Source organism: Strongylocentrotus purpuratus, unplaced genomic scaffold (genome assembly GCF_000002235.5).
Source record: "Strongylocentrotus purpuratus isolate Spur 01 unplaced genomic scaffold, Spur_5.0 spur5_scaffold_16, whole genome shotgun sequence".
Lineage (NCBI taxonomy): Eukaryota > Metazoa > Echinodermata > Echinoidea > Camarodonta > Strongylocentrotidae > Strongylocentrotus > Strongylocentrotus purpuratus.
Window position 1 is genome coordinate 25,281,362 of NW_022145601.1, and position 72,089 is coordinate 25,353,450.

Consider the following 72,089-nt stretch of genomic DNA (forward strand, 5'->3'; position numbering starts at 1 on the left):
CTAGCTGTTTGCGCCCGTTAAACGGGCGCTCTTTGCTGTGGCAGCCATTTTGCGTTCGTCCGCGGCATCAAACTTTTCAGCCTTTAGCTTCCGTAAAGATTGACATAGGTCTATATAACAATTCTATTTACAATTGTATTTATAATTGATTTCATCATGAAATAAGCTAATAAATATCAAATTAAGACTTGACTGATTTAAATTTAAAATATTATATTTTAATTAAAAATAAGCTAATAAATATCAAATAAAGACTTGACTGATTTAAATTTAAAATAGACCTATTATATTTTAATTAAAAATATTGATTGATATTCATAAATTTCTGTGTTTGCGTGGCGAGCTTCTTTTCGGTCATTTTCTTCGCGTACGCAAGAAATACAGCTCCGTTATTCATGAATGAGGTATCAAGTTGACCGGGATCATTGTCCGAATACCTGTAAGAAACGTCAATGAAATATATCAACCGGTTCAATTTAAAAAAATAAAAATTCACTTCAGCTCAGAAAATACATGCATCTGCTGCAATTACGGCCAGTTTTAAGCCCCAGAGTTCTGGAGAAGAAAAGGGCTAGAGATAGCTATGATTACTGATTAATTTTTTCCATTAAACATCACATCCTATTTCTACTACATCACATATATATATAAGGTCTAGGCCTAGAATCTAGACGATTTTTATAACGCTGTTTGACCATGAATGACGCACCGTAATACCCGTTTTAATGCATTGATTTGATGAAGGAACTGTATCATAGTAAAAGTATTCTATCCAGCTATAGACAATGCCAATGGCTATGTTTTTAAACGACCGTCTGATTTTCTTGTGAAAACTTTACTTTGAAAAATGATTATCGAAATTTAGCATACAACTATACATGGACAGAATAATCACAATCTAAGCTCAGGTTTCATACCTCTATAGTCACGAAACTATATTGAAATATAGGGGAAATAAGAGCAATTTCAAAATGTTGTCGAGTCTACTCTATAATAGCTCAGCTCACCTCACCTCACACACAGTCACAGTTCCGACAGTGCTCGGAAGCAGTGGCGCACTGCACTGCCCGTGCCTCATGGCAGCTAGCTTGCAACTGAACTGTCAGTTACGATGAATTTCTTGTGAAAACTTTACTTTGAAGAATGATTTTCAATATTCAGTAAACATGAACAGGATAATACCAAAGTAACCCTGCTTGCATACCTCTATTCACGTAAACTATATATAAATCACGGCAATCATCATAGAATCAAAGACGAAGCGACTGAGCTGTGCGTGGATGACGGTGAGCGTAGAATCATCGCATACATTTTAGGCCTACACGTACGTTCGTACACGCAGCAGGTCCGGCTGGCCTACAAAGCATATCATATAAAAAGACGCATAACACGGGTAAGCCCAACCCGTGAGAGCGTGCATTTCTTACATCCCCTCACCCGGGTGAATCATCTGTTAATGTGTATTTCTCTTACATGCTACAAAGCGTATCCTATAGCAAGAGGCCTAAACTCGGGGTAAGCCACAACCGTTACTACGTGATGTGCTACATCCATTGACAGAGTAGATTCTCGTCCGCTGTGTGTCTCTTTGTTGATTGCACAGAGGGCGGATGCACGCCTTGCCGACTCGCTCTCGCGGGTTCGTCGCCTCCTTGCAATCCGCGACGCCCGCCGTGCCCTCGTCCGCCCGTCCTCCCCGGGACCCCGAAACCGCCTTTATCGACGTCGACGGCGACCGCGACCGAAGATCGAACGGGGACGTGGCCAAATGGGTAGATTAAAACGTCGTCCGTCCGCGGGACCGCCCGGCGGCGACCGGGGGCGGGCGGGAGGGGAGATTTGGGCGCTGTAAAATGGACCCCAGATACCCCCCTCGACGCCTTAGAGTATTATTATATGGATATTCGAAAATTGATTGGCTTCTGCAGTACATATTGAGCACTGCTGAAAATGACAATTCAGATATTAGTGAATTATCTCATTCGGTGTAGTCAGGTTTTTTTTATGTTCCAGGTGATGTTGTCCTTCCATTGCAAGTATCTTTTGGGTTGTATATTGTCATATGTGTGGGTGGCCCTGTGAACTAGTGTGTCATGCTGCATGTGATGAGCCTCAAACAAAACTACATTAATAATTAATAATTAATTTCTGTCCTTACAGATGTGAATTGCCATATGGTCTACACCCAGCCCGTCTACCATCCACACGGTCTAACAATCATTTTGTCTTCTTATCGTTTGGTCTAATGACCATTCAGGCTAACAGCCACTTGGTCTAATCTCCAATAAGTCAATTACCCATTTGGTCTATTGTTCAGTTAGTCTCATAACCAGATAGTCTCATAACCAGATAGTCTCATAACCAGATAGTCTCATAACCAGTTTGTCTAATAACCATTTTGTCTATTATCCATAAGGTCTAATAATCATTTAATTATAAATAACAATAATCATAAATGATTATTGATTATGAATAACAATAATCATAAATGATTATTAATTATAAATAACAATAATCATAAATGATTATTAATTATAAATAACAATAATCATAAATGATTATTAATTATAAATAACAATAATCATAAATGATTATTAATTATAAATAACAATAATCATAAATGATTATTAATTATAAATAACAATAATCATGGAATGATTATTAAACCATGTGGATAGTAGACATAATGGGCACTCAAAAGTAATCGTCACAAATAAAATTGTATACATGTATGTTCCCCTTAGTTTTAATTTGTTGCAGGACCATGTTCCTGGGCTGCTTTGGGTAGTTGCCCCAATCAAATTACTTATAGTACACCACCATGTTTACACACCCCCTTTTTACAAGATACCAATTTAAAAAACATCATCCCCATCAAAAGGGGAAAATAGAGGGACTTCAATAAGAGCAATTTCAAGACGGCATCTTTTACATCAAGATAAAAACAGTAGCTATAGACACGTGAATACTCAATGGAAAACATACACAAACTTCAAGCACAAGTATGTGATCTTCTGAATAGTTTTTTTTATATAATAATGCCCAAGGTCACTCACAATTGGGTCATCTTCTCAGTTTTTCCTCTATTTACTATATTTTCTTTCCTATCAACGTCCTGTTATACAATATGTAATTTTCATAATAATTCTGTAAGTAACTGCTTTTCGGGTTTTCATATGAGAATATATATACACTGTCTTAACATGCCTCGTAAAATATTGGCAATACTTTTTTTAAATGGCCCTGGTATATATACAGGGTATAAACAATCTGTGACGACACTATTCTCTGTACACATAATATATTTGCTGTTACCATCAAATAAAGTTCACCAGGGGTATGGAACGAACACAAAGCCTATGCTGATATCGATTCTCATTGAATAACAACCATCCAATTGGATAAAAACATAGCTGATCATTTCTATTTAGCTCATCAACATTACTTAATAATAATGTCATTCAGAATACAAATAAACTGCAAGGAATAACTTCATAACAAGGAGGGTTTGAAGTCCGTGGTGGTGGAGGGGGGGGGGGATACCATCAAACTTGAAACATACATGTACATGATATATCAATGTCATCTGTATTTCTTTACATAGCTCTTGATGATAAGATTGTAGATGTTGAAATAATGATTATCTTGGGTCATGATACACATTTTTCTACAGCAAAGATAACATTTAAAAAAAGTAAATAGTTGCACCTGCCTAAGCTAAGAAGTGCTCTGGGCATTGTTTCAACAAAACAATTCATCAAAATCTTAAGTCTTAATTTCAATCATACAACTAAGGTTGACAAAGATAGAAGACTCAGATCATTTTTTTTTTGGTTCTCTCATAGTTGTTGGTTTATTCACAAGCCAGCCAGTCATTATGCTGGTGCTTTTCACTTGCTTTACTTCAATTGAATACAGTATATTGATGGTGAGGGGAGGTCTCCCCAGTCTTCATATTTGAATCACTTTGAAATATTTTCTTGATTTTTTTTTTTTTTTGATGGGGGGGGGGGGGGGGGTGAAGCAGATTTCAGGGAATAATTTTCCTCAAATTTTTTGATTAGCAATTTCAGCCGATGGATAAATATTTCAAATGAAATTCTGTACATTTCTATGGAAGAAAACTGCTACACAAAAGATATTTTGTATAGCAGTCATGCAAAAATGCATAGCAAATTGCGATGCGATACCAGGAAAATTATTCCCTGGATTTTTAATTTCCCTGTTTCTATCACTCTCCTGATTTTCCCAAAAATACATACATATGTTTCAGTATACTAGAGGTGCAAAGGTCTGTCCAAGGTGAAACCAGTCTTCAGTTTCAAATAAGTTCCTAGATGGCACTTAATTGTCTAAATTTTATTTGAATTCAAATGATTCACACTGAAAGCCTGGGAACATTATAGGTGTTGGGTGAACATTTATGAAGGACATAGTTTGCATGTATGTATCTTTCACAAACAACACAATCATGACAACAACAATCAGTCTAATGTATACCTCATGGCCTGTTCGGACAAAGAAAATTGATAAAACTTGTACCGGTACATGTATATGAAGGAAATATTGTATAAATGTACCGGTAAATAATATTCATACAATGTACATGTAGCGATAGAAGCTTACAGACTAGAAAAATGTATTTAAAAACTAAGCTTCTACAACAAGTTTTTGATGGTAAGTTGACAGGACAGCTGGCCAATCACCAGTGCAGGCTCATGATAAGCCCCGCCCAGTTATACAATTATGATGCGGTATGACATTCAGACTACACGGGGATGCTGAGTCTTTATTGAGTTTTTGTTTGCAAATGATGCTAAAACTGGCATTTTGCTATACAACGTTTTTATGATACATTTATGTATACATACAACATTTAGATGAGGCAAAAATTAATTACTTATCCAATAGCTATATGATTCTTGTGTAGTTACAACTTATAAGTATACAATAAATTTCTGCAGTCTGAACAGAACACAGGGTAAAAACCATTGGTACTTCAAATCAATAGTACCATTCACTTACTAACATTTTCTGATTTGATTTGATAAGATTCATCACAAATAATACAAATGAAGCATAACAAATGTATTTAACACTGAAAGGAATAGACTGTGACTATCTGCTCATTTTTCATGACTTTTTGCTCTTCCTTCGTGAAAAGAATCTCTACAACAAATCAAAATCTCATGACGCACAAAGTGTGAACAATAACATCGAAATTGATATTTCTCAAAGGCAAGCAGCAAGTTGGTGGCGACCATGACAAAGAAACACACTGAGCCTGAGAAAAAAAATGACTAGAGATGAGAAGTTAACAAAAAGAAGCTTTGTCTGTTTCTGTTCTGTTTTGCTTTCTTTAATTGTCTTTGACACTCTATTACAAAAGAAGTGTTGGTTCACAATAGTGCTGTAGTCAAACGTTTAACCGTCCGGTATCCGACCGCCCATGGCGGATTCCGTTTTCAATTGGACGGTTTCGTTTTCCCGTTTTTTTTTTTTTTTTTTAATATTTTTTTTTTTTTTTTTAATATTTTTTTTTTTTTTTTTTTTTTTTTTTTTCGATTTCGATTTATGCCCCTCCACCTGGCACTATGCCTGGCAATGTCTCCCAGCTCAGTAATCGGTGTGATGACTTACCACTTGGAAACTAGAACAACACTCCAATTTGTCTGTCATCTTGGTTTGAAAGTAATCTTTGTAATAGATCTCAATATATATTCATCCAAGTTTAACACATGGTGTACCACAAGGTTCTATCCTAGGTCCTCTACTGTTTTTAATTTACTTTAATGATCTTACACATTATTCTAAAACGACATTGTTACTATTATTTGTGACTAGTTCACAAGCCCAAATCGGCGCCTTCAGTTAAATCACCTTCCTGCTTTTTCACACGGCCAAAAAAAAAAAAAAAAAAAAAAAAAAAAAAAAAACGATTTTTTTTTTTTTTTTTTTTTTTTTAAATAAATCGTTTAACCGAAAACCGTCCGGTTTTGACAGGCGGTTAAACGGAATTGGAGATATCCGTGATGTTACAGCACTAGTTCACAAACCAACCAATAAAAACAGTCTTCACAGAGAAAAACAAATTCAACATGGTGTAATTTGCGACTTTTTCTCCTTTTCAAAATATACTGTAGGTGGGAACCAAATACAACAACAAAAAATGAAATAAAGCAAATTTACTGTATGTGATATGCTCTATTGAGACTTGCTCTAGGCGTTATTGAACTAAATTCTCAAATTCAAGTTTATATTTCTTTTTACTCAATTTCATTTCCGGGTGATGCCTCCCCATTGATTTAGATTATGCAAACAAAATACTTGAAAACTTCTGACATGACATGAAGCTTTTCAAATTGAATGAATGACGTCATTTGTTAAGTATGAAAGATATTGATATGTTCATTAGTATTTAGCTTGTACATGTACATATTCAAATGCTATATTAATTCCAGTCAACGTTTATTAAAAAGATTTCAATATTGTAATATATGCTATGTAAATACGTACTTCAATCTCAAGTTTGAATTTATGTTGCCAAGATTGTCTTTCTACTTTGTTGCTGAGCTTCAGAAAATTTCCTAACAAAATTAAAATGTCTGAAAAGTAATGATTATATTTCATCTGTTTTAAAAGCAGATTACCATCTATACATGATGTAGTATGGTATGGAACAGTATTTTGTTGAAAAAGTCCACAATTATTTTAAGGAAACCAAAGAATTTGTGTACATGTATATAACTTAACCTATATTATTTTGTTCTGTGTTTTTTTCTGCTACTGTTTTGAGTTTTAATATAATTATATTCATGATTGACTGTTATTGCATTTATTTTGTGATCACCAAACAGGGCATCCAGGATGATCACCCCTATTGGTGGAAATGTGCTGCCCTGTATAAATGTCAGAAATCAATAAGTTAATAACTCAATTTATCTTTTCCCCATCAAATATCATATCACGTTCAGTCAAGGACAATAGCTTATTGTTGGCCTTCAACATCGTTATAAAAGTGATGATAATTCAACTCGTGCACAAGAAACTAATTGGTAGAAACAAAGAAACAAAGAAACAAAGGATTACCAACTTCTGACTGCGATGCTGCCTGTCTGTTGCTATGTCAACTAAACAATGGGCATCATGGTTGCCGGGGGAATGCTCCATTGCAGCATATGGGTCAGGGACAAGTTAATGGCAAGGTTTATTGTCTAGCGACATGGGGAGGAGAGGGGAGGGGGGGGGGGGCAAGTCAATTCTTCAGGTTTCCACGAATACAAAGACTGGTAATGATGTGGGAAACTGCGATGTCTATTGTAGTCTCAAGTGGAAACCATTCTACTTCTGTATTAAATATTGAGCGGTCAATCAATATGTGAGAAACAAATTAAGAGGCAAGTATTGGAACAATGATCACTGGCATTTAGTTAAATTTCCAACCCTTTATAAGAAACTAGTACATGTACCAAGATATGGAAGTCAATATATTGTAACATGATATCACTATTAACCCCCCCCCCCCCTCCTTTGTCTGTCTGTCTCTCCCTCTCTGTCTCTGTCTCTCTCTCTCTCATCCAAGTTTTTCATCTTTAAAGTCAACAGCAATAGTAGGAGTACAATATAGCTGAGTGGATTCATATTCAATACCCATCAATCATATTTGCAGGTATTTTTTAGATAATTCTACACATTTGTACCTTACTTTATTAGTACCGGTATGTAAAATAAACTTAGTCAATTAATCAATACTATTATTACAAGGATCTATGTCAAGGTATTACATTACAAACTATTTTTTTGCATTTGTGGAAAGGAAAAACAAGGAGAAGAAACTCCTTGCAGTACCAAAAGGTGTCTTTCTCCAAAATACAAATACCAGTGTAGTGCAGATGTGTAGCTTTCTTCAGAGTCTGATGGATGGCTTGTGTGTTATGTACACAGTCCTTTATTCATCCGTATTTGTATTGAAAATATAGGGGTGGAGTGTGTGTCTATCATGCAACACAGTTATTGTTAAGAACCTGGTCCCTCTTCAGACCATGTTGAATCAAGCCATGTCATGGTGTCATGTTGGCATTGAAACTGGTCCTTGTTGATTTGTCTACCGGTAGTTCTTTGTTTCAGGACCTTGTGGGTCTAGCACCTACACTGAAAGCCTAGGACATTAGTTGAGACTTCTAGTACTTGTTTGACTGACTTCGTGTTTGGATGGCAATGGCATGTGAACAGCACGACTGTACACATGGTGAGGAAAGAAGGTGATAACTTGTGGCTTTTTTGTGCCAATAAGGTTTGTCTTTAATTACACAGGGTAGTATAATACCAGAAGCACAAGTTCTCACTGTTTGACATCACTGGTCATTTCTTTTCTTCCAATGACTGCAAAAAAATGGCATTTTTAGGACCAGTTCATTCCACAATATAATCAATCATAATTTCATATTGATGTGACAAAATTAGTACAATTCCTGGGTACAATTACACTGGAGGTATATTTAAATGTAGTGTTTTGTGTGCAATAAACATAGGAAATGTCAAAATAAAGTGAAAATCAAACAACAAAAAAACAAGATGTTTCCAGAGATTGGCAATGTTAAAATTGGTATCCCATCGTAAGCTAAATGTTGTTCAGACCTTAGGTTTAGATTCGTATAAAATGGTAAAAAACAATAAATTCCTCTTTCTTCTTGTTTGTTAAGCAGGCATTTTGGGACCAAATTTGACTGCAACTTCTTGATTTAGCTGAGTATTTGATTCTAAAATATATTTTTTCTTTCTTTCTGTTTTTTGTTTTGTTGTTGCAACAGTCGCGCGCCACTCCGACTGACCGCAAGCGCCACAAGTGGCGCGCGCGCCGCAAGTTGAGAAGGCCTGGTCTATAGAGAGTTTCTGATTAAGTTTGGTAACAAGACTGGAATCAAGTACAGACGGTCAAACCTCTCTATAGCACCAGCCCGAAGGAAACACAAAAGTGAGAAACCATTTTCAAGGGAAACAAAAAATGTGGTCATTGTAGACAGGGGTCACTAAAGCCTGTAGTTTGGCTTTTCATTGACCAGTGACCACTTTTTAACTAACATCTAAAACGGTGGATTCACAATCCACAGTGACAACTAGGGACACCAATTTTTAGTCAATTTCATATTATGCCTCATGGGGAAAAGTAGACAAGAAAAAATCATCTGTGGCATTGTTGTGAGATTTAAGTGATTCAATCAGAATTTGGGTGGGGAAGTTTTGAATAGCTTACCAGGTATCTGGTGTAAAAAATTAGCAATGATTCCAAAAATATCAGAGTGATGCTACTCACAATATTTTTGTGAATTTAGCAAAAAAACTATAATTATGGTCACTTTGGTCTGGGGCAAATTTCCAATCATTATTATTAGCAAAGGGGGGTTGATGTGTTTAATCTATGAAAATGTGCCCTGATGGCCCTTTTCGGTCACTTTTGGGCCAAAAACGAATGAAATATGTTGACAAAAAAAACTACACAATATTCCATATATAGGATACCAAAGAAAATGACTCTGCCTACAGATCTACAGGTATCAAGTGTGTACATAAAATACACAGTACACACATGCTATAGAGGTTCATAATCATTTAAATTATGTACCGGGTAGTTGGTTTTCCATTCATATGGGTTTTCCCCCACAATTTTTGTGATGTCTAAAATGTGCTCCTTCTTTGTGGATGCCAAGCTCTTGTTTTCACTCTGACAACATGCTTTATTTTCCCTTTTCTGTTTCAACTGCACATTAAGTCATCATAAATATTGTACCAAGGAGCTTACTTTAATTCATTTTAAAATATGTATTAATTTGATTGTAGCACATTGTTGCTCATATGTACCAGACTTGATAGTTTCTTTGAATGTGTATTGTGTACATTATTTCTACCATTGTTATCTGTTTGTATTTTTATTTGTATTTGAAATCTAACCTCAAATTTGGGTTGCAATTTAAAAAAATAATAAAAATAATAAGGATTTCACTTTACCTTGAGTCATACATACATTGTAAATTCTAAATTCAAATTACAAAAGCTGTAATGGGTTTCCATTAGTGTCAATCAAAAGATGAAAACCAAAACTACATATTCATTAAAGTTTGAAATAGATACACTCAAGAGGCTTCCTGCGCAAGATTTCAGATCATTGTCATTATCACTGCTCATTGAACCTCAGGCGATGGGTTTTCCCATGAATAGACTGATCCATTCTCTACCATAGAGGGAGCTCTAACATTTCAATATTTCAATAGTATTGAATGACATTGCACACATGTTACTGGTTAACTTTATATTTGCAAGCTGATAGAGATGTGAGATATTGCTGATGTAGTTGCTGTTTCAAATAGTTTCATATATGAATAGCATTGTGCACAGGTTAACTTTCCATAAATTTGCATTTTGGTTCAAATATATTTCGATACTTACACTGTAGCCTATAGTCTAAGATGAATGAGTACCGGTAAGTCCTTTTTCTATTTATAAAGCAAAGTGTTGACTTAAGTGTGGAAAAGTTATGAGTTATGACTACCAAAGTAACCGCACTGTATCGAAACCTGTCCCTTAATATCAATAACAGGGAAGGACAAAAAACTAATTAAGCCTGACATGTACATGTACTTAAAAAGTGAGTTTCTAAATGGATGATACCAATATCGTCCAAAAGTAAGTGTGATGAATTCTCGTCAGTTACAGTTTATGTAATGTGCATTCAATTTAACTCAGGAACTCTATCAGGGCAATCCAGTAACCAGTTCATGTGTATAAAATAAGAGTTTACAGGATGATGACAGTTTTCAAAATAAATTGGACTATTAATAACAGAGTTATGAATATTTAAAATATAATATCACATATGTTAAATGCATCTCAAATTGGCAATTTGGTCAGTTGATTTTGATGAGGGCATGGACAACTTCCCGTTTTTCATATACTAAAGTATCATTAATTACTATTTTTTCCCAAGTGCTTCCTCCATTGGATCACTCAGATTCAAATATGTTATGGACAGCATAATACCATATTATAGGCCCTTTATAAACTCTATTGAAAGGAAAAGCCCCTCTGAGTCATACATTTTGAAAGATTGACATTTTGGTCATTATGTGTGTCGAAACAGAGGGAAAGTTGTCACTTGTCAGGCACTACATGCACATCACAGTGACATTACTGATTCAGCCGATGCCCATATAGTGATTACAATTTTTTAGAATTCATAACTTTCATAATGTTCATAACTTTCGCTAGTCTGCTTCTCTGATTTTTCTGCTCTCTTTTAGGGTACCGGTAGTTGTCTGATATGGTTTGATTTTCCTTTAAAAACAACCACGTTGTTGCTCAAACAAAATAATACTCTGAAGAAATAGGCCATGCTCTGAGTTATCCACAATGCTACACGGTCCAAGCATTGGCCTGATACTTTTTGCTGCATGCAAGATTTCTGAAGCATATAAACAGTTGAAATTCTGGGTAGGAGCACCTTGAGATGCACTGCACGTACATGTACATGTACAGTATGTAGGAACTCCCACTATTCAAATAGTTATCTTCACATTCAATGAGGAAACTCTGCATGATTTACACTGTGGATAAAGTGCCAAGGAACTAACTGAACTTACATTTAGTATAGTTTTCACTCATCCACCTACTGTACATATAGCTGCTACCTGCACAGACTCTTTCTGAACACTGTCTCATTCTAACTTTAAAAAAAAAAAGGTTTCTTCTTCTTCTTCCTCTTAATCTGCCTTCTTCACTTTTGAAGATTCTTGCAGATGAAAGGGGTGTGTGTGTTACAAAGGACGTGAAGTGCTGGGTGTCCTATGTACATAAGGTGCAAGTAAAAAATCTTCTAGTCTGGTTCTGGGTTTAGCCACTGGCTTGAAATTTGTCAGTATTCAACGAAATGCTTCTACCAATGGAGCCATTTAGGTTTTCTCTTATACTGCATCTGTTTTTCCTCAAACAGTATTCATAACCTATTTACTTACTTGCTCATCTGCTCACTTACATCAAAAGATATTTATGCACTTTGAATCGAACCGTAGGGACCAAGTTTTTGGCGGTTGATTTTTGTTGGGTCGATCATTTATAGCTAAACTAGCGGATTCACAAATGCTGCACATGTAGCAAAAAGGAACACGACAGAGAGCAATTTATTTTGTACAGTTTACTTTTTCGTACTAATTCAGGTATGACGTCAATACCGTTTACTGACTTAGACATCATGTTGTGTCAGGTTTTGATATATTCCAGGACTGGCAGAAGTAAAACCATAAACAACATACATTCTATAATAAACAATGTCTTTTATATCGATATAGATTCTAGATCTAGACCTACTCTAGTTTCTATTCCTGTCTTCTAGCCTAGGTCTAGATCTAAATCTCAAATTTTAAATTATAAAAAAATCTTGAACTCACCTGTCTGGTTTTGCGGAACTTTTCAAATGCAACTTGGAGACTGGATTTCTTCTTCACTTTTTTTTTTTGTTCACCATCATTACCATCAGTCGGTTTGGCATCTCCAAAGCCGTTTGTGTTTGCTTGCAATTCAGCCTTTTCAGCCAAACCTTTTGAGCTAGATTCATCCTCGAAGACGTCCAATACAAAGGCATCACATTTCTTCTTTTTCTTGAGTCTGATTTCGGATGTTTGTTTCGTTGCCATATTTTCACAATTCCATGTGTCTACTTGCTTTTCTGACAATGGAGTCCTTTTGACATTAGCACAATTCATTTCATGCAAAGCAACACATGGAAAACCACATGTGGGACCGCCCAACCGGCACCTGAAATTGAATGAAATAAATGTACATGATAACATTAATAGTCATACAGCGACTCTGCAGTCCAATTTAAGATGTACGTTATTTATGCAAAATATATATCAAAATGAATCCGGGCTAACTCGGCTCAAAGATAACTCGGCCCAGCTGCAAAAACAGTCAGTTTTTGTCATTTTATCCTAACCTTAACACTAACTCTAACCACTCCAGCAAAGCACAGAGAGTCAATGCTAATGCGTATTGACCTCTAGCACTGCACTACGTGTTAATAGGTAGCATTTGCATTCATGAATAGACCATACACTCTTAATACACAAATGCACACAATCATGCCGATGTGGCTGATCAGCAAGTTTGACAGTAGACTTACAATTTGAATTTTTTAATTATTCTTTCTAACATCGGTAAGTTAAAAAAATTGTATTTCACTGCCATTTAGGCGACATCAATTGTCACTAAATTACTGATTTCGAGTGAAATCAGTTGAGCTTTGTACAGTGGTGTTTGAAATGTTGAGAATCAATAGCACAGCTTTAATACACAGCCAGGATAATAATGCAGCTATGTGTGACTCTACCCCAACCCTAACCATAACCCTTATTGCCTTAAACCTAACCCTAACCTAAACCTGCAAAACCTGACAGTTTTTGCAGCTGGGCCGTATATCAAAATATTATTCATCGCTTTTTTCTTTTGTTCACCATCAACACTATTACTGAATATCACTCGGTTTGGCATCTCTAAAGCCGTTTGTGTTTGCTTGCAATTCAGCCTAGATCTATTTAGTTTCAGGCTTTTATTTATATTTTCAGCCTTTCACTCAGGCTTTTCAATTTCACTTTCACTCAGTCTCAGTTTGACTGAGTTTCAGCCAAACTTTTAGCCAGATTCATCCTCGAAGACATCCAATACAAAAGCATCAAACTTCTTCTGTTTCTTGAGTCTAATTTTCACAATTCCATGTGTCTAGATCTACTTGCTTTTCTGACATTGAGTCCTTTTGACATTAGCACAATTCATTTCATGCAAAGCGACACACGGAAAACCACACATGGGACCGACCAACCGGCACCTGAAATCGAATTAAGGAAATATACATAAAACAGCGATTCTGTCCGATTAAAAATAAACGTTATTATGCAAAACATATCGAAATCTTATTCTTAATCAGTTACATTTAAATTCAGATATCTTTATTAACTAGATGTCGTAAATTACACCAAAATATATTGATTAACTCACAGAAAGATTGTTTTGAATGAATCCTTGGTGAATAACAGAATGGGTCATGGTATGATGTTTGTGATTGGTCGGATATTTGAGCCTGCGTATCTTTTGACCAATGGCCGTAGACAACCTAACCAGCCAACTATCCTGCGTATACCATATTCCTATTAGTATTACTTCCATAGACCTAAATATACTTCTCAAACTGAGTATCATATTGAAATTGTGCATATTGATAAATGTATTTTTAACATGCACTTTAATGACTTGCTGTCCCTTCGGTGTTTCCTGGACAAGTTTCTATTACTACTAGTATTTCCTCAGCACTACATCCTGACTTATGGATCCCGGGATGGATCCTGCTGAGTATCGTCGTAGAAGTAGAAGTAGAAGTATAGTACCCAACAACTCGTATTGCATCACGTGCATAAATATATCATACTAGGTCGAATCATTATATTTGATCCAACTTCGATCTATGTTACTGACTTACATGATTATAATACAAGAAATAGCCGATTCAACTTTAACTTACCAGAAAGAGTAGGTAGTATTGGAAATTCGTTTTATTACAATGCCATAAAACATTGGAATTCCCTTCCCAATGGTGTAAAGGAAATAGAAAACTATGCTCATTTTAAGAGGAAATTAGAATACCTAATACTTGACAGTCAGATAAGAGAAGTAAATGACATGTTATATGATTGAAATTTGTATTCTTCTGCCGGTTCATACTTTTTCATTTTGTATATACTTATGTTTTCGTACGTTATAGAAATTCTACAAATTCATCATTATTTTCCTCTTCTTCCTCCGCCTCTTTTTCTTCTTCTCCTTCTTCCTTTTCTTCTTGTACTTATTATCATTTCTATCTTCAGTTTAATGTTGTTATTATTATTATCTTTAATAAGTAATTCTTTTATTTTTCTTTTCCGGCTGTTTGTAAATAATTATTACTATTTAAAGTTATTAATGTTATACATGTCTGTAAGGGACCCCACTGGAAATAAGCTCTCGAGCTTTCGTGGGTTATCCTGTTCAAGCTGACTTATTTCTGATCTGTTATTATTGTATATTGTTGTATGTTGGAAGCTTGTCGAATAAAAATCAATCAATCAATCAAAACTCAAAATATGTTTTCATCATCGTAGATGATCTATGTTTTAATTCGGCCTATAATCTCTCCTTTTTTCATGTTGTCATACATACATAGATGTATTTCACTTACAATTTCACATCAACCTATTTATTCATTTGTAGTTTTGTTTCCACAGGGTAGCATTGTCAGTTACAAAAAAAAAATTCTACAATGGCTCTGTTGGCCTAGACAATAATATAGTATGATACAATTAAGACTGAACTATATTATAGAAAATGTAAGTGCTAATTGTACGTTCTATAAACATTTACTAAATAATGATTTGAGGCAAACTAAGACTAATACATCAATATTCATAACTGAATGCTACACGCCTAAAAACAAAAAACAACAACACGGCGGCAACATGGGGGGGGGGGGGTAGTTGACCGCCTAATGAAATTCAAACGTGGTTTATTTCTAAAATTCGATGCCAGTGATTTACAAATGTTGCTCAAACGACACGATTTCCGGGCTTTTCTTCTCATTTTTGCCTCATGCCAGAGGCAGCACTTCCGATGGGAGTGTGGGGGGGGGGGGGGCACTGTTTCATCCACTTTTTCAGGTACCCACAAAAAGCTCCTTTTTACATACACTGTCGCTCATAATTTATAGTTGGAATATTTTTGTTTTACCCCATTTTATGGAATTATTTAAAAAATAATTAAAAAATAATAGATCTAGATAATAGTATACATTCTCAGATTTTATTGAATAAAGTAATTTGACAATGTGTGTTTTGTGTGATTGCTAAAGCATGTGTATGCTACTATGCTTATCAACTAGGGGACCTACGCCCTTAAGTCATAAGTGGGCACTAATATAGCACATCGACACGTTTTTGATCCTGGGGCCTCACAGTTACGAGGTCATTGCTTCGTCACTGAACCATGACTGTACGCAGCGGGGGCTAGGGTAGGGGGCAGTTTCCATAAATTTAAAAAAAAAACAGAAAATGCAATAAATTTTCAATTATTTATTGCATTTTACCCCGGTTCCCAACATAAAAAAAATCCTCTGTGTGCCCATGCCTTGAGCCATAATGCATGGCCGTCCATTTTCACCTCTGAAGGCTCTGATAATTGCCCTTTTTATTTTGACACGAGCACCTTTTCTTTTCTAAAAACCATCCTTTTTCCTTTTGATAGGTACCTACTTTCCCTTTTTCGATAACATGCACCCCTAATTGTTCCCCTAGAGCTCGTTTGCTACGCTCGCTCGCATTTATAGATGTCTTAATTATGTTACTTTTAAGTCTTTCTTTATTAGATTGTGCTTAATACTCATCAGGTTTTTTTTTTTTTTAGGGGGGGGGGGTCTTCTTGATAAGATGTAATTTTTTGCACTGGGATCTCACTAATCATACAATTTTGCTCGCTCGCTTCGCTTGCTCGAAAATTAATATTCAGACCATCACACCTAACTGCAAAGTATGTTGCTAAATTAAGCAGTATCTTGTAACACGTAAACAAAGAACAATATTGATATCATCTCTGGTATTGTAATCACAATCGTTACGATGTAGGGGTATATATATCAATGTCTAAAAATGGTGTAGGTTTTGTTGATCTTTCCCTTTGTAGGTGCCCCTTTTTTCCAGAAAGTGACCGTTTTTGTTGGTGCCCCCTTCCTATTTTGGAAGACGCTCCGCCGCCCCTGCATTATGCTACTTGGTGGTGATATGGATTGTGTTCTGACCCCCGAAAGTTTTTACTTATTACGGCACTGGATAACCCCAGGACACACCAGTGTCCCTCAATGAATGGACCCTCCTATGCCACTGCTGATAATAGCAATTGTTTTTACATGGTATTCTCTACCTCTTCGTCCACGGTTCCTCTTGTATCTCTCTTTCTGTCTTTGTATCTATATCTGACTCCAATCACCTGCCTCTCTCTCTCTCTCTCTCTCTCTCTCTGCCTGCCCTCCCTCACAATAATATTTAGCAACAAGTTACTTTCTTTGTCTTGCAGTAGTTTCCTATTAATTACGGCAGCAAATTAATTTGTTGATCAAAATTATATTCTACGCATACCAACTAATTTTAATATATTTTTTTTATGATATCATGACCTTTATTCATTTGTTCTGCGTACAAAAGGATTGTTTGGAGAAATTGAAAGTTGGAATATAAATATATATTAATGATGTACGAATATTTTGCCTTTATTTAAAAAAAAAACATTTTATCATTTCTAGGTAAACGATTTGAAAAGCCTAAATGGTCATTAGACCAACTTATAAGAAGACGAAATGAGTATTAGACCACGTGGACTGGGTGTAGACCAAACATCAATTCACCTGTAACATGTAATCTAATTGAATTGAATTGAATCGAATTTATTTCCACAAAACATGAAATAAAAGTGAAGTAGAGGGATAACAAAATTATAAATACTATTATCCAGGTTAATAGATGATACTGCTCTATAAAGTTAATATCCATTATTTTGTAGAATATGATGGTGCCAAGTTTGAGAAATAATACCAAAATAATTATGATGATAACTTTGATAAAACACGATCCAAGTACGCCTATTTTTTACGCCGACTGCTACATGAATGATGATGGCGCTGTGACGCGTTCTGGATATTACAAGAAAGAGTTTTTGTATCCCTTTTTCATGTTCTTCGAGTTCGGAAGAGGAAAATTTGAACTATTTTCAAAGAATGTTTATGGTAATGTCCTCATCAATTACCATTACATTCAACCATTGACCTTGATTTGATTTGAATTGATATATCTATTTCCGTTTCAATACAAACACATTTAACAAAGTAGAAATAAATTCAATAATCATTTCATTTTCATTTCATTTATTTCATTCTCCATAAAAACATCAAAACATACAAACATGGTATACAGATAAAAGATCGATTACAATAAAAATACAAAGAGAAGGGGCAAACAACATTTTATGTGAATGTGGGGTTAACAAAAAGGGCAATTAGCCTTATCAACGTCAACCCCTTAACAAGTATACATTGTATTGTTGAGAAAAGAAAAAAGGAAAAGGAAAGCCGAGAGAATCTAAACACCAATACAAAAGAAGAAAACAAAAAAAAAGGAAGAAGGGAAGGGGAGGGGGGAATACATTAAAAAGTGCATTTACTGAAACGTTACATCATTTATTTTGAGATTGAATACAATAATAAAAGATGGGATTTATACATTCGTTTAAAAATAATGACATAAAACAATGTGATAAAATTGTATAAATGACAAAATAGAAATATTGACGAAACATTGTTGACCTAAATACTATAAAACGGAGGGGTATGCCAAAGAAGCAAACCCGTAAAACTTAGTTTCATAGTATTCATAGAGAGTTTGGGTAAAATAAATTATAATAGTATTACAGATCCTTACGAGCACACTTTAGTTTGCTGCCATAAAAATCTGGAAATAAATTATTTAAATTTTAATCAGAGAGCGTTCTTCTTTGATGAAACATAGACTACAGAACACAAATTGTTAAAGGCATCGTAGTGGCATACAGCATCCGTAAGTGTCTGAAAGTAATCTGATACATGCTCCGGGGACGTTTGCTCCGCGTTTATGCTTCACTTTTGAAGGTAGAATGAGCGATTTGTAACGCTCATCGTAAACGCTCATCGTAATCGCAGTTCCACGGTGTACTGTTCATGCTCACTTCTCTTGCTCCTACAGGCAATTCTCCGTGTGTGGCCTTAATTGGTATTCCAGCTGGATTCGCAAACCTTCAATGTGCATGCAACGTAGACCCACTAGAGGTCAGTGCGTTGACCCCATTTAAACGCGTTTACAAATTGTAAACGCATCTTTTTGTGAGTTTACGATCGGCGATCGTGATCGCCGTTTTTCGGTGATTCTACAAAAGTGAGCATTGACGCAACGGTGTTTTAAACTAAACGCGTAACAGATGCCTGATTCTGGCCAGAAAAAGTGAAGCATAAACACGCCCAAAGATAGGGCAAGGAATATATATGGTCGTGGTTTGGTTTTAGGGTAGATTTACGGTTAGGTATATAGTGCCATGGTTGAAATCAGGAATTTAGTTAGTGTGAGAGGTTGTCCGCGGGAACAATTATTGTTGCCGGAGCACATTATAAAGTGTTGTGAGACTTTCGTAAAATCCACCTGTAGGCAATTTCGATCTGAGCCTTGTTTATCATCACTCATTAAACTGTGAGAACATAACGATGATACATTACAAAATACGAACATGAATTTGGTACATTATAATAAAATATTCAGACTGCCCTTAAATTAGTTTCTCGAAAGTCTTTGCGATCATGTTATCATCGTTTGATTAATCGCGTGGTTTCATCAAGCGATGGTTGTGGTTTATCTTCTATTGTCTCGGGTGGATAGTTCGGAACATCTTGATCAGGAGATGGTAGGGTTTCTTTCTCTTCTGGGATTCGACTGAGCAGTAAACAAAATGGCGAAGACACAAGAATGGCTATCGATAAGCTCCACATAGTCCTGTACAACAAAATGCAATATAAAAAAAGTAATTAGACTTGAGTTCGGTTTATGGTACGTCGCAATTAAAAAGACGAAGAAAGTTATTAAAAATAGAATATAATTTTACCCTCTAAATGTCATATCAATAAATTGTTTCTAAAGACACGCTAACAATGCGCAATGTCATTTATTCTCATAGTTTAAGATCTCTCTCATTCTCTATCTATATCTGTTTGTCTGTCTGATTGTTTGTTGCTCTGTCTCTGTCTCTGTCTCTATATCCATCCATCTATCTATCTATCTATCTATCTATCTATCTTTCTATCTATCTATCTTTCTCCCTCTCTTCAAGTAACAGACATTCGATTGAATATTTAGCCACCCCTTTTTTTCTTCATTATAAAAGTTCTTAAACAAAATCATGTAAAGATTTGGCTCCCGTTGCAAAGATTGACAAATTCTGCATTTTAAAAACGCTTTAAATGTGAATGAATGTAAAATACACGGCATTACAGCAGCTAGAAGTTCTATATAGCTCACATAAAACTTACCATTTAAATCCAATAAATCTAACAATAGAACCTGAAGCCAGCGTACCTGTAAGGAGAATGGTAATAACTAAGATTTATATTTTTATTTGTATTATTTTATTATTTTAGGGTAGCCGTTATCTAACCTCAACAATTAGAATGCTCTAATTAAGAAATCTGTTTTATGACGAATCTCCTTAAATAATCTCCTTTTTCTAAGTGACCCTTTTGGGTAGCATTGCAATTTTGTTTGAGAGAACGATCTATTGCTAATTTCTGTTTTGGTCATTCAACATTAAATGATAAAACTTGTCGTTTTATTAAAAAACAGGAGAAGAGGCTCAGAACGAGTAGCAGTTTTAGAGAGAAATGGTGAGGAGGGGGGGGGGGGTAAAATATATATTAATTTTAAATGGATTCAATGAGAACTGTGTCTGTTTAATACAAATCATGAACAAGATAAAACGTTACTTACCTATTGTGTACGCGAGACTAAAATTAAAGACTAAAAGGGCGGCAGCCAAGCTGTACGCTCCGTCATACCAAACGTCTACAATTTGATACATTATTCCCATTACGGTGCTATCAACAGTACCTGCCATTAAAGAGAAAGATAGGGTAAAAATATAGATTAGAATGAATGAGAAGGGGAGAGAGAGAGAGAGAGAGAGAGAAAGTGAGAGAGAGAGAGAGGGGGAGGTTAGAAAAGGAGGGGCAGAGTGATTTAATCATGGTCTCTATTGCGACTTACGGAAGTGAGTCCTGGGCCATGACTTGAATGACAGAAAGAGAGTTGATGCCTTTGAAATGTGGTGCTAAAGGAGGCTGTTACAGGTGTCATGGAAATATAAAAAGACAAATGTGTGGGTCCTGGAAAAGATTGGAACAGACTTGACCATCAGAAGGGGAATCATGGAAAGAAAACTAAACTATTTTGGGCACATTGTGAGGAGATCTCAAGGTGTTGAGAAGCAAATACTGCAAGGAGCAGTCGAGGGAAAACGGAGTAGAGGTCGTCCACCAATATCTTGGACTGATGATATCAAGAAAGTGTCTGGACAAGGAATGAAAGGTGCAACACAAATGGCAGGTGAAAGAGTTGCATGGCGTGCTCTCGTGAAGACCACAGCAGCGCTTTACAGCGCCACCTAAAGTTGATAATGATGATGTATCCGGCGTGGCCTATTATCAGTATTCAACTCACCAAATGCAAATCCAAGGAAGCACATAGAGGGAATCAAGTGCCAGATCCCGTGAGCTAGTGGAATCTATGTGATAAAACGTGAATAGTATTAATCAGTATAAATAATATAAAATTGTAACTACTACTTATTCATTTCCTACTGTTATACTTTTACTTCATTTTTTAATGATAGTATTGCTAATTCACATAATGAAGCCTGCATTTCAGACAAAACCATGAAGCGTCAGAATGATACAATAGACATAAAATATTGCTCTGCTAAGATAGTCAATATACAAATATACAAAGCTGCCAGAAATTATTTATCTGAGGAGGGACTGGCATAGTACTATTTTGTCCACGGGGGCGAAGCCTCGAGGAAAACAAGTAGGCCTAACTATTGCCAGTCCCTCCGAAGATATATAATTTCCACGAGACTTTCAAGCTAAATGCTTGGTATATTATGAAATATATAGATTAAAAGCAAACGTTGACATTCTTATTTTCTACTTTAAACCGTGTGAAACTTTTTTCTTGCACACCACTTTGACCTGATATATCGACACATGTTCCTTTCAATGACATGCTGACATTGTATTTGGATAAATATGTCGTACATGAGTATATAGTTGGTGTATTGGGTGAGCCGTTGTCAAGCTGTATACCGTAGTTGTCAAAAGTAACTATTAACTTAGAAAAAAAAATATGCGCACGCAAATAATATATTCATGAACTTGTCTAATTTAATTACTAATTATTTCTAAGTATCATTTGAGGTGTTCACGCTTGTACAGGCATTGCTTTTTAGTGGACCCCTCTGTTTCCAACATGTATTTCTACATTTGTTTTAAATGCTTATAATTGATTTGTAATGTTTTGTTGGAAACAAGAATAAATTGAAATTGAATTGAAATTAGTGCACGTATCTAACTTACCGTGGAAATACCAATGGCCATCGCTAACACCCCAACAAACATACACCTCCATCTGTGATTGCAGAGAGTGAACAGTTTTCTCCAAATTTTAATACTTTTATGCGACATTCAAAAATATGAATATAGACATACATAATAAGCACAAATTTTATGAATAAACATGTGAATAAAACGGATGATGAATTTCTAATATTGTAACAATTAAACCCTCCCATTTTCTTATTTTGAAATTATCACTTTACATAAAAATATCAAGCATGATACATTTTGTATCAACAGAACCACAAAAGTCCATATTTCCTGAACATCTCTCGTTCGAATATATCATTCCTTTTGAAAAGGTGTAAGAAAGAAGAAAAAAAAACCTTGATGAACGTTACAGTGGAAGAAAAAAAATGACGAAATAGCTACCTTTTTAATATTTTATTCCAGTATCCGATAAGAGGTCCTGATATGACGTGCGCGATACTGGCTGGAATGAAAATCAGACCTGGAGAAAAAAATGAGCACTTTATTGACGTAATTATCTTTTGTATTTGTTTTTATTTTATTTTGTTGTTAATAGGGAGAGCTGCAACTAACTATGCCCGTATTCCTGCGATCATCACCATCATCATCGTCATCACTATACCACTCCACCAGAACGCTCCCATCATGTAGCTCTACAATTCTACAATAGACTTTACGTTTATAACCGTTCATCTTAATCTTTTTTGTGTGTAATTCGTACCATTTCTACATGGTTCTGAAAAAATAATGGTTGCAAACGGTGTGATGATATAATTTCGAGAACAGTTCGAGACAGTGTAGAGGGAGGCGAAATCCCTTTTGAAGAAGGGGGAGGGGGTGTGAATGACGGTTTTGCTTGACGGTGACACACTCCAATGAGAGTGCCTGGGCTTTTTACAGGGGTGGGGGAGGGGATTACACCAAGCCTATTATGGATTCGCCAGCGACTACACTTTGAACATGTGAAAAAAAGTATAGTTGAGGCCTCTGAAAAGAAACATATGAATAAATAAAGAAGTAAAGGAAATAATGCATAACGATAGAAAAATACGTCACGTGAAATGAACATGATATTTGAGGTCAAGAATTTGCAAGTCGGCATAAAAACACAATGGGGGAAGGGATTCTTTGTGTTGTGAAGATTTTGAGTTAAATAGGGGCAACCAATCGTGCCCCCGGTATCTGTCACTACCTATTTGCCATTCTGGTGTGTGGAAAGTTGATCGAAGCCAGATTGGAAGGGTTGCACTAGCGTAGGCCATGCCCATCGAGGTCATCAAAGCGAGAACTGCATATGAAAACAAGATATGTAATGGTGATGGTGATGATACAAATTCAGTTACATTCCCTTCAACTAAGAAAGAATACCGGAATAAGATTTGTTAAAGGTTCAAAGGCTCTTCTTTTTCATGTGAAATAATGTTTCTAGGCATCAACAATATGAATGAATTATTAATAGAGACAAAATATGAGTTTGGCTTTCTCTTTGATAAATTTCACGGTTAAAGACGTTGTAATTTCAATGCAATAAATTTTTTTTTTAAGTGGATGCACTGTTGTTAATTAAGCTCCACCATAACTGAATACCTGTGCAACTTCCCCCCTCCCCCGGCAAGAGAATATTGGAACCACCAATGATCTACCATTTTATCTACGTTGCCTCTCTCCACCCATGTGATGAGTGGGTTCCCAGCATGATTAGAATGTCACTATAAACGCTTCGATTAGCAGAAGGGCTTTATAAATTTAATGTCATTATTATACGCCTGCTACATACCCGAGACCAGTATGGTGTAAGGATCCTTTATTAAGGCAAGAGAGGATGACCCCTCCTCTGTTAAAGGAGGTCGTACGTCCACAGGCATGAAAACTGGAATGAAAACTGTGAGAAGAAAAAGGACATGAACACTCTAAAATATTTGGCGTATGATGGGCATATTATACACATTACAAGTCAATTAAAAAAGTTCCTTTGATGAGGATCATAGAGACAATTTTTTTAAAAACAAATAATGTACTGGAAAAAAAGTAAACCACGCCTAATATCGAACAATCCTAGACGTTTTATATATATTTTATGGATCTCATTTACTTATTTCCGCATATGGGGTAGATTTCACTGTCAACATGATTTTGAAAGAGAAGATACATTGTGGTATACTACGGAACAGGATCGCAAACACTTTCGAATAATCAACACATGCTAATGCATTTGCAATATCCCTTGATAATGTTGGGACGTTTAATAGCCTGTTACAGCATCCGTACATGATTTCGATATGGAATATAACAGAGTATAACATTGCCCCTAAGTTGATTTCTTGGAAGTCTTTCGATCATTATATTTGTTGGGGTAAATATTTTGAACGAACTATCTTCTGACCTAGAAAAAGAACATACCCACAGACGCAATTAATACAGCAGAGATGACCAGGAATGGAGCAGACTGACCTACTAGTCCATACAGGACAGAACCTAAAGTTGGACCGACTACAGAGAGGGAGAAAGAGAGAGAGAGAGAGAGAGAGAGAGAGGGGGGAGTGAGGGAGATGGAAGGGGAAGGAAGGAGAGGAAGAAAGAGAAAGGAAGAGGAAGAGAGAGAGAGAGAGAGAGAGAGATAAAAAAGGGGGGTGTAAAAAGGCAAGAAAATAAATTACTTTTGTAATACCTTTACTTCGTAATCGTTAAAGTCGAGAATCACCGCTTAAAGGCAAGGTCGCTAGGTTACACTAATTTTAAATATTGTGCATCATATCATAACTCGTCTGGGAAAAAACGGCAGCCGTTCCCACAATCATGATAGGCTTGTATTCATGGTCTTCTTCCCATTTCCTTTCAAAAATTTGTTAAGTTATTATCTGATTGTAAACACGCAATTAGAGTTTCTGAATTATAAGAAAATGTTCTCAACATCCCCATCAGTCTCTGAGTATCCTTCGAATTGCTCTTAAAATTATAACATGGTGTGCATCATAGTAAGTCTAGATGCTGATATACAGAATCTATTTGAGCATCACCCCTTTTTTTCTGGCGCTCTTGACACCCAGGATAATTCAGATTCAGATTCAGCTTAGTTTAATTGGTCCGTGTATTTAAAAAGAAAGGGTACAATGCAATTGATGAATAGCGAAGTGGCAAGATACACGCAGGCCTATTCAATTTGACTGGAGCTGTTCATTGTATTTACGAATGGAAAGCGGGACAAAGGAATTAAGGAATCGTGAAGTTCGAGCCTTCATTGATCTGTACCGCTTCCCCGATCGCATTAGGGTATAGCAATTATGAAGGGCGTGATTACCATTTTCAGAAATTTGCCGGTATCTTGTCAACAAACTTATTTAAATTAGGGGGAAAATTATCCTAAAAAACACATTATCGGCTCAAAATTTATATTTTACACACATACATAACTCAATGAAATTTATATCAAGCTGAAGGTACTTTAATTATTCATATTTAGAGGTTTAACTTAAAAAATATCTTTAAAATCGATTTGAAAGCAAAAAGAGGAACAGGAAAAGGAAGGAGAGTTGTGGAATCTACACGTCCTCAATACATGAATACAAATATATGCATACTGTTAATACATGTACGGGCAAAAATGTCGATTTTTGTGGAAGTCAAATAAATTACTTTGGGTTGCTATAACTTTTCACTGAAAAGATAGGCCTCCCTTTAAACAATATATTATCCCTATACATGGCCAAATTCCTGGAAAGTTACTATAAAAGACGCCTCTCCGATTATGATACATGGAAAATAACGGTTTTGGATAAAATTCATTTTGTTGAAAAACAAAGACATGCAAAAAAATCATGTGTTATACTTCAAAGCGTGATGGGAATTAGTATACACAAATAAATGATTTGATTTTCTTTCTTTTTCTTTTACCAAACTCAAAGTTCCCTTGAAATATTATTTACAAAATACTATTTTTCGTCAAAAGGGCCCCTCCGACTAAGGGGTGATCGCTTTGAAAAAAACACACCTGGAATATGGTGTATCTTAATTTAATCTTCGAATAAATAAGGTGTGCTAAGATTGTCTGGTAGTGGCAGACAAACCACTTTTTCTGACTTTGGCCCTCCGCTTAATACCTATTATACATAGGATGGCCAAAGTCAGAAAATGAAATAATGCAAGACTTACTAAGTGTTCCTAAAGCATAGCCGCTGACCACCAAACCAAGAACAAATCCTTTCTTCATCTCGTCATCTTGGTATCTTACGGCCAAATAAGAAACTCCTTTAGATGAATGAAATGATAATAATTATAACAAAGACCTTTCAATTACATATTTATGTGGTTTGTAGTTAGATCATTTCAAAATATATAACAATAATTACGATAATCATGTCCTTGTGCCACTGCACAACGGACATTAAGCATATTAGTCACTGAGGATTTATATACAATAACCTCTCACTTTTTTCTGGATTCCTAGCCCTCTCATTAAAGGATTTCCATTTGTATCTCCACTCGTGGAGTAAACGGCTTCTGTCCTAAATTCAAATCTCACAAACGTGATGTTACAATGATGCCTTTTATAAGTATAAGTTTATAAGTTGTTGTCAATGTCAGGAAATTTCTCCTGTATGGTTGGTACAAGTAGTATAATAATGAGACAAATACATTCATAATAAAAACAAAATAACAGACTTAAATCGTCATTCTTACATCAATTCCATCAGAAAGGTAATTAAAAATAGGAGCTTATCATTGATATTATTATTATTACCGCCATTGTCATTATTTATATTAGTGACCTGCTTACTTACCTACTTAGCTACCGCATATTATTACTTATCCAATATCATTTATCTAAATATTACATGCAGTGCCACTGATTATAGTGCGGCTAAATGATATTGTGTTTGGACAATCCAGTACATTTGTGGCATCATTGATTGTTGATACTTTAGATACATGAATAAAATCTACGTGTTGGCAATATAAATGCACAAGTAGGAAGTTTAAGCATAGATACAGGGGAGAGAAGAGAAAGAGAGAGAAAGATAAGAGAAAGAGAAAGAGAGAGAAAGAGAAAGAGAGAGACAGAGAGAGAGAGGGGATAGAGAACGGGAGAAAGAGGAGAAAGATATATAATTTGTACACTGTATTGTATATACATTTACATGTTAAGATATCTTGGAATATATTATTACCTACACCGATGATTCCGAGATATCTTAACATGAAAGTTATAATCAATAACAATGACTTGAATAATAGCTACATTATACCAGGTACACATTTACTACACCAGGGTGGAGAGTGGCAAACGTACCTGCGATTTCTACTGCAGTCGTACCGATGCCCTGGAGTGCTCGCGATAGAAAAAGTACCAAGATCGAGTCAGCAAAGCCCATCACTGTAAAATTCAAAGAATTTAATTAGTTTTTTCCATTTGCTTTCTACTGAAAATAAAAAGGGCTGGAGAGAGAGCGAGAGAAAAAAAAAGCCCTCTTCTTTAATGAAGATTAAGGAATCGATTAACTTCGTATAGGGGTTGTGTAGAATTATATGTGAAATTATTACAAGTATATAGGGTGGCTGTACAATATTTCTTTCGCAAGAAAAATGGAAATTTAAGATTTATAAAGCAATTAATAAATAAAGATGGGGGTAAGTCACTATAACAACCTACAATTTTCCCATTCTTCATCGGATTTTCATCAAACTTTGAATTACTTGTTTCTTTACGTTTTCTGCTTTAATTGGACTTTCTCTTTAAGTTACGGATTAACAGACGAAGAGAAAGAGAGTGAGTGAGAGAAAGAAAAGAGAGAGGGAGAGAGAGAGTGAGAGAGGTGATAAAAAAGAGTAGCAGTAATAACAACAACATTATCAACATCAAGAAGGATCTTACTCAAGCAGGCGATCAGAGTCAAGAGTGTACCGAAGAAAAACATTGAAAACAGTCCAACTCTGAAAAAGAAAATACCAATCAACAATATTTAATCAAGCATTAACGGAAGGCCCAAAGGGATAGGCCCAGAAATAAATATGTGATAATTCAAATTCATGGATGGTCCAAAGCGCTTATTATGATATCGCTCCAATTTAGTCGTCTATTTTGAGTAATAAGAATAAAGGCTTCTTACATACATACATACATGTATTGTCTTATTGGGCGAGGAATTGGAAAAATTAGAGAGAGAGTGAGAGAGAGAGAGAGAGAGAGAGAGAGAAAATTATCTAGAATTTGTAATTGTACATTCGATAAAATGAAATTGAGTACAGTCCTGCATGTTCGAAGTCTCACTTATCGACAAGAAAGATTGTAGGAACAGTCAGCAAGATCCTCATCAAGAACGTTGTTGCCAGGAGCAACCCATTTTGGAAACTAAGCCTCTCATGACAGTCGTGTAGGGGAGCTAAGAGGGGATCTGGAGTGGAGCTGGTTGTATTAGAGGGTGTGACATCCCTTAAACTGTGATAAGACTCGGTCTGCCCCGTCAAACATTCCGACATGTTGAATAGTCCCGTCTGATGTGAGAGCTCCAGACACATAGAACGGTACACATTCCGGTAACAAAGATGGAGTAGAACTTCAGGAGACACTGGTACTGTATTCAGAGAGAGTAAAAGGAGGAAGGGAGAATGCGGAATATTGAAGGGGAGAGAGAGAGAGAGAGAGAAGGGGGAGAATTAGGGGGAGAATGGGAGGGAGAGATAGATAGAGAGAGAGAGAGAAGGATGGGAGAAGTGTGCGTGTGTGTGTGTGTGTGAGAGAGAGAGAGAGAGAGAGAGATGAGATCTTAGTAAATCTTCTATCAAATAAAGACTTAAGGCTTAAATTCATATCGAGCTTTTCCGATTTCGAATCACGGATTAATTTTTTACTTAAATTTAAATAATTTATGCATGGCTAAGAAAATTGTTAAATAGGCTTTATCTCCACAATTCTTCTTCTAAGGCCACGTAAAAAAATAAACATATTTAGCGTCCCCGCCCGCCTCCTTTTGGGGGGGGGCCGCCTCCTCTTAACACTGCTAAAAATGGATCTATTTCTCATTAAAAAAAAAAAAAAAATGTCGGCCGCCATCTTGAAAAATAGCCCGAATGTCAGGGAAAATGTACCGAGCGGCCATTTTGAGCGGCCATTTTGAAGAAAAAAAAAAGGGCCTCCTCCTTCCTATTTTTCGAAAAAACAGGACGCTAAAAATGTTTTTTTTTTTTTATTTGGCCTAATGCGTTTCAAATAAATACACATTTTTCTATGTAACTCATTTATAAAGTTATTATCGTTTGTTTGTAGTTTTATATCTCCGTCTTGACATCCAATTTAAAGGCACAATCATATCTTTATGTAAAAGATGTTACTGTAAAATATGTTTCCCTGTCTGTGAGTGATGAGGTAATTATTCATGAGCTAGAAGGAAAAAAAATGTTAAGTGAGAGGGGAAATAGTAAGACAACGTCTGCGAGTGAATGGCCAGCTTACATCATGTTTGAACGGCGACAGGGTCTTGTACATGAAATTGCTTGAGAAACCACTCGACCGCCATGTTAGGCTTGCCTCGTTCAAGGCTCGCATCTTCCACGATGGTCAAATATCCGGAGCGTCTTTAGCAACGTGCTCGAGATGCCTAGAGACCAGTCACCATGCATCAACGTGCGTCAAGCCATTCGTATGCAAACATGCAAGGGAACGGGTCACAAAAGCTATGAATGTGAAGCGTCACATGATCAGACCCCGAGCGTCGGCACCACAGGTGAGCATGAGCCGAAGAATGGTGAACGCCCTAGTGGCACTGAAAGTTCGGTGAACATGAGTCACATAGCACGAGTAGTAAACACAGCCGTGGAAAAAATGTAAACAACACAAGTTCATTGGCGCAGAAAGATGTAAATAGTCGCACAGCACACGATGAGCGATCGAAACAACGAAGTCTGACGGATCTTTGGTCGAAGAGCACACCTGTCGGTGCAAGTCAAAGCTCGGGTCCCGAGAACAGCGATAACAATAATGGATATGAATCAACCGACCACCGATCAGAAAATGCGGAGAGAGACAAAGATAAGAAACGAAAAGATCGACAAGAAAGAAAAAGGTGAAGAAAGGGTTCAACAAAAAAATAGTTCAGGTAACTAAACTCATCAGAAGAAAATCGAAGAAACGAAGGAGAAGCCTGGTTACAAATCAGTATAAACAATTTTGGGATATTATATCAATGATCGAAGGTGTTAATTGTTTAAATCTCTTTTCTCTGGATGTGAGAGGGCTAAGAAATAAGCAAAAAAGAAATATGTTGTTTCAATTTCTTGTTAGACAAAAGTCAAATGTAATTTTATGACAGGAAACATTTTTGACAGAAGAAATACAAAAAAAAATTGATGAAGAATGTGGAGGCAAAACTTTTCACTCGTTTGGAACGAAGCATAGCAGGGGTGTTGTAATCATCATAAAGAAGAACGTGTCATTTCATACCAGATTAATTCACCTATCAAATGACGGTAGAGTTATAGTGGTTGAAATAGAAGCAGGAGAGAGAAAAAAATTGTTGATTAATGTCTATGCACCAACTGAAAAAAAGAACAAAGATGTGTTCTATGAACGTCTATCTAGATGTATAAGAAATGTTGACAAATTAGATTCCTATGCATTGATTATTGGTGGTGACTTTAATTGTGTTAATAACGATGCGTCGTTTGATACTATCGGATGTAGAACAGTTTACAAACAGCCTAAAGAATATATAAAGTTACTGAAAAAATATGGTATGATTGATATTTGGAGAAAAATGCATAGAGATATAAAACAATTTACATATCGAAATACTCATTTAAAAATGGCGTCGAGAATTGACTTTTGGATAGTGCAAAGTACCTTTAAGGAATTTGTACAGCGCACATGTAGAGGGAAAATACCTGATTTCTATTGTGACTTACTTTGTACATGGTTTACTGTAAAGCAAGTTAATTATGTAAAAGATATACACCACACCTATGGAAGTGTTACAAAAGAAATGATTTGGTTAAATTGTGATATCAAATTTAAAGTAAAAGCATTGTTGTATAAAAATTGGATAAAATCGGGTATATTATTTTTAGGGGATATGGTGATAGGAAATAGATTTTTGACAGTCAAAGAATTGAAAGATAAACTTATCTATTATGATGGTAGATGGCTGAGTGAATATGCCAAAATAAGAACCGCAATACAACAAAGATGGAGGCGAATCATAAAATATGGCGAACAAGTTTATGATTTGAAGGATTACAAACGTAAATCAGTGATATACTCTAATTTGAATTTGAATAGTTTTGAATTCTCAATACACTCTATTACTGTGAAAAAATATTTAAGGAACTCATAAAAAAATAATCCAAACACCATCTAGGGCGGTAGACTTCTGGAACAAAACCTTACAGACAAATTTTACTATTAAGTGGGATTCTTTATGGTTATTTAAATTGAAATATGCTCGTGATAATTATTTGATACAATTCAACTTTAAATTTATGTATAATATTTTACCAACACCTGTTAATTTATTCAAATGGAATATCAAAGAAAACAAGTTGTGTTATTACTGTAATAAACCTGGTACTATTATACATGTATTTTTTTAATGCGAAAATATTTACCGATTTTGGAACGTTATTGAAATATTATTATGTAACTCCTTCTGTAAAGATTTTAAATTCTCACCCATTTGTGTTGTATATGGCTTTCATGACGCAAAAGAAAAAGTTACAGATATTGATTTAATACTTCATTATGCTTTATTTGCAATCTATAAAGCGAGTGTTGGAAATCAATTTAATAAAATGTAGTGTCGAAAATAACGCAAAAGAAAAAGTTACAGATATTGATTTAATACTTCATTATGCTTTATTTGCAATCTATAAAGCGAGTGTTGGAAATCAATTTAATAAAATGTAGTGTCGAAAATAATAAGAAAATATTTTTTGTTTATGTTGAAATACAAAATAGAAGTAGAGGAAAACAAAACTAAGACAACGAATTTGAATATTATTAAGTGGAAGAAGACAATTACTAATTTAAAATCTGCTATCAAGTAAATATAGATATAATTTGATTTGACCTCATTTAGACATGTGATTAAGTGCTTTGTTATGAATATTTATGTACTACGATGTTATCCATGATTTTATATGAATAAAGATTTATTTCAACAACAAACAAAAAATATATCTTTAAATAGTCTGTGACTGTGTGCCAACCACTTCTCGCAATATTGTAACAAATGCCCCGATTTTCTATTACCATTTGCCCACATTTTCTGCATAAGATTATCTCCTGATTAGTGAATCCAAAATTTCCGTAAGTCGAAATGTTACAACTCGGCGATAATCTTGTTTTATACTTGAAATCTCGGAGTTTGTGGTAGACAATGTTTAACCAGTGTGGCTTTAGAATACTATGGTTTAAAAGCTGCTGAGCGCCATTTGCTGAGAAACATTCGATCAGAAATAACTCGGAAGTTATACGATTCGAGTTCAAGAATATAGTTGGTCATGTTTGTTAGCAATCCTTACTATATCACCTGATTAAATTCATAACATTTGAGAATTCTTCTAATCAGTATATTACCGAACATGTTCGTTTGAGAAAAAAAATCACAGATACTATAAAATCAGGGCTTCTTTTAGAGTACAACGGCTTTATTTAGCTTTTTCAATGTAATTATCATATTTATGATTGTATCTTTTCTTATAACTATTAATATGTAGAATTATGTTCCTTTATTGTTGAGTATAATTATTATGTATTATCGATAAAGTAGAAATAAATGAATTATAAATTTGAAACCGGCTATGGCAGTGACAACTCGAGATATTAATGCTGAATTGTAATTCAGATCACGTCTATCCTAATCTACAAATGAAATACAATTGCAAGTAAATTATGCATTTTAAGGCTTCTCTTGATACACGTAATGGGTTAACCGCACCGTACGGGTCGCGCAAGGAGATACCCGCAAGAGTAATAATAATAATAATGATAATAATAATAAAATATGCCTATACCGCAAATATTATAATGCCTCTAAGCGGTTTAGAAGGAAATAAGTGATGAGTAAAGGAAACAGAATAACGCGGGTGCGCATATACAGACAACTTGTACGTCACTACCTATCTCTCCTCTTCTCTTCCCATGGAGTTATCGATACAAAAATAAATGTAAAAAGCCATGGGTAACTCGTGGTTTATTGAAAACAATGAATCATAAACATAAGCTTTATGGTAGTTATGTCAAGAGGCCAACAGCTGAGAATAAAAAGAAATATGCTGATTATAAGAATGTCTTGGTTAATACTCTTCGTATAGCCAAGCAAAGTTATTACATAGATTTGTTCCACAGTGTTAAAGGCGATATTAGGAACACTTGGTCTCATATCAATGAATTGTTAAGTCGGTCAAATAGGCATTCACTTCCTCAAGAGATGGATTTTAATGGAGTACTTCTTTCATCTGCCAATGATAAAGCTGAAAGTTGTAATAAATATTTCATTGGATTACCCATGAACATCAGTGCAGACATTCCTCAATAACCACAATCTTTTAAAGATTATATGAAACAGTGTGATGATAATGCATCTATGTTTCTAAAACCAACTTCAAAATCTGAGATCATCGATATTGTGTTGTCTTTGAAACCATCTAAATCTAGTGGTTCTGATGATATTTCACCTAGAATTATAAAGGAGTGCATTCAACTTATTTTGATCTCTTATGTAAAATCATTAATATGTCTTTATCTCAGGGAGTTGTTCCTGATAAACTCAAAGTAGCTAAAGTGGTACCAGTGTATAACAAATCTGACCGTAAAAACGTCATTAATTATAGGCCAATAGCACTGTTACCAATCTTTTCTAAAATTCTTGCAAAAATAATTTATAAACGCTTCACTGAGTTTCTATCTAAAAAGGATATAATAATAATAATAATAGCTAGTTCTTATATAGCGCTTTTCAGGACCAAAGGCCCTCTCAAAGCGCTTTACAGATAATTATTACCCCGGTCATCGGATTCAGGCTTACCCGCACACAATGTATGCACATTCAGTGGCGGATCCAGGGGGGGGGGGGGCCCGGGGGACCCGGGCCCCCCCCTTGAGAAAAAAATCATGTAAAATCACGTGATTTTTACCTTTTTTGGGGGTTGGGCCCCCCCCCCTGGCGCTCAAGGGGGGGGGGTGCAAATAGAATTTTTTTTGAGGATCAAAAAAACAAAAAAATGTGCTCACTACCCCCCCCCCCCCCCCCACTGAGCGAATTTTTTGGCCGGCGCGTTTTTCAAATTTTCGGGAGCAAAAAAAAAAAATAATGTGCTCACTACCCCCCCCCCCCCCCCCCCCCCCCCCCCCCCACTGAGCGACTTTTCGGCCGGCGCGATTTTCAAATTTTCGGGAGCAAAAAAAAAAAAAAAATTGGGCCCCCTCCCCTAAGAAATCCTGGATCCGCGCCTGTGCACATTCTCCACTCCCTGGGGAGCATCCCAGTCAGGCGTCATTTTTACAAGCGCACACTTGCTAATCTAAGCACATTATCTTTCGCATCCTACCGATTACCCATTTAACACCTGTGTGGAGAGTGGCAAATGAAGATCAATGTCTTGCCAAAGGACATTGTGCCGCGTCGGGACTTGAACCGCGGACCTTGTGATCCACAGTCCGGTGACATATCCACTCGTCCACGACACCTCAACACCTCTATCTTGATTCCGCAGGAGTGTGGTTCTCGTAAGCACTTTTCCACACAAATAATGATGGAGACAAGTATTATTTGGGGATATTCTTAGATATATCATGGACCTATTACGGAATGGACATTCATCGTTTTCTTAACGAATTCATTGTGATTGTCTCCGTCAATGTCGTCTCAATAACATTCCGTACATGTTTCTTCCCTTTGGTCTCATCATGGTCGCCGGCAAAAATCCGGGACAGAATCAAGATAGTGATTTTACACATGTTAATCTACATGCGCAGAAGATAATTACTCGCCTAAATCATGGAAAATAGATGTGCAGTTCTGGCTTATAATCGGAAACTGTTGTTCCGTGTACTGTACATGTATTTTTTTTTGAAAAATATGTTGATATTACCAGATAGAGGTTATTGGAATTTGGAATTTGTTTTGGTTGTGATTTAAATTCTCGTTTCCCCCTATTTCCTCATAATATTCCAGAGTTACAACGCACAGGGCTGATACAGATCATGGCCTTCTAATTGTTTTATAAGGTCATAGGTGTGTGCGAAAGTTTGCGAATCAGTAATAATACATTTCATATCACCAAAATCGTCTGCATTTCAACTTTGCTGCTCCCCGTTGAGGATGCTTTTATTTAAGACACACTCTTACAGAGCACACCATCCAAACAAAACCCAAGAAAGGGAAACTGCTCCTTTGTCAATGACCGAAAATGCTAACGCAGTCGTTATTGTTAAAACAGCTGAATGTTCTCATTAACAGGCGCGGATCCAGGATTTCTTAGGGGGGGGGGGGCCCAAATTTGAAATTATGCGAGCCAAATATTGGTACGTTATGGTGACCAACAGTGACGTAATGGGGGGGGGGGGGCGAGTTCCCCCCTCCCAGGCTTTGACGTTTCATTATATTATTAGAGAAAGAAGACGATTTGTTGTACCGTTCTCTAAAATAATTCTCGTCTGAATTTAGTTTTTCTCCTCCCGCGCGAAGCGCGGAAAATTTTACGGTTTATTAAATTATTAGAGAAAGAAGACGATTCGTTGTACAGTTCTCGACTCTTAATCCTTGTCTAAATTCAGCCCCCCTCCCCCTCCTGCGCGAAGCGCGGAAGCTTTGACGTTTTATTAAACTATTAAAGAAAGAAGACGATTCGTTGTACCGTTCTCGAAAATAATTCTCGTCTGAATTTAGTTTTTCCCCTCCCGCGCGAAGCGCGGAAAATTTTACGACTTATTAAATTATTAGAGAAAGAATACGATTCGTTGTACAGTTTTCGACTCTTAATCCTCGTCTAAATTCAGTCCCCCCCTCCCCCTCCTGCGCGAAGCGCGGAAGCTTTGACGTTTTATTAAACTATTAAAGAAAGAAGACGATTCGTTGTACCGTTCTCGACCCTTTATCCTCGTCTGATTTCAGTTCCCCCCCTCCCGTGCGAAGCGCGGAAGCTTTTACGTTTCATTAAATCATTAGAGAAAGAAAACGATTCGTTGTACAGTTCTCGACTCTTAATCCTTGTCTAAATTCAGTTCCTCCCCCTCCCCCTCCTGCGCGAAGCGCGGAAGCTTTGACGTTTTATTAAACTATTAAAGAAAGAAGACGATTCGTTGTACCGTTCTCAAATCTTAATCCTCGTCTGATTTCAGTTCCCCCCTCCCGTGCGAAGCGCGGAAGCTTTTACGTTTCATTAAATCATTAGAGAAAGAAGACGATTCGTTTTACAGTTCTCGACTCTTAATCCTCGTCTGAATTCAGGTTCCCCCCGCCCGCGCGAGCCGCGGGAGCTTTTTTATCTTCATTTAATCATTAGAGAAGAAGACGATTCGTTGTACAGTTCTCGACTCTTAATCCTTGTCTAAATTCAGTTCTTCCCCCCTCCCCGTCCTGCGCGAAGCGCGGAAGCTTCTACGTTTCATTAAATCATTAGAGAAAGAAGACGATTTGTTGTACAGTTCTCGACTCTTAATCCTCATCGGAATTTAGTTCCCCCTCCATCCCGCGCGAAGCGCATAAGCTTTTACGTTTCATTAAATAATTAAAGATTCGTATTACCGTTCTCGCCTCTGAATCCTCGTCTCAATTCAGTCCCCCCCCCCCTCCTCCCCTCCTGCGCGAGGCTTTGACATTTTATTATTAGAGAAAGAAAACGATGCGTTGTACCTTTCTCTATACTCTTAATCCTTGTCTGAATTTCAAAGAGGTGGGGTCGAGGCGGCGGAGCCGGCCTTGGAAGCTCAGGGGTTTTACGACTTATTAAATTATTAGAGAAAGAATACGATTCGTTGTACAGTTTTCGACTCTTAATCCTCGTCTAAATTCAGTCCCCCCCTCCCCCTCCTGCGCGAAGCGCGTAAGCTTTGACGTTTTATTAAACTATTAAAGAAAGAAGACGATTCGTTGTACCGTTCTCGACCCTTTATCCTCGTCTGATTTCAGTTCCCCCCCTCCCGTGCGAAGCGCGGAAGCTTTTACGTTTCATTAAATCATTAGAGAAAGAAAACGATTCGTTGTACAGTTCTCGACTCTTAATCCTTGTCTAAATTCAGTTCCTCCCCCTCCCCCTCCTGCGCGAAGCGCGGAAGCTTTGACGTTTTATTAAACTATTAAAGAAAGAAGACGATTCGTTGTACCGTTCTCGAATCTTAATCCTCGTCTGATTTCAGTTCCCCCCTCCCGTGCGAAGCGCGGAAGCTTTTACGTTTCATTAAATCATTAGAGAAAGAAGACGATTCGTTTTACAGTTCTCGACTCTTAATCCTCGTCTGAATTCAGGTTCCCCCCGCCCGCGCGAGCCGCGGGAGCTTTTTTATCTTCATTTAATCATTAGAGAAGAAGACGATTCGTTGTACAGTTCTCGACTCTTAATCCTTGTCTAAATTCAGTTCTTCCCCCCTCCCCGTCCTGCGCGAAGCGCGGAAGCTTCTACGTTTCATTAAATCATTAGAGAAAGAAGACGATTTGTTGTACAGTTCTCGACTCTTAATCCTCATCGGAATTTAGTTCCCCCTCCATCCCGCGCGAAGCGCATAAGCTTTTACGTTTCATTAAATAATTAAAGATTCGTATTACCGTTCTCGCCTCTGAATCCTCGTCTCAATTCAGTCCCCCCCCCCCCTCCTCCCCTCCTGCGCGAGGCTTTGACATTTTATTATTAGAGAAAGAAAACGATGCGTTGTACCTTTCTCTATACTCTTAATCCTTGTCTGAATTTCAAAGACTCGAGGTGGGGTCGAGGCGGCGGAGCCGGCCTTGGAAGCTCAGGGGTTTTAGGCGTTTAATTAAGGTCAGATGAGCATATTTTTGTGTATACCTTATTATTTTGTGACATTGGCAAGTCACTGTTTGGCGTGGGGTCCAGGGGGCGGAGCCCAAAAAAATTAGGGGTTTTAGGCATTAAATTACCGTCAGATGATCATCTAAGGGCCCGCCGTAGGGCCCTAGATGGAATCCAGGGGACAAAGCCCCCGGAAGTTTAGGGGTTTTAGGCATTTAATCACGGTCAGATGAGCATATTTTGATGCCTCGAGGCTCTCGATCCCCGCCGTACCTTGGGCCCTGACATGTAGGAATCTCAAGAATCATATTTTTTGCCTGGTTGTAAATTTAGGAATTTTTTTATTTTCCAACAAACACATACAAACGTATAATTTACTAAAAAGTGAGGAAAAATTTCGGAAATTATGTCATTTCAGCATTATTTTTGTAATACACCGTTGTGGAATCAGAAATAAACCACGTTTGAATTTGATTTCCCCCAAGCCCCCCCCCCTCTATCAGTACGCCAGTATCTCCTCTTTCCCTTTCCTTCCTTTTCTCTTATTTTTTTTTGATTGGGGGGGGGGGGGGGGGGGGGTAACAGCCTGGGAGGCATGGCCCTTTCGGCCCCCTCGATCTCCTTCTTCCCCCTTTACTTTTCTTCTTCCTCTTCTTTCTTTCCCTTTTTCTCCTTTTTCCCTTTCTCCCTTCTTTTCCTTCTTCTTTTTTTTTTTTTTTTTTTTTTGCGGGGGGGGGGGGGGGGGGGCAAGGCCCGCTCGGCCCCCCCTGGATCCGCGCCTGCTCATTAAGATGCACATAATCAGAAGGCGGCGACTATGATTGGATCAAAGAAAGAACACGTTGAATGTCCATCCGTATTAAGTCCATGATACCATTGACCATGGCATCCTCCTCAGGAAACTTGAGCATTATGGAATACGTGATGTAGCTTTGTCTTGGTTCCAAGCAAAGCTATTTGTTTGACAGGACTCAATTTGTTGTGGTGGATGGTACTAATTCCCAACTTGCTTCTATTAAATATGGTGTACCTCAGGGTTCAGTTCTTGGTTCTTGGTTCTCTGTTGTTTCTGATCTATTTACATGATATATACACTCATCAACATTATTCACATACTCACTTTTTGCTGATGATACCAGCTTGCTGTTGGCTGATAAGAAGATTGAAGATTTATTACTGATTGCGAATCAAGAGATTCAAAAACTGTATGCATGGTATTGTTGTAATAAGTTATCGTTGAATGTTCAAAAGAGCAAATGTGTTATTTTTCGCTCAAAGGGTAAAAAGCAACTTTTACATCATTGTGGAAGGATTCCCTGTATTGTGGGTCATTAATCATTAGCCAATTTAATGAATAAGGAAGGCGCAAGACAAAAACATTAACAGTTGAATGCAAATCGATGGTTTGAATGTAATTAAGAAATATTCAAATCATCACATTTTTAAATGCATTAAGGAACACCATTCTCACACACATGACACCCGCAGGTGCTCACCTGAGCATACAACTTTGCATTTGGGAGCTATGTGTACTTTTAGTGTGCAGAAGAAGAAGATGAACATTTCACGTTTTTGTCCCTTAGCCCAGGTGACCAAATGAAACAATATCTTTGTTATAGCTTCCTCACTAAAGAGCTAGAGTTTAAGTTTTAAGACCTGAAACTGTCTACCTTTAGGCTAAGTATTATTCTGATGTCACTGGCAAAGCGATGCAAATGAGAGCTACTGCTTTAACAATATAATATGAAAGGTTGCTTTAAAACATAATGTGAACCTTTCTGCATTGACTTATTACTTCGTTGTGAGCAGAGGAGGCGTATCGGCTTCATATTACTTTAACTGGTAAGTGCCGATATCTATTTTTGAACAATTGATGATAAATATTGCATGATTCAATAGAAGTATTTTTATAAGATATATGTTTATTTTGATATTTTACATGTATGTACAATTAATAATGTTTGTATGACTATATTTATGTTTGTATACTCTTACTGTATTATGCAGGGCTTCCTTGAAAAGCAGGTCCGTTGGCCCTTAAGTGGAACTGATTAAAACTACCCTGTTGAAAGAAAATCATGAATAAATAAATAAATCTTATATAATCAGCATAAAATCCATACATTCTGTTTCTAACGAAACTGTAGCAATTAAAAGTTACCGCCTACTCACCAACAGCAGACAAAAAAGTTTCGTCAGCGATGAGCACAGTGATTACAAGAGCGGTCGAAAAAGCTCGATTGCTTCGAAAGAAACCCAGGCAAGAACTCCACGAAATGGACGAAGGCATGATTAATTTGTACAGTATGATTCAACTATCAAACTCCTAGATTTGTAGCGTTTGAAAGGAGCAGTTTGTGTGAACAACGTAACTCCACGAGTACGTAACCGAGTTGATCAGGACGCGGCACATAGCCAATCAATGAAATTGTATTTTCGTGCGGTACAACCAAGGAGTTTTAAGAGCTAGAGTCCCAACTGGCAACATTATCATGCCAAGCAGCTGCCGTTTTCTAAGGTTGCACAATAGAATCTACAGGTGTGCTGGACCTTTGATGCCCGAGTTTCGAAGCCGCCAATAACATTGGAAAGCTTGAGTAGTGATTTTGTTCACAAATGAATATCGTTCATATTTCACTTTTTTTTTTAACTAACAAGGGGAAAATCGAACAGATGATAAAATGTGAATACGAAAGCCTAATTGTGTCAAGAAATTTGCTTACATTGTATAAAAGCAGTTTTAATTTGTGAAAAAATAGTAAAATGTATAGTCCTAAAACCTGCAATTTGACACTTTTCCGGCTCACAAAATTTAAAAGTGAGTTTGTTCATGTACAGTTCTAGATGATGTTATATGTCAGATTAGCGCCCACACAGTCATGCCCAGTCGAGTAATTTTGATTAATGTTTCAGGAAATTTTGCTCCATTTCCTTTCGTTTGCCTCCTGTAAAGGTAAGCGCTGTGTATATTGCTTGTATTAGGGACTTTTAGATTTGCACAACGAAAACGTGGACTGCAATGTGACGTCCCTTTAAGGCACTGCCGGCACTGCCAGTGCCTTTAAAGGACGTCACATTGCCTTAAAAGGATGTCACATGTAGCAGTCCACGTTCTCGTCGTGCAAATCTAAAAGTCCCTATTACCAGACGAGCGGTAGCGAAAAGTAATTATCATTACAAAAGCACATTTCCTTTTGTCTACGTATCTGCAGGCACGTAGCCACGGGGGGGGGGGGGGGGGGGGGGGGGGGGGGGGGGGGGGGGGGGGGGCACGCACCCCCCAAAAATTCCAAGATCGGTTGAACTTTTTTAGACCCCTCCCCAGGACGTTGATTGATTACATTTATGTGCCCCCCCCCCCCCACAAACATCAAACTCTGGCTACGGCCCTGCGTACCTGCAAGGAAGACATACCTTTTCCTGGCGGCTTCGAAGATGGTTTAGGGAATGATCGAGCTAGATATGAGTCCATAACTTAAAATTCCTTGGTACAAGATAATAGCTGGAAACTCAACAATTTCCAGAAAGATATTAATTAATCGCAAATGGCTTTTAGCGAGGTCCAGTTAGCCAAGGTGGAAGAAGAAGAGCATATATATATATATATATATATGCAGAAAATCATCAAGGTTGCGGACCAATCACCATTAGGATGGCTTTACTTTACCGTTTCTGGATATGAAACCAATATCCTCGCTCAGGATTCGGACGACGAGAAAAGAATCTGGAAGGCGGTGGCCCTCCCCCCCCCCCCCCCCCCCCACTTCGGGAACGGAGGTATGCACATGCGTGTTCTCAAAATCTCCGGCTCGTAACAAAAGAAAAAGGTCTACCCGTATTGACTTTTAACACACGAGACATATGCTGAAAGGGGGGGGGGGGTGCTGAAAAGGCTCGTATAACAAAAGAAAAAGGGCTACCCCTATTGACTTTACACACCGGACTTATGCTGAAAGGGTGGAAGGGTGCCGGAAACACGCATATGCGTACCCTAAATAACACTGAGTGGGGGCCGGGGCGGGGGCCAGAGCCAAACGCAGGATTAATCAAGCTCCTCGAAGGAAAATAGCTTCCCGCAACCAGATAAGTCCTTATCCAACAGATCGTCAACCAGTATCTCAGCTCATTAAAGAGAAGGTTGAGTACTGGTAAAAAAAAGAAAATTATTTCTCACAGAATCAAACGAAACTTACACTGAATGTTCAAGATTACAAATAAATGACATGTGCCAAACAATTTTGGAAGAAAATGTATACTGGCTGAGTAATGAGCATAGAAAGACAAGAAATCAAGGTAGTACCAACCCCGACACCATGCGTGTTGTCCCATACATAGCTTTCTGTGTATGTGCTTGTTACTTTACCAAGACTCGGTCAAATTTATTATGATTTTGATGACTCCAGAACCTTGCAGTGCACACCAATACTTACATGCTTCATGATCAACTGTTTCTGATCCTTTCCACACCTTTTCTTTCACAATGCAATCGCATTACCAGTACTAAAGTTTATCTTTAAGGTCTACTGGTATTACATCAATTACATTCTCTGATACAAGTATCCTAAATGTATCAGGCATGAGTATCATTCCAGATTTTTAAGAGGTAATAAGATTGGACACCACTATTTCTCTTTCCATATCCAGTGTCATCTGAAATGCAATATATGACTGTTCTTTATTCCTTAGATTTGCTCATGAGCTACATACCACTAAACAAAATTAGGTATATATACAATTTGATACAGTTGCTCATTTCTTTATCCAAGGAATTCGTGACATTTGAGCTGAACACAATTTCTCTAGTTTCCCTTCTTTCTTGTAATCCCACCATCCCTGGCTTTCTTGTAATCTATTAATCAGAATCTGTCTTCAGTATACTTTTCCTTTGCCCCATTCTCATTCCTCATATTTTCTTGTCGACCCGTTTCATTTTTCAGGCTTAATCTTTCTTTTTTTCCAATCTCTCTGCCTCCTTCTCTCACTCATTCATTCATTATTCTCTCGCACCCCCTCTCTCGTTCTTGCTCTCAATTATTTTATCTGTTCAAGCAGCCTTCAGGAAAGCTCCTTGAAGTGTGGGAGCCCCGAATTTGCCAAAAAATTGATAGCAAAATTTCACTTCAATCGTATCACAATGAAAGAGGATGTCATTTAAGACACACTTCTGCAACCGCCCCCTCCCCCTAGATATATTGATTTTTAAAAAAATACATAATTTGGGTTTTCAGTTGTATGCAGAAAACCTAAATTTGTATTCTTACATCAATATTCGACTTCAAACACAATTGTTTTGAAAATCCTTGCAGAAATGTGTCTTAAATGACATCTCTTTCAAATTATGATACAATTTCGGTAAAACGTTGCCAAAATTTTAGAGGAGCTATAACATAATGGAGAAGAGAGTAAAGGAAGTGAATTTCAGTTGTATGCAGAAAATCTAAATTTGTATTTTTACATAAATATTGGACGTCAAACACATTCGTTTTGAAAATCCTTGCAGAAATGTGTCTTAAATGACACCCTCTTTCACATTATGATACAATTTAAGTGAAATGTTGCCAACATTTTAGAGGGGCTCTAACATAATGGTTCCACATACAATGAACATGCTTTCTCTTTATTTTTCTTCAAATATTTCTTCTTTTAACTCTCATTCTTTCTTCCCTCAATCTTTTTCTAGTCTCTCTTCTTCCTATTAATGTACTATATTTATCTCTCCACTTCCACACATTTTTTCCTTCATATTAAAAAATAATAATAATCATGAGAAAAATGACACAAATTATACCAATGTGACTGTATACTATTCATTTTTACTATCATAAAGTTGATCATTTCTAAAGCACATACACATTCACAATATATATATATGCAAAAATATGGAATAAATAGGCATATATCCATTGATTCCATTCCATTCTTTGCACATTGTGTTTGAGAATAGAAATCATTTGTATATCTCATCAACGTCATGAATTATACAATCATCTCAGTGTTGATGAAGAGCTTCAAGTCATTTGGATCCTATCTTGTAAACTTGTTTTGTGTGATTGTAAACTTGTTTTGTGTGATAATAAACAAATATACCATGCACTGAGAGGCTCTACTTGAAATTATGGATCGAGGTGGCAAGAAAAGCACTATTTTTTGAGGGGCGCAGTCCCGAAGTAAATAGTGCTATTTCTGTCGCCGAGGAATCCATAACTTCACTAGTGGCTTAAAAAAGTGCATGATATATTTGTTTTATATTTTTCAAACGAACCTTCATAAAAGTAATAATAATAATAATGTTTACTGTCACTGAAGTAGTGTTGAGTGCAGTGAGAGCAGCGCAGACCTCAACCGATAGCACGTTGATCTTGATCGATTGCATACATATGACGTCATCCATGGTATAGTGCACTATACCATAGATGACGCCACAGTTACATCATAGCAATGTTATGCTTTGTCACATGATGCTATGTTGACCAATCACTGAACAGGATTTCATTGATCAAAATATAATGTCTAATATAGCCAATACATGTAGATGGTAAAAATGATATTCAAGAGTAGACTATTAATGACACATAAAGCATTAGGTAAAATAGTATTTGGTTTATGTTCAGCACATACCACATTAAAGTGTAACCTTTCAATGTACATACACTTCAAAATAGCCTCAGAAAAAACAAATTTTACCTTGTATACAAAAGTTATCATTGCACAGTGCATTCAAGGAACAAATCCTACCAAGGTCCATTTACCTCATGTGGGTTAGGTGTGGCACATGTGGATCACAGTATACCAATCACTAAAACATACTTTCGAGGGGTCAGTGACACAAAGACGTAACTCCATTTTGATGAAAAGTGGTTTGTGTGTCACTGAGCACTTGGTCCTTAAGGAGTGGTAAGTCTATATTTCACTAGCCATTGACTTAAATGGGGTGTTGGGTGGAGTTAAGTCTTTGTGTTTCCTAGAAAGCCCACATTTTTCGGATCATTTTGATATCAAATACTAATTTTGGCAAAATATGGAGTTACTTCTTTGTGTCACTGAACCTTTGTTCTGTATGTTACAGGTCCTATGTCACTTTAATATATTCAAAATACGGGCTTCACATATTACTTTTATAAAGAGATGTTGCAAGTTTTGATATAATTACAAGTTTAAATTAAAATTGTCTGATGTTCCCTGGTGCTCACTCAACCTGTTCTCTATCTTGTATTTGGCTCCTAGTCTCTATCTATATCATTTATACATTGCAAATGCTTTGTTTTGTATCGTATCATTTTGTTTGTTTTCACTGTATACTTGAATTCTTTTTTATCGCGTGAAATAAATAAATAACTTAAAATATACTAAATGAGACTTGAGAGTAGAAATAATCCATGCACAAGTACCAGTATGGGTATGCAAAGAATAGAGTGCGCAAGAGTTACCGGTACAAGTCCATGTTGGGTTCAGTGCGCACATTTTACATGTGTGTAATCCTTCATTCTCTTCATACTCTTTAATTTTCAACCCACATAATGCCAGGTAAAGTTTCTTGAGGATGTTTTAATGCATTCTAGTTGTATACAAACTATTGTTTGGGCGATTGGTACACTTGAAATATCTTGCAAAAGGATGTTATGCTGTGGGTGAGATCTTGTAACTTGTAAAACAATTATCTGGGTGTGAGCTTGAAAGTAGAGCTACACTTGCTTGTAATAGCAGTCAAGATGTAAATCGTAATCAAGTAAAGTGTACTAACCCAGAGTATAGGGAGACAATTTAAATAAATAGTCTTTTCTTCCGGTATTACAATGAGCAATGGGCTCAAATTCAATACAAGATTTTGTAGAAAAATGTAGAGGTCTCGAGACTGTGAACAAGATTTTTAAATGCAAAATATTTTTAAATGGCATAAGAATTTCTCTAGCAGCATAGCATAAGTTTGAGGTGACATGATATACATATAAGTGTCCAATTTCCCCTCTTCAAAGATAGTAACAAACATTTGCTGTCCATGGCATATGCTAAATGAACCAGATCAGAATGAACGCTCTTGCAACAGTGAAATGTTGGAAACTTGTGAAAGTCTCATTTTGCAAAAATTGTCTATCATTTGCAATGCGCAACATTTTCAGATTGTGAACAGATTCTGGTTTCACAGTAATTTGACTAGGGGTTTGCCAAAATGGGTAAGCCCTTTTCTAGAGCTGTGAAAACTTGCAAATACTAGAAAGAAATTGGATCAATATTTTTAAAAACTCCATGTCTACCTAGTTCCTAATCTTGTGCAATTGCTTATTTCAGAATATAACACTCCCAGTGTACAGGTATTTAGGGAGACTTAAAGGGAACCATAACCTTCATAATAGGTTACTTTTATTGTAAAGTTTAAGAGATTTAAATAAAATCAGTGAAAATTTGAACAAAAATTGGGCAAGGAATAAGGAAGTTAAAGCTTTTTTAAATAACTTGTCACTAGTGGGCGATATCTAATTTGATGACATTATTTATGAGCAACTCTCCATGCCTTCTGACCATGACATTTCACAATTCTTTCATATTCTTCAGATTTATTTGTGTTCATGATTTGACTTCATAAAATGTCAAGCAGAATATCATTCTGCATACTATATCTTGTTTGCAGGGGAGTACAGTATCTCAATCACAAAAAAGAAGGAAAATTATGAAATTTAAAATACGGATATGAAACCACTGCTCTACCTATGAGGCATTGCATCTTATCGGTCGGTGATCCATTTGTGGATTTGGCAGCCACAAAGATAACATGATATATATTCCTAGCATTCACAACTTTGTCATTATTTGCCCAACTTCTATCAAACTTTCACCAACCCTTTTCCCTCTTTGACTGCTGTCACACAATTCAAGTTGTTTTAAAGGCCCACCGTCCTACTTGTAGCTACTTGCTCCCTCTATATAGAAAACTTCCCCAATCGGTGCCTGTTGGCCCCCCATGATCCTCTTTTTCTTATGTTAGTTGAGAGCTGAATTGATGAGATAGCCACCTGTCAGTGACCTCGCTGTGTGGTCTAATCCCTTCTGGCACAGTAGTATTATTGACGGTCTTTAAAAGGTGAGACTGTCTGTTATGAAGGTTTTCCTATTTCTTCTGCTGCTCAAACTCCTTCTCTACCATCCTCTTGTATTCATCCAGCCCTCCTTCCATGGCCTTGACCGTCCCTCCTCCGCATACCCATAATTCCTTGCACACCATTCGGATCAAACTCTCGTCGTGAGAAACCAGAATGACTCCACCCTGTCAGCATGGCAAATAAAAGATTATTTAGTTCTACAATAATACACCACATGCACAAATGAAAACAACATACTTGTAAATGTTTAGAGAACATTGTGTGCGGGCAAGCACTAAATCCAATGACCGGGGTAATAGTATATTTGTAAAGCGCTTAGAGACATTTGTATTAAGCGCTATATAAAAATTAAATATTATTATTATTATTGCTTAATACTATAATAAAGTACATACAAATTTACTCTCTTGTGGGACACTTGTATTTAATGGATTTTGGATCGTAAAAGGATTTAAAAAATGAATGTATGCATCTTTGAACTGACAACAAATTTGAAAGTATAGTGAACATTTCAATTTCCCATCACATACAATTTGATAGCAAACAAAAAATAATAGTGGAGTCTTGTACAGTGCTCAGGTCTGGCACATTGGCACTCCTGGTGCTCCTTTATTATTACCCTGGCTTTAGCATGAGCATAATTGCATTCTAATGTAATTCAATATCAGATACATGACGTTTGTCTGCATAGCAGAGATAAAATATACTTCTGTCTCCATTCATGTTGTTATTGAACAATTCTTGACCTTGTTTTGGATAAGCACATAAAATACACTTGAAGAAAACAGATGAACGTCTTCAATACCTTGTAGCTGGCTAAAGCTTTGCCTAGAGCCTCGACTGTCTCTATATCCAGATGATTGGTAGGTTCGTCAAGAATGAAGAAGTTAGGACTGAAATTGAAATTAAAAGAACTAATTTAAAAGGCAGTACAACAATGGATTTATCATTTCACTACCTCGGTCAGTCATTAGTTTTCTGAAGTGGTAAACCCTTGTATACCTTGTATATGTCTGTTAAAGTGACAATACTGTAGTTTGTTGATATACACAGCTTGGACATTAAAAAGTCTGGATTTCTAATTTTCTAATTAAAGTATACCTACAAGATCAAACAAGACAAATGCTACAGCATTTCCAATATGCCTCACCCTAAATTCAGTAAAGATCATGGCTTGAATTATTCTTGAAGTATCACGATGATAAAAAAAAAATCTTATAATTACAAGTCAACTGATCTTTATGACCTTTGACCTGACTATCCCAAAATCTGATTGCTGTCTCCCTACGTCGTTGCATATTAACTACAAATATCGCAATCTGTATTGCTGTGCAATGTATCCCCTGGCAGTGGCAGCGATTTTGTGTCATCTTTATGTTCGAAGGAGGGACAAAGATCCCCTCTCCCCTCCCTGAAACAAAAGGATGGTGTAGAGATCGCCACTAGTGGCTCAGACTATTGTCAAGACTAGGAGCAGCATCACCAAAACAATATGTGTGTAGATTAGAGTATAATGCATCTCTGCAGAAAATTTGAAAGAAATCTGTGAAGAAATGTGGCAGTTAGAGCGCACAAAAGACAGCCACCAAAATACAACCTTTGACCCTATAACAGACGGAACACAGGTGGCAGCATCACAAAAGACTAAAGATGTGTAGATTGTACTAAGACACACCTCCATACAACATTTGAAAGAAATCTGTCAAGAAATGTGGCAGTTAGAGCACATAAAAGACATATATGACCTTTGACCATATTAAAGATGGAACAATGAGGGCAGGCAGCATTGCCCAAAAGTGTAGATTGTACCAAGATACATTTCTAATTCTCTATACAAAATTTAAAAGAAATTTGTCATGAAATATGGCCTGCAGAGCGCATACTAGACACCCACCAAAATATGACCTTTCAACCATATAGAAGATGGAACACGTGCGTATAGTCTAATATACATCTTTCTGTGTACAGTGCTTGTAACTTTACGGAGACTGGTCCAAATTTCTTATCACTTTGATGATTCCAGAACCTTGCAGTACACGCCAATACTTATATGCTAGATGATCAACCTTTTCTGATCGATTCCACAACGTTTCTTGCACAATGCAATCACATGACCATAACTGGTCTTTATCTTTAAGTTCACAGCTCAAATAGCTTAGAATATTTATTGATATTGTGATAACAAGCTTTAAAAACTGTTTGATGTAATCTATACTGACACATCGACCTTTGACCTTTTTAAAATTTTGCTAAATTGATTCTCAGAATACCGATTTAAGAAAGATTTTAAGGGTATTTCATCTTACTGGAGTGAGATAAAAATGAATCTCAGAATACTGCCCCTTGCCTTAAAAAGGCAAATAGAGAGAGAGAGAGAAAGAGAGAGAGAGAGAGAGAGAGAGAGAGAGAGAGCGCTCAACTTACTTTCCAGCACACATGAGAGCAAAGACTACTCTACTCTTCTGACCTCCAGAGAGACTGGTCAATGGTCTAGTAGCAAGGTCACCCGTCACCCCAAAGGATCCTAACTGCTGCCTGTACTGCTCGGCTGTCTTTCCTATACACAAGAGCAAGGCAGAGAGAGAGAGAGAGAGAGGATGAGAGAGAGAGGATGAGAGGAAGGGAGAACAGAAGGAGAAGGGGAAGGAGTGAGATAAAGAGTGTATAAAAGATAGAGAAAGATACAAAGATGGAGGAAGAGAGGGAGAGAGAGATATACAGAGAGGGAGGGGGATAGATATACAGGAGAAGAGTGCAAAAAGGAAGGAGGGGGAAGGGAGAGAGAGAGAGAGAGAGCCAAAAAAGTGATTAATCATTGCATTGTTGTGTGAGGATATTTTTTTTAAATATTTATAATTCACATTAAAGCAGGACAAATTCAAACAAGAAAAGAGAAGCATGCTAGAAGAGACAAGATGCACAAGAACTTTCACTGACAAGATAACGGTTTGATTTAAAATCCCACTACCCCCTGATACCGTGTGATTTTACAAATGGCGAATGGACCTGTGTATGCATATTTATAAGCCCCATTTGAAGTCGGTGAATTCCACGTCAAAAAGTGTATTGCCATTATTCATCTCTCAGGCATCATAAACAACAGGTTAAGACCCTTACAAGCAAAATGCGAGGGAAAATAAATGAAGAAACTAGTAAAAAAATATGTAAACAGGAAGGCAAGAAGGCTGATAAATACCTGGGAACTTGGATGCCATGACTTCTATAGCATTCTTGTCAAAGTTCATATTGTCTATATGATGCTGACTGAAGTAGCCTAACCTCAGGTTTCTATGGCAGTGCCTGAGACCTGATACAGGGTTCAAATCACCTAACAAGATCTTCAGAAGAGTTGTCTTTCCAGAACCATTCTCACCAACCTGGAGAAGGGTACAGACAGAAAGAAAGGACAAACTTAATAAAGATTTATGCATCAAATTTGATTACTTTATAAAATGGTCTATTTGGATTTGGTTCTGTCACTTGTCACTCAAAGCGAATAACCTTTGGGAATGCTGATTAATATCTAAAGCAATCTTGTGCATTATCATTCAAATTATGGGGCATTATGTTGGGAATAATCCAACACCTTCAATTAGATAGGACACATTAATAAGCCATATCATAAACACCACAACATTTCCTTTGGTGCATAATAACTGCTCCTAATACACAGACTTCTATGTTGCATACAAGTCATATCTGTTTGTGACTCGTCATCCTAAGAATGGTCGACCTTCAGGGGCTTGGCAATGACATATTGGTAATTTATCCCAAGCAAAGGGATAAAGACATGGGGGTGTTTCACAAAGACTAAGATCGAATTTAAGTTGGACTTAACTATGGCAGGCCGTTCATGCCACTAGTTCCTCTAACCATTGGTTTCTCAAGGGACTTATAAATTGTGGTCACAAATCTTCAGAATTCACCTTTTTAAAAATTTCATTGTGGAAGGAAAATATATTATCTAAAGATCATAATTGAGAGACCAATGGTGAGAGCAACCATAAATGGCCTGCCATATTTAAGTCCAACTAAAAGTCGATCTTAGTCTTTGTGAAACACTCCCATGGACTTACGATACATATCCTAGACTCCATGCAAGCCGACAAGTCTACAGCATCAAAGATATGTGCGTCAGGACCATAGCTGAAGTTGACTTCATCTAACTGTAGGATGGGCGGGGAAAGCTTCGAGATCTCGGATGGAAACCTAGCAACAAGCAACAAATGAAATACTGATGTTAGCTTGAGCTCTGATAACATTAAAAAAAATGTCACATAATTACATGTAATAAATACTTGTAATAATATAATAATAATATTGGATATTTATATAGTGCACATATCCACCCTGCAAAGTGCTCAAGGCCCTCCAATATTACCCTGGCTCTGCTAGCCTATCGATTTCGGTGCTCACAGCATTCAAGGAATTCCTTCCTACCGGTACCCATTTAACACCTGGGTGGAGAGTGGCAAATGTAGATTAATGTCTTGCCAAAGGACATTAGTGCTGCGGCAGGACTTGAACCACTGACCCTGTTATCCACAGTCCGACGGCTTATCCACTAGACCACAACACCTCTATAGTGAGTGTTCGAAGGGAAGGAGACCACAGACTCACCTCCAAAAATAATTTGTGAACAGAAGAAAGCCAGTTTCTATTGTTATTCTACCATTACAAGAAGTTACTTTTGTTTTGTAAAAGGAATGCTAGTAAGCCATACTCTTCATGCATGGCACTATTCTCCATGTTTACCATTAATTTGCTGATTTCATTTTCTTCACACAAAGCTCCTGTCAACATTCTATGGATATTAAATTATCCACTGTATTTCCGACCAACACACAATCAACTTAAATTTCACCCACAGATATACTCTGTAAATCTTATTATCCCCACACCCATTGCATACTGATTATAGAACGCTAAGCATTACCTCGCCTGTATCTTGTGATACGTGTAAAACGCAACACGCATATGAAAATTATTGCATTTCAGCCTTTAAGCAGCTCAAGATGAGAATTTTATGATCTGCCAGTTTACACTAAGCAATGTTGCATTGACTTTATCCCAGAAATTTAGAGAACATTGTCTCAAGAATGCTGTTAATACTATCCCAAACTTTACCCTTATCTAAGTGAGGAAACCAATACTAGTTGGGAAAAAAAAATGATGCCTCCACGTCTGACGCAATATCTCTCAAGTGCAATATATCTCATCTGACATGACTGTTGACATGACTGTTGACCTGCCGTGACCCTTAATCCTCTTGTGATTGTTCATTCCTCATATCTAAAGCCTTGGTCACAAATGCCATTACGAACAGCTATGAACGCCATACGAACGATTTTCAGACAATGGCAATTCGGGAAGACAATGGAAAAACAGGGAGATTCATACGAAATTATCGTTCGTACGAACCTTTGTGACCGTAGCATAAGGTACATCATCAAAGCCATACAAATTTATGTACAGTGATTCTAATGGAAAGTTCATCGACCTTTTGACATTCAACCTTGACATGTAACTGCGATTTGAATTTGGTGATCCTACCTCAAAGCTACAATACTTAGAAATTTTTCCACTTACCTTAGTATAACTTCACTCTCTTTTTCAACTGGAATGAGTTTAGGCCTGAAGGGTCAAAAGGAGAATAATCAAATATGTTAATGTCCGATTGATTCATTAACAATTAAAGATGGTGTATAATAAAAAAAAGTAAATATATATTCATATTTTTACGAAAACATAGCTATTGATAATTTTGATACCTTACTCTTCCAGGATATGATAAATGAGTACAGGTCTACAAGGCCTTGTTATATACTATGAGCTCACAACACATCCACAATTTAACGCCACTGTCCAAAGCTATATGTACACAAAAGCTTTGATAAGTGACATGTCTTAAACAAATAATACAATGTCATCATTAATGCAATAAACTCCAAAGATGTGGTGTTCCTGTCAAAAATATAATGATGAATACTAATTTCAAAATTTCTCTAATTAAATCATGCATCCAAACAGATGAGAGATTTATGTACTTACAGTTTTTCTAGTTGTTTGATTTTGCTCTGTACAAGGGCAGCTCTGTTGGCATTGTACCTGAATCGATTTATAAAAGTCTGAAAGAAAAAGAAAATAGATAATTAATGAACAAGCACACACAAAATGTACTGTTTATCCTGTATCGGGTAATGGCCGTCCAAGAAACTCATTAAACAAATATCAAGAGCTGTGGGTCAAAGCTCTCAATATTTAGAAGTATTGAACAGTGTTCAATACGGTAACATTTTCATTCTTTTCATGACAAAATTAATGATCAGGATGAGTGAAAATAAGGAGATAAAAGTGTTCAAATCTTCTCAGTGCATACATGGACATGTATGTTGGATATAGCAACTCAATTTGCCCTACCGCAAGTACAATATTTGACAGTGGATGACGACCTTCCTCCCACACTGCAAAGGTCAGCACATGCACAGATACGATAAGACAAGGTTTCTTCCGGCTTAAATAGAGAATGTACAGCAGTGTAACTAATTCTATATCTTATTAAACTATTGTTCAGGTTCATGAACTCCCTCAATGATTTGATGAGATCTACACGTATGTAGGCACCATCATTATCTGTTACTTATAGTTCATTGGTAATATAATAAACTATCATTTCTATCAGACTTTCCAGTTCACGACCAATTGTATTTGTATGGAAAACGGAAGTGCCTTTGACAAATATACCAATTGATGGCGCTGACCTCTATGGCCAAAAAGTGTTGTTGCAGTAGCGAGAATTACAAGTTTGATGTGATTCCAAACCAAGCCCCCATTTCACAAAACTTGTCATCAGTGACAAATGACAGTTTTTGTTATAAGCTACTGAAATCCTTGCTTCTGATTGGTTACTAGCAGATTGGTCAGTGATTCTTTTGTCATTTGTCATTGAAAAAGGCTTTGTGAAAGGGGTCCCACATGATACATTTGATGTAAAGCTCTCACCTGTACATGCTCTCTGAACTGGACCTGAGCTTCATACTCCCTCTGTTGGTTCTTGTGTTTCTCTGTCTTAGTCTTGAAGAATTGTTCATAGTTTCCTCTGTAGGCATCTAACCTCCTTGAGTGCTGATGAATCATGTCTGTGGCAACTTCGTTCAAGAACTTCTTGTCGTGAGAGACTATGAGCAGTGTTGTAGGCCAATCCTACATAGGGCCAAAGAAGATCAAAATTACTTCATAGATTGTTATTTACAGTTAAACCTGTCTTAGCAACCACCTGTCTGTAACAACCACCTGTCTATAATGACCACTTAACCCCCCCCCCCCCCTGTGAATATTATCATGATCCTTGAGAAAATCAATTTTTGAATAAAGAGCATTAACTTGGCATCTGTAGTTTTTATACCAACTTCATAAAACATTACTGGGGTAAATATTGGTTCCTTATTCTTTTTTCATACAGCATACCACAATATTGAATTCCATTGAATTACTACTTACTTGAAGGTAATCTTCAAGCCAAAGAATGGCTTTGATATCCAACATGTTAGTAGGTTCATCAAGTAATAACAGATCTGGCTTTGAGAAGAGTGCTCTGGCCAATGCTATCCTCATTCTCCAACCACCAGAAAATTCTCTGCATAAAGAAGAAAAGAACAATGATGATTAAATCTGAATAGTTACATGTCACATGTATAAGAAGTGAGGTAGATCAGTCAGGAATCGTCTGTGTAGTCCTTCAAAGGCCTGGGTATTCTTTCTTGGAGAGATGTATTGGTTTGTCAAAACTATAACCACAACAGAATTATACAACAGAAAGAAAACCCCAGCCAGTCCTTATAAGGACTACACACATGGTGTAGCCCTTAATTGTCCCCTGACTTATTCTGAATGTTTGATTATCTAGCAGATAGAAACAATAAAGTCTTAGAATCATCAAAGTTTTAACGATTGGACTTCATCTTCCTGAAAATCACAAGTAATTCAAAAGTTGTGGACACAGATGTATTACGTGGGACTAAACAAGCATAAATTTGGTCCTAGTTTGTAGGCTATTTCCAGTCATATAGCACTTTAAGAGCAATCTTTTTCTTGGGACGTTGCTACTATACTATTCTTCTGGTTAAGAATGAAAACAAATTGCTCGCAAAGTATTTTGCTCATTAACCAAAACTCAACTGAAATGATGATTTTTAAATTTCCTAAGATGTCTTTGCTTGAAACTTGACACAGGTAACAGTCTGAATGCTTACAACAACAAAAAAGCAAAGTATTTTTCACCTTAACCAGAACCCAATCTTCTATCTAAATTTATATCGGAATCTGGCTGTTGTGCTTATCAACTAGTATGGACATTCCTATATGAAAAATAATTTAATTTGTTAATAAAGTTACAATTCACCCTCTTGAAGATGTTTGTCAAACTTGATGTTGGATTTCTGATCTATCCATTCAATCCCAACTATCATCTTTCAAATGATGAGGTTAAAAAGGCAGATTTAAGCATTTGCAAATAATGATACAATATGCAGAAATATAAGCTGACAAGAAACCCCACAGTTTGAGGCCATTTAAGTTAAATCATGACTGACTGAGTAAAAAGAAATGATCTACTTCGTTGTTTGATTCTATTGATCATGAATTATAATAAAACAAGATGAATCAGTCTCCATCTAAATGCCTCCGCCTATTTGTATGTTCATTGATCCTGTGGTCTTTAACATTCCTGCACCAGCTTCGGTGGCAGAGTCATAGAAATACATTTATAAGTAAATAAAAGAAATGTCTTACTTGGTTGTTTGAATCTGCATGCTGGGTGAGAAGCCTAAACCATTCAGGATCATGGCTGCCCTGTCAAAATCAAACAAAATTTAAGCATAAAACAGATTGATATACAATCAGCTTTACAACTGTATTTGCTTTGTACACATTTATATCTGGAAGGAAGAAATTCCTTGAATGCTTGAGTGCCTTATGGTAGCTTGGCTAAAGCTGGGGTTATAATATGATTGAGGCTACCCTGGGTAAACAAGACATACTGTTATCATTATTATATTATTATATACAGCACTGTTCTGCTGTTCAGCTTACAAAAAAAAATGATACATTTTAAGGTCAAATTTGAAATGACATAACATCAAATAAATGAACATGCTCTTTGGCATCTTGACACACAAAATGTTGACTCTGAAAAAACCTGGGACGTTCAAAAGGGTATTAGGGTATTAAAGTATTTTATTGCATAGTACATTGTCAACTGCAAGATGATGTGATACATCAAACTCTTTGACACTAATAATTATGATAAACTTGGTAATCATATAGAAGTATGAGGTTGACTAGAATTGCACTGAAATCATTGAAACTATGACCATAAAGCATGAGATATGTCCATTTATACACAAGTACATAAATTTACAGTATATTTGTACATATCTTAATATATCATAGTGACATCATGAAAAGTTTGTCAACAAACAAAATTTAGCATTATACAGAGAAAGCTAAATAATACTCACTTTGAAGGGGCTTTATCAGCTTCTATTTCCGCTAGTTTGGCATATACATCAGAGAGTTTGGCACCAAGAGTGGGGTCTCCCGGTCCAGAGCTTAAAAAGGAGTTAATAGAAAGCAGTCATTTCAAAATTTCTAATATTTGTAATTCTTTCAAACGTCTTGCTTATATGTTAGAAGGAAATCGCAAGCTTTACAGCAATGTCTCCAAGACTATCCTCCCCTCCCCCTCCTCATCTTCTTCCTCCTCCTCTCCCTCCTTCTCCCCTTTCCCCCTCCTCCTCCCCCTCCTCTCTCTCTCCCTCCCTCCCTCCCTCCCTCCCTCCCTCCCCCTCCCTCCCTCCTCCCCCCTCCCTCCCTCCCTCCCTCCCTCCCTCCCTCCCTCCCTCCCTCCCTCCCTCCCTCCTCCTCCTCCTCCTCCTCCTCCTCCTCCTCCTCCATATTTTCATCCATCATTATCATCATCATCTCCATCACTATGATCATTATAATTTAATTTTACCTGTCTTGGATTTTCACATGTAGTTCCTTTTCCTCTTTCAGTAACCTTGTCCTGAGTTCATCGCACTCTAAGACACTATCTAAAGCCAATGTGTCATCTCCTATGACCTCTTGCTCCACGTGGAGGATGGAGATGTGGGATTGAAACTGAAGCTCTCGGCTGTCAAAATTGGAGGATAAAAACAGGATCGAGATCGGGAAGGCCCATTCAAAATATCACCGTGTTTAGCCTTGATAGGTAATCTTGAGTTCTTGACTTCAGGATAAAATGAAACTTACAATAACTACTCAACAGTCAACAACACAAATATCTGACAAATAATTTTGAGAGAAAATGTATAATCGCTGAGTAGTGAGCAAATAATGATAGAAAATCAAGCTAGTAATCTAATCACCATGTAAATATCACCTGCTCTTATGGACAGTACAATGAATGTGAATTCTGGCAAGCTATCGTTAGTTTGTATTAGTGCTGTAACATCACGGATATCTCCAATTCCGTTTAACCGCCTGTCAAAACCGGACGGTTTTCGGTTAAACGATTTATTTAAAAAAAAAAAAAAAAAAAAAAAAAAAAAAAAAAAAAAAAAAAAAAAAAAAAAAAAAAAATCGTTTTTTTTTTTTTTTTTTTTTTTTTTTTTTTTTGGCCGTGTGAAAAAGCAGGAAGGTGATTTAACTGAAGGCGCCGATTTGGGCTTGTGAACTAGTCACAAATAATAGTAACAATGTCGTTTTAGAATAATGTGTAAGATCATTAAAGTAAATTAAAAACAGTAGAGGACCTAGGATAGAACCTTGTGGTACACCATGTGTTAAACTTGGATGAATATATATTGAGATCTATTACAAAGATTACTTTCAAACCAAGATGACAGACAAATTGGAGTGTTGTTCTAGTTTCCAAGTGGTAAGTCATCACACCGATTACTGAGCTGGGAGACATTGCCAGGCATAGTGCCAGGTGGAGGGGCATAAATCGAAACTTTAAAAAAAAAAAAAAAAAAAAAAAAAAAATATTAAAAAAAAAAAAAAAAATATTAAAAAAAAAAAAAAAACGGGAAAACGAAACCGTCCAATTGAAAACGGAATCCGCCATGGGCGGTCGGATACCGGACGGTTAAACGTTTGACTACAGCACTAGTTTGTATATCTTTCTGGCCCAAACACCCCTCCTACTGTATGATAAACCATTCACATAATTTCTCTCAAAATGCAATATCAGTTCTAGAACTCTGCATAAACAAAAACTGTAACCATGCATGCATACATCTTTTCAAGAACCTTGTCATGTTTCTTTATTGAAAGATATATTTCTGGAAACCTTCTTTTTTGTAAGTATTCATCTGAATCATTCTAATTTCTTACAAACACTGATTCATTGCCCCATGTAAGCATATCCATGTTTGTACTTTTCTGCAAGGCTAAATTTGGCAGTATCTCTGTAGGTCAGAACAATATAGTAAGACAAAAATCATAGGATTCCCATTCTACTTTAATCAAAGAATGAGGTCTGTAAATTCTCTATGTACAATAGTTTTAAATCCAAGCTTTCAACATCAAAACTATCTTTAAAAATATTTAAATAAATAACTGAGAGGTTTTGAGATACTGTTGAACAAAAAGAAACAAACAAGCTCTCTCTTCCAGCAATGTGTGCTCTATAAAAATACATTTCTATTATAGCAATATATATTGTTAAGTCTTCTCACCTGGCAATCATTTTCAGAAGGGTACTTTTACCAGCTCCATTTCGTCCTACTAGTCCATATCGTCTCCCAAAAGCTAAAGTGAAACTAGCTTCTTTGAGAAGTACTCTGTTCAAAATCAAATTTCATATATATAATAAAATATCTTCACATTTCATAATGTTCGCTTCCATTCCAACTTTCTTCATGATATCATTGGATGAGCATAGTAAATGAATGAATCATCAACTTGCAAGAAGATTAATGATTTTAGAATGGAACATCATTTTAGATAAAGTGAATGAAAAGGAAATTATCAGATAGATTAGGATTTTATTCTTGACATTTGAGGCTTGAGAACAATGGGCACATGCACAAAATCACCCCTCATACTCACATACTTTTATTTTAAAATGAAAAGATCCCGCTCGCTCCTAACATTTTAGAATAATCACTTCCAAAGTGATGACGTGGTTTCATGAGGAGCTTTTGTTTCCACTCCTTAAAAAACAAACCTGTGTGTATCATGAAATGCATTGCTGACAATTTTGAATTTTCTCTCAGTTGTTCATTTTTTTAATTTTTATGTGCTGATGCACATATAAGCAGTTTTATATCCCACATACTAAGAATCTTGCCCCACGATTGGTCAAAAGTAAATCTTTGAGTGTTAGTATGCGAACTTTGGTCACGCACGAACTATGGTCACAACACCATAACGCCTACGGTGTACGTTAATTGATGACTTGTTGCTCTAAAATGACGGAAGAAGTGAAATGTTTCCGATGTGGAATATAAAGCAAATATTCACCTTTTGGTTTCAGGCGATGGCAAACGATCACTTCCTCGGTGATCTGAATGTATACGCTATCTTTCCTCAGCTTCGCTTTGGAAAGATAGCTACATCCAGATCGCCTCAGAAGTGATAGTTTTTCCCATCACCTTCACCAACGGTAATTATTTGCTTATTATCAAAAGACTCATTTGCCATGATGGCAAGGGGAAACTATTTGTTTTCTCCCCAAAACATATCTGCAATGTATCTTAACACACAAACATGTATTAAAAGAGAGCGAGTAGCAAAATGTTCTGATTGCGTACAAAATCATCCTTCTTAACTTCTGACTTATTATATTATATAGTGAGAACTTACTTTTCACCAAAAGCTACATCAAAGTTCTCTATCCTAACGTCTGAACCCTTAGCTGATCCAGCTGCTTCTGCTTTGACATCTTTCCTGCTAACGGCTTGACTGGCTGAGGCACTCACCACACTGATTACATAATCAAATCAAAGCAAATGTACAGTAATTATGACTGCAATGATGATCATCATAAATAAACATTGATAACAACAACTTCTGCTTTGAAATCTTTCCTGCTATAAACGGCTTGACTGGCTGAGGCACTCACCACACTGATTACATAATAAAATCAAATCAAATGTAAGACAATGATCATCATCATATATAAATAATTCAACATTGATAATGATAACATACATAAAGTTGCTTCTAATGATATCAAAAACATTTTTTTACAAAGAATATTAGCAAGGAGACATGTTTACAGAAGACCTTTCCAATTTAATATACATGTACATATTGAAAATTAACTAACAAATGCATGAGGCTCGAATATGCAAGTGATAACAATCATATGGAACTCCTTTGAAATCAATCTAACTACGATTGTTAGTTTTTATGTACCACAGTATTAAAGAATTTTTATTTAATCCTGATGCAAATTAAGACCTTTACATTGATCTTTTTTCTCTGTTAGAAATAAATAGGAAATGTCATGGATGTTTTTTTTCTTCTGACATTCCAAGCCAAATTGATCAACAGTTCAAATAATTTTATATGTTAAATAGTACCTTAAATGATTTTTAAAAAATATTTCCTAAGATGTCTTTTTTTGATACTAGATGTCAGATTGAGCACTGAGGCTTGTATTCTTAAATGGCAGAGTAATGTTATTGTGGTTTAACTTGAATCTTAGTAAACAAGACCATGAGACACGCTCTTTATTCTGTAAAATTACTGTAATTCTGTAACAAACTGAAGAAATGAATTAAATCTAGCCATGATAAATATGAGAACTGGATTTCAAAACGAAAAGATTTTGTGTCAGGATGGAGAGATTGACACCTGGTGCTCCATAAATGAGTGATCTAACTCTACCCATTTAGTGAGGGTTAAAAACCTGGACAAAGTTAGTATGTTTTCTTATGAATAACAGTTTCCATGCTTACCCATTTCGTTTAGCTGCTTGCTCAGGCTGTAACAATTTCCTCTCTTGCTTGGCTTTCAGCTTAGCTTCGGCTTTCTCTAATTTCTTCTTGTTCACTTGCTGTAAAACGTTTTTTAAGACAAAGATCAATTAGAGTTAAAAACTAAATTAGTCATACCCTCACTAAGTTTTGCAATTTCATAAGTATGTGAAAAATTGATATGTCCCAAATTATGTTTCTTGATTATGTGACATACAGTCATACCTGCCAACATTTGAAAATGAGAATTAAGAAGTTTTAGCATGGTATGTCTTTGAAAATAAGAAATCTGTACCCTTAACAGGCGTTCGCACCTGCAGCGGCAGTGTAACTGGCAATACGCAGTAAATCTGTGCAAAAAAAACAAAAACAAATTCGCTGCTCAATCATGCAGCCCTTCAACATACGCAATATGTGAACTCTCACATCGCGGCATATGATAAAACAAGCTTAATTTGGCTCAAGCAAAACCAAAAAAAAAACACACACACACACACACACACAAAAAAAAATTTTTGGGAAAAAACAGGATTTTGGCGTCCTAAAAATCCAGATAAACAGAATATTTTGGATAATTCGGAAGGGTTGGCAGGTATGTACAGTGTATGAAAGCTTACAGCAAATATTCAACTACAGCCCTACTTCAACCAGTCCACCTTTCATTCTCGAATTACAAACAACACAAAAAAACACCAAATTTACAAGGGGTATGAATAATTTAGTTGTTAACTTTATCTTTTCTTTTGGGGCTTTGGTCATCTAATGAAACATGTCACAGATCGTTTTGGTTGACTTTTATCACACAACATGTACAATGTCCATTGTATAAACAATTTAGTTGTTAACTTTATCTCTTCTTTTGGGGCTTTGGTCATCTAATGAAACATGTAACAGATTGTTTTGGTTGACTTTTATCACACAACATGTACAATGTCCATGGAACATTTCCAAGAAATTATTTACTTAAAAACTTAAAATAACCACCAGGGGTGTGTAATGTGATTAAAGTTCACTAAATGTCAATTTCATAGGAACAACTATTCTACTTACTGAAACATTTTTATTAGTAGCCATCCATATTGACCTGTCATCATTAGTGGAGTCTGTGAACAAATGAAAGGTTAGATTTGAAGATAATCCAAGAGATTGCAGGTAATGATTGCTTGCCTTAGTCTGTAGTCAATTGATAAAAAAACAGCCATTTTGAAAATTCTGTTGGCATTTTTGGAAAGAGAATGCATGAACTATTAAAGAATGTGAAAATTATTCTAAAGTGGGTCTTAAAGATACTATGTCCCTTTTGCAGCCAATCTCAAATTCTGTAGAACTTTGCAGGAATTATGAATATGTCATGTATGTCCTATCTGTGTAATTTAAACGTTAGCACTGTCCTACATGTAATATTCAAATTATGCAAGGAAACCGTTTACTTGCTAGACTTCACTGTCAGACACTATTGAGTGACTGACTGGCTTTTCCATCTTTGGTAATTACAGTATAACATGAGCTGTAAAGGGTACATGAGCATTTGTCTACATCAATAACTCACTTCTTGTAATGGCCAAAATTAAAGTAATTGAATCTTTGCGCAGCATAAAACACACAACCATTCGGTACAATGGTCTTAAAATCAGACTATTACTTACTGGCTCTATAGCTCCTAATTCGATTCGACAACTAATAGTTGTTATTTTCCCACTTAAAGACATTTTGAAGCCCCCCCTTTTTTAGGGAAGTTCTAAATTAGTATTATCTTTCAAATGCCGTTGGAATTTAACCTTTTCATTTTTTGGCCTGCAAATGGGACATAGTACCTTTAAGTTACATTTCAGGCATTTAAATAATGGCGATTTTGGTCTATTTAATGATTTAGGAATAACTATTTAAAAAAAAATAGATTGAAATGCACTAGGGATATGAGTTTGCAGAACTTTGTAATATATTATACTATAAATCAATAATAGTCATTGATACGCATTTTAATCAGAGTCATACATTTCTCATACTCATCATAAAGGCTGTATTAAATATAATTTGTAAGCGTATATTAGCTATAATAACATAGATTTTTTGCATTATTTCTTCATTAAAATCATCTCCAATATTATTTTTATATTAAGATAAGGAACAAATACTTCAATTGTTGTTTAGGGTATTATATCAACTAAGAAAACTGATAACGTTTGAAGGAAATTTCATTATTTCAATTTTAAATCTTTTGTCATCTCTATCCATATCAGTAATAATAATGATACCAATCATGCTTTTAATTCATGCCATTTATGATTTAATTTATTATGTCTAGAGATTCTCACTTCACTTCATTTTTGAATTGGTTCCCTATTTGTTCAAATTATTTCTTCACATAGAGTAAGTCGTTATATATTCAACATTAACACCTTTGAACCTTTATTTGCGACCACATGTGCAGTCTACAAAAAAAAATCTTCTAAAACTAGCTTAAAACTAATTCAATTTATTGAGTTATTTTAATATAAAGATAATTACAATACTCTGGGTTTACATAGCTCTTAATGAATCAACGATGTCTCTCAAGTAGACTTGATTTCTTCAAGTCTCCTTAAGATTAAGATGAGGCACTTTACAGACCTATAATTTTAAAATATTTCAAATTCACCAACCATCTTGTTTTCCTTGTTCGCTCAGCTGAACTGGGGCATCCAATAAGATATCATTCTTTTGGCTCTTTCCTCCACTCCTAGAAAACAGATATAATGAAATGATTTTAAAGATAAGGTTGAGTTCTGGTTATGCGATTGCATTGTGAAAGAAAAGGTGTGGAATGGATCAGAAAAAGTGATCATGTAGCATGTAAGTATTGGTGTGTACTGCGAGGTTCTGGAGTCATCAAAATGAGAAGAAATTTGGCCCAGTCTTGGTAAAGTTACAAGCACTGTACACAGAAAGATATATATGGTACTACACAAGCATGATGCATAAAAATCAGGCCTCATTATTAAGCTGTTACTTGTCATATTTAGAAAATAAAGGCATTTTAACAGCCATGCTTTTCAGGGAACATTTTTTCTCTGATGTTCTTCCACTCTTGCATAATAACAATGATAACATTCACAAATTATTTTTCTCTTCTCCCTAGAACACAAACTTTTCTTTAAGGTTGTTGTGAGATCTGGGAAACCAGCAATATTTACATTTTCATATAACCAAATACCACCTGGTTTTTAACTACAGTTAAAGCTAATGTTGAGCTCTGGTATGGGAATCGTATTTTGATTAAAAAACTGCTTTGATTTATTCTGGATTGTTTATCCTGCAGTAGATTTGTTGTTGGAACCAGTGAAATAAACGCACAAAAAACTTACTGGGCATCATCTTCAAGAAAAACCACAACTCCCATTTGCACATACAGTAGTGACCTGTGTTAAGCGCATGGTGTCAGGCCTACTTACCAGGATTTCTTTTTCTCCCTATGCTCATTACTCAGCCAGTATACATTTTCAACCAAAATTGTTTGGCAAATGACATTTATTTGTAATCTAGAACATTCAGTGTAGCTCGTTGGATTATATGAAAATTCATTTTCTATATTTACCAGAACTCAAGTTTTTCTTTAGAAGGAATTGAAAGAACCAAGATTTTTCATCATCACTACCGTAATTCAGTTCTTCTGGAATTGCAACACAGTATTGCAGTTAAAGAAAATATCAATGCTTTCCATTTGAAAGAGAAAATCCAACACATATAGCCTTAAAAAATATCTTCCCACAAAAAGAATTCATAACTCACAACTTGAGAGTTTTGTAGAGTTTCTTGCAAATGTGCCTAATGCCATCTTCATCCCTGTCAAAATCCACTTCATGAAGCACGCCCCCTATGGCCTCGTAGACATCATCCACGTCATCAAAGTCTTCTCCTCCATCCAGCACTCCTGGAAAGCAATGGAACATGTTACAGGTTAGATGCTGCTTATAAGTATCGGCTTGCATGTATACAATGGCCTGAATTCACAAAGGAGGTTCAACTTAACACGTGGTTTAAAAATTAGCGCAAAATAAGCGTACCTTGCCTTGCAGGCGTTAACAATGGAACTCTGACTGTGTTGTGCTTATTTTGCGCTACTTTTAGACCTTGGGGTATATGTATATGAAGATTTAAAGTAGGCCTGTTTTGAAAGCCCATTTTTGGTAGTCGTCTACACAGTGATTTTTTGGGACGATTAATCCATTAGTCAGTAATACAGGTGTAGGCTGATGGGCGGCGCTGGGTGAGCCCGCCCAGCACGGGGGATTTCTGCCCACCACTCCTGATGAAAAACACTGCTTTAAACGTAACTATTTGTGAAGAAAAGAACTCTTACAATCATATTTTCGTCTTTAATCGTGTTTTATCTATCCCCCTATCAACCTATCAATCTATCCCCCCGGTGGAATACCGTCTGTGTATGGGGAATGTCAACAAATGTCAGTTTTATTATAGAAATGACCCATATCAGACGGTAGTTCACGATCTACTTTTAAGGGTTGTCTGTCTTCCCTAGGCCTAGGATTTATCGCTCCTCACGAGAAAGTCTATGTACAAAGTCAATTCGAAATGCATCAAGAAAATCATCACAGAATTTGTTTTTCGCATCGCCAACGCGCGGATCGGTAATAAGCAGGGCTGTCAACTTTGGGGAAGTGCTTCGAGGGAGGTCGTATGCAAATTTTTGTTTTGCTCAACGGCAGTGGCGTACGCAGGATTTTTTCAAGGGGGTTGTTTTTTGTTGGCGGGAGGTTTTTTCATAAACCAGGAGATTTTACATCGAAGCAGGAGAGCCGAAGGAAAGGCATGCTGGCGGGAGTCTCCCGCTAAGAGCTATTGGGACGTCGGGAGAATGAGCGTGGTGGCGTGAGACTCCCTCCAAATGCGGGAGGGTCGACAGCCCTGAATAAGAAACGTCTGCACAAATGCAGACGATCCTCATTTCTGCGGAGGTGTCTGGTCGGCTGTCTGCGATTACGTAGACGATTCTCGTTTATGCAGACGATCCTTATTCATGGACCAGCGCCCATATTGTTTATCATGCGTTTTATTGCTTCCTCGTAGCTAAAACAAAACAGTGTTACTAGATCTATGTGTTATCAGTGAACACGCATTACAATCTGTATTCACATTCAACACACACACATGCACACGTCACACCACAATGTTACAGCAGTAATGCCATTGCCATGCAATGGGCTATGGCAAATGCAATGAATGAATGAATTGGTGGAGAATGGCCCACTACATGTGACGAAATAAAGCACTTATATCACTTATCAGAATGAGCGGAGCGAATGGTGATTTCCTATTTCACGATAATGCCAACAGAATGTTAAACTAAAGCGAAACGGGCATATATTTACCAGATACATAATCCAGAAGTTCCAGATCAATGGCAGGAAACTCTGACTCGACGATCTTTCTGTAGGCTGCCATGTTGGAGTTTGCCGGTCGATGCAGGTAGTCTTATTCAAGTACTGTACATGCAGCTCAGGGGCCCATTTCTCGAAATCATCATTAGCGGAGGGCCAAAGTCAGAAATGAGGGTTTTGGTTAGTCTGCAGGCACAGACCCTAATTTGACACTTTATCAAAAAAATCATTTTGCCTTGAGAGAAGTCTAGCCCAGCTACCTACTGGTTGTGTCCTGTGTCAGGAGCAGCTACAGTACATGGCCTATGGTAGTCTTATAGTGCAGACTCACTTTTACGACTGACTAGGGTTTGTGCTTGCAGACTAGGTTTTGGTTGCCATTACTTCACGAAATAAGGAAAAATTGTTTAGTTTATGTGAAGATTTTGTCATAATTATACACAATATTTCAAAGTTTATAAAATATAATTTGTAGCGGTCACCCCTAAATCAGAGGGGGCATCCAAAAAAAGTGGCCGGCCTTTTGACGATAAATATTATTTTGTAAAAACCCTGAATTTGATGTCATATTTTATTAAATATCTATATTTTGATACCAATTTCAATGGATTTGAATAAAAATACACTATTTTCCATCAAAATTGAAGGTGTATTTTTCGTAACTTTCCGGAATATAAGCCCAATATGCAAGGCTCCAATTAAGTTTTTGCAACTCTCGTTTCGTATTATGACTAGCGACCCTCATTTCTTATTATGAATAATGACCCTTATGAATAGTGACCGTCATTTTGCATTATAAATAGCGACCCTCATTTCGTATTATGAATAGCGACTCTCGTTTCGTATTATGACTAGCGACCCTCATTTCTTAATATTATGAATAGCGACCCTCATTTCGTATTATGAATAGCAACCCTCTAGTCCTATTATGAATAGCGACCCTCATTTCTTTTTTATGAATAACGACCCTCATTTCGTATTATGAATACGTCCCTCTAGTCCTATTATGATTAGCGACCCTCATTTCTTTTTTATGAATAACGACCCTTATTTCGTATTATGAATACCTACCCTCTTCTTTGATTATGAATACCTACCCTCTTCTTTGATTATGAATAGCTATCCTTATGAATAATGACCCTTATGAATAATGACCCTTTTCTCCAATTATGAAAAGCGGACCTTATGAATAGCGGTCCTTATGAATAGCGGACCTTATGAATAGTGAACCTTATGAATAGCGGTCCTTATGAATAGCGACATTGACCCGGTTCCCTAAAGTGCCCCCTTTATCCTCAGATGTCCTTTTCCCTTCTGATAATTTTTAATGGTAGGAATTCATGGAAGGATAGCATCTATATTCTTTAGAACAGCTCTCAAAATACTCACAATTTCCATGTTTCCTGTCATGACTGTGTTTATAAAAGAATAATAAATACATAAAATGACAATTTCATCTAAGATCCTGAAAATGAGGGATTTTAGATCTAGAAATCATAAGGGGAAAAAAGTGTGGCGAGTTGTCCGAAACCCCCCCCCCCTTCATTTTTAATGTATATGTTTTGTAGGAAAACCTCCGCCCTTATTGGGTGACGTAAAAAAGGTGACCTTACCCCCCCCCCCCCCCCCCCCCCCCCTCCCCAACGAAACGTAATGTTGATCGGTCAAATTTTCAAGTTTCGGGACACAAAAAAAAAATATATGTTGTCTTACCTCCCTCAGCATCTATATAGGTCAATATAGTAATTAGTACTGCAAATGCAGAAAGTTCAAAGACAAAAGATAAGGAGTGTTAGGTGCAATATTGGTATATAGTCATAGACTTCCCCTTTATATCCGAATTAGGCAAAAGAGAAATTTATTTATTCATTCATGAAAAAAAAAATGTATGCATAGGCTGACGAAAGACTAGTTCAACAGTGTTCTATAATATTAATACGGTCATCTTGTTGAAGTTGTTGTTCACAATGGCGGCCACCGGAGCTGAAACTTGCGAAGGCGGATACATGCAGATTATAGCTCGGAAAGTTGGGACTGACGAGGCTGCTCTGCGTTTTCTCATTTCAATGTTTGCAGGTAATGCTATGTAAATGCTCTAGATCTAATTGATTAATTTTGAAAACTATGTAACTCAAAACACAAGTCAAGTCAGTGAAGACTGCACTGAGCTGAGCATGCTGAGCTGAGCTGAGTCTGAAGTAAAGTGAAGTCAGCAGTCAACGGCCGCGGCCAGCCACAGCAGCGCTAGTCGCAAGGCCAAGATCAGCCAAATGAATCGTCCACGCGATCCTTTTAAGTTTAATGGTTAATTTAGATATCTTGGAACAGATTTTCATGTTAAAATTACAATAAAGTGAAACAACAAATGATTTCTTGGATCAAGCAAAATATTATATGACTGTTTTCGCAGACGGTTTTTTTTTCATCGGTGCTCTGCAGGTTTCGTATTCCTGATTTGCGCGCTGGCGTTGCGAAAACAGATTCTGCGTAATAAAATACCCCCAGTTCACTGTATAATTTTATCGGTTGTCCGTCTTCCCAAGGATTCATCGCTCATATTTACGTGAAAGTCTCTGTACAGAGTCAATATGAAATACTGGCAATCTCTATTTTGGAAAGAAGTTTTTGAGGGCATGTCATTGTTACAGAATGTTAGTTATTAAAAGCATGAGAAGTTTAATTTGAAGCTTAATAAAATTTGTTTTAGTTTTTCAAGTAATGAAGGGCAGATATAGATCTATAATGAATATTATAAAACATATCAAACAAATTTCGATGAACCTTTAAAGAGAAGGTTGAGTTCTGGGAAGAGGTGAAAAATAATTTGTGAGCGTTATCATTTTTATTATGGCAAGTGTGGAAGAACATCAGATAAGGCATGTTCCCTGAAAAGCATGGCTCTTCAAATGCCTTCATATTCTAAATATGTCATGTAACATCGTAAAACTCGGGGTAGGATTTTTACGCCACGTGTTTGTGTAGTCCCATATCCATCTTTCTGTGTACAGTGTTTGTAACTTTACAAGACTTGGCCAAATTTCTTATCATTTTGATGATTCCAGAACCTTGCAATACATACAAATTCTTATATGCTAGATGATCAACCTTTTCTGGTCGATTCCACACCGTTTCTTTCACAATGCAATCGCATGACCAGAACTCAACTTCATCTTTAATACCTTTCCATATTAAAACACTTACTTATTCATGAAAAAAAGGACGTACATGTCGTGATGTACCGTAGACCTAGATACATTTATAACATTATTTTTGGAGAAAAAATTGTTTGTCTCTAATATTTTTAAGTTCAAAGTGTGAACGATATTTGAATTACAATTTACCATCTGTATATTGATACTAAAATATAGCGTTATGATATATCGTTTAACACCATTCTGAAATACTTTCAGTATAAGATTTTAAATAGAATTTAGTTTTTAAATAAACAACTAGACTCTATTAAGGATGAAAGTTGTAGACAATGAAAAATGTTCATTTTGTTAAAAAGGAAGAGAAGTATATAGTACATTTCTATTATGAATGTGAGATTAGTAGAAAGATCTGGAATGAAACCTCAAACTGGATTTTAATGAAAGAACTCAAGTTAGAATTTTGTTGACTTAACAAAATATAATTTTGGCTTTGAAGATTAGAGAAACGATGCCCTAAATTGCATTTTTATATTAATTAAACAACAGCTATTTATTTGTAAATTAAATAGTACTGTTCTGCTCTTTGATATGTTGAAAAAGAATGTTGTACAATATTATAAAGATGAGAAATGTATTGCATGTCTATCTGGAATGGAAAGACATTTTGCTGTAAAGTCGACTAAAAAAATCAGCCAATTTTTTTCTTTTTGTCGTGATTTTTTTGACGAAAATTTTCAAGTTTTGGGCTATCAAATGCTCAAAAATACTCATAGCTGGGATTATTTTGTCATTTGGAGTTGTTGTAGACCATGTTTGATGATATTTAGTGCCTTTTCATGACTTTGAAATTAATAATATTGGTCTAAGAGAAGAGGCAAAACATGCGGGCCGCCATCTTGGATTATAATGTAAGCATGCTGATTCTGCATCATTTTTTGACTGTGCAGTCGAAGATCCATCTACTTAAAATTTCATGCCATGTAGCAGCTTTGTAGCTTAATGGTACAATAGGTGTTGAATTAATTAGCGTATATCACTTATGCTTATAAATTATGTTTTTAATTGTTCTCTTTCTTTAGGATATCCCCTTGCAATCTTCTTGAGAGATAATCTCCATGGCACTTCAGCTACCACAAAGCATCTCTTCATCTCTGCTGTAGGACTTGCGATCAGCTACTTCAATTATGGTAACTCAGCGGTAACATTTGTGAAACGAACCTTAGATTTTATATAGCAAAGCACACTGTACCTTACACTTTTTGATGTCATGTAAATATATGCACACAGTGGTGATGGACTGTTTTGTGGAACTTTAATTTTCATTGTTTTTAATTTGCCTTATTTTCATGCCTTTGCCACTGCAGGTGGTACCTGAGGCATTATATTCTTAGAACCATTGAACAAGTTTTAAGCATACTTGGATAGAGGATGTATGAGCAAGCAAGATGAATTGATTAGATTCTGGGTGTAATAGGTCAAATGTGAAAGATTGTAGGGTCATAAAAGTGGACAAAATCAAATCAAATATAAGATTTCTGTAATAATTTAACAAAAATTGAAACAATGTTGACCAAACTGGGCTCAAGTATGTGAAGCTTTTTAAAAGATTAAATGAAAATTGAAAAACCATTTAGTTTTGTGAGGTCAGATATTAAAGGTCATAGGATCACTGATCATTATAGGCAGAGGCATATTAGAGACACAGTCTTATTTATTTTATTTATTTTTTATTTTTTGAAATACATACCGGTACTATAGAGTGTATAGGTTACTAAAGACATATATGAGAAACATGGCCTAATTCATCTTATTTTTTTAATATATTTTTTTCAATTGAAAAAAAGTAAATGAAAAGCATTTAGTTTTGTGAGGTCAGATGTTAATGGTCACAGAATCACTGATCATTGAATGTACATATAGGCGGAGCCATAGATAAGGTACTTTGTCCCATTTACAGGCCAAACAAATGAAAAGGTTAAATTCCAACATCATTTGAAAGATAATTCCAATTTAGAACTTCCCTCAAAACGAAAGGCTTGAAAATGTCTTTAAGCTGGAAAATAACGACCATTAGTTGTTGAATCAACTTTAGTGATTGCAATCATTTTAGTAATAGTCTGATTTTCAGACCCTTTTACCAAATAATCATACATTTTGTGCTGCGCAAAGATTCAATCTGTTTAATTTTTGGCTATTACAAGTACATGTTATTACCCAAGAATCAAAGAAAAAAGTCAGTCACTCAATAGTGTCTGACAGTGAAG

The 72,089-nt window shown here is 36.4% G+C and overlaps 3 protein-coding genes and 1 long non-coding RNA gene across 4 annotated transcripts; all 4 read right to left on the minus strand.

The window, feature by feature from the left end:
- Nucleotides 1–12,494: 12,494 nt before the first annotated feature.
- Nucleotides 12,495–14,108, minus strand: LOC115924784. The gene is made up of 2 exons (XR_004064436.1): nt 14,044–14,108; nt 12,495–12,804 (listed from the first exon to the last, which is right to left on the minus strand). It is a non-coding gene; the product is annotated as an uncharacterized LOC115924784 (long non-coding RNA).
- A 4,953-nt stretch (nt 14,109–19,061) lies between these two features.
- On the minus strand, nt 19,062–22,365 carry LOC115924785 (chromaffin granule amine transporter-like). Its single transcript, XM_030987614.1, has 5 exons — nt 22,265–22,365; nt 21,351–21,414; nt 20,622–20,741; nt 20,168–20,213; nt 19,062–19,634 (listed from the first exon to the last, which is right to left on the minus strand). The coding sequence occupies exons 1-5, from the start codon at nt 22,304–22,306 to the stop codon at nt 19,448–19,450; spliced, it is 459 nt and encodes a 152-aa protein (XP_030843474.1). The 5' UTR covers nt 22,307–22,365; the 3' UTR covers nt 19,062–19,447.
- Nucleotides 22,366–22,671: 306 nt separating this feature from the next.
- Nucleotides 22,672–40,732, minus strand: LOC105437270 (chromaffin granule amine transporter-like). Its single transcript, XM_030987495.1, has 9 exons — nt 40,403–40,732; nt 28,539–28,842; nt 28,143–28,201; nt 27,561–27,644; nt 26,423–26,518; nt 24,674–24,763; nt 24,051–24,155; nt 23,466–23,561; nt 22,672–22,754 (listed from the first exon to the last, which is right to left on the minus strand). Exons 1-9 carry the CDS (start codon nt 40,518–40,520, stop codon nt 22,672–22,674), a joined length of 1,035 nt encoding a protein of 344 aa, XP_030843355.1. The 5' UTR covers nt 40,521–40,732.
- A 6,053-nt stretch (nt 40,733–46,785) lies between these two features.
- On the minus strand, nt 46,786–66,778 carry LOC763510 (ATP-binding cassette sub-family F member 3). The gene is made up of 19 exons (XM_030987132.1): nt 66,665–66,778; nt 65,064–65,205; nt 63,938–64,014; nt 62,346–62,398; nt 61,278–61,375; nt 60,178–60,297; nt 59,049–59,153; nt 57,341–57,499; nt 56,844–56,933; nt 56,116–56,175; nt 54,826–54,961; nt 54,328–54,528; nt 53,377–53,453; nt 52,915–52,959; nt 51,402–51,534; nt 50,522–50,702; nt 49,750–49,882; nt 48,131–48,218; nt 46,786–47,489 (listed from the first exon to the last, which is right to left on the minus strand). The coding sequence occupies exons 1-19, from the start codon at nt 66,735–66,737 to the stop codon at nt 47,334–47,336; spliced, it is 2,127 nt and encodes a 708-aa protein (XP_030842992.1). The 5' UTR covers nt 66,738–66,778; the 3' UTR covers nt 46,786–47,333.
- Nucleotides 66,779–72,089: the final 5,311 nt, after the last annotated feature.

What these genes read in the sequence shown, in the direction of transcription:
- LOC105437270 (XM_030987495.1), bottom strand. Translation starts at nt 40,520, where the DNA reads ATGCCTTCGTCCATTTCGTGGAGTTCTTGCCTGGGTTTCTTTCGAAGC. An exon ending in ACAATCTTTCTTGTCGATAA is followed by an intron (nt 28,202 to 28,538) that starts GTGAGACTTCGA and finishes TTTCTTTTTCAG; the next exon opens with AGTTGGACTGTTTTCAATGT. An exon ending in CACACCAGAATGGCAAATAG is followed by an intron (nt 22,755 to 23,465) that starts GTAGTGACAGAT and finishes TTTTTTCTCCAG; the next exon opens with GTCTGATTTTCATTCCAGCC.
- LOC115924785 (XM_030987614.1), bottom strand. Translation starts at nt 22,306, where the DNA reads ATGTTTGTTGGGGTGTTAGCGATGGCCATTGGTATTTCCACG. An exon ending in TGGCCATTGGTATTTCCACG is followed by an intron (nt 21,415 to 22,264) that starts GTAAGTTAGATA and finishes TTTATCACATAG; the next exon opens with ATTCCACTAGCTCACGGGAT. An exon ending in AGATTTATTGGATTTAAATG is followed by an intron (nt 19,635 to 20,167) that starts GTAAGTTTTATG and finishes TTTGTTGTACAG; the next exon opens with GACTATGTGGAGCTTATCGA.
- LOC763510 (XM_030987132.1), bottom strand. Translation starts at nt 66,737, where the DNA reads ATGGCAGCCTACAGAAAGATCGTCGAGTCAGAGTTTCCTGCCATTGAT. An exon ending in ATGCAGATTCAAACAACCAA is followed by an intron (nt 54,962 to 56,115) that starts GTAAGACATTTC and finishes TTCTTTATGCAG; the next exon opens with AGAATTTTCTGGTGGTTGGA. An exon ending in ATCAAACAACTAGAAAAACT is followed by an intron (nt 52,960 to 53,376) that starts GTAAGTACATAA and finishes TTGACCCTTCAG; the next exon opens with GCCTAAACTCATTCCAGTTG.